The 72,089-nt window shown below is 43.9% G+C and overlaps 1 protein-coding gene, 1 long non-coding RNA gene and 1 pseudogene across 3 annotated transcripts; all 3 read left to right on the top strand.

Annotated features, from left to right (window-relative positions):
• The first annotated feature begins 4,797 nt into the window (after positions 1–4,797).
• On the top strand, positions 4,798–12,760 carry LOC115177987 (uncharacterized). The gene is made up of 3 exons (XR_003872530.1): positions 4,798–5,329; positions 11,554–11,962; positions 12,109–12,760. It is a non-coding gene; the product is annotated as an uncharacterized LOC115177987 (long non-coding RNA).
• Positions 12,761–32,802: 20,042 nt separating this feature from the next.
• Positions 32,803–48,154, top strand: LOC115178561 (myosin heavy chain, fast skeletal muscle-like; annotated as a pseudogene).
• Positions 48,155–49,819: 1,665 nt separating this feature from the next.
• On the top strand, positions 49,820–67,999 carry LOC115177979 (zinc finger protein 664-like). 2 transcript variants are annotated; one of them, XM_029738991.1, is made up of 4 exons: positions 49,820–49,920; positions 50,912–51,322; positions 53,313–54,123; positions 54,776–55,025. In XM_029738991.1, exons 2-4 carry the CDS (start codon positions 50,935–50,937, stop codon positions 54,780–54,782), a joined length of 1,206 nt encoding a protein of 401 aa, XP_029594851.1. In that variant the 5' UTR covers positions 49,820–49,920; positions 50,912–50,934; the 3' UTR covers positions 54,783–55,025. The 2 variants fall into 2 exon arrangements, with proteins under 2 accessions (XP_029594851.1, XP_029594852.1); XM_029738992.1 differs by lacking the exons at positions 53,313–54,123; positions 54,776–55,025 and adding an exon at positions 67,946–67,999.
• The last annotated feature ends 4,090 nt before the right edge of the window (positions 68,000–72,089 follow it).

Here is a 72,089-nt window from a genome sequence, read left to right as displayed (position 1 = left end):
AGAGATGGAGGTGGCCAGAATCAGGGCAGTTCAGTCTGTCTCCTATGAGGCAGTAGAAAGGGTAGAAAGAGCAGAAGGCCCGATGGTTGTGAATACCAGTGGGCCTATACAGCAATATGCACAGAGGCCTGAGTGTCCTCAAGAGGATCCAGACATGAATACCAGTGGGCCTATACAGCAACATGCACAGAGGCCTGAGTGTCCTCAACAGGATCCAGACATGCACACGTGAAGAAAGTGGACTTTGTCGCTTTTATATCAATGGTGGTAAACCGCACTGGGCAAGTTGAAGAGAGGTCAAGAAAGATTGACATCGTAGTTTCTGCAGCTGAGGCTATTTCTGGGATTTTAAGACTTAACGTCAAAGCTACATGGACTACTGTCTGGTACAATCCCACCCTCTCGGGCCACAGAGCCTGAGCAGGGGATTTGAGGATACTGTTATGTCAGGGCAGTTCCAGTGGGAATATATATTATTATTATTATTATTATTATTATTTGTAGTTTGTGTGAATTAACATTAATTATCTTCCCTGTAGTGGAATGACATTTTCTTCATTGAATTTTTCACCCCCGTCCAGTTGGTGGCGACAATAAACCTTTTTGCGTGTAGTTCGCCAATAAACCCCAAGAAGAAGAAGACAGTAAGAGAGGCATTTCCCCTTTTGTCTGTGAGGGTGTTCTCAAGCAGCTAAGAGGGGGTATTGGCACATGTTCTGGACCACTCCTGTGGGAGAGGTATGGGGGATGATTAAGAGGAGAAGTGGGGTCAGATGAGATTGGGATCTCCCTGTGCTGAAAAGTGGGGAGACTGTTGCAGTGAGAGATATGGAGAAGGCAGAGATGTTAGCCCAAGGTGCACAGCTCAAATAATCTGACAGGAGACGGGCAGAGTGGGAGAGAGAGGTTCAGAAGAGAACATCCGGAGGTCCTAGATCAGAGAAAGATGGTGTTGGTGACATTGAATGGCCCTTTTACGTTGGCTGAAATTAAGAGAGCATTAACGTTAAGCTGGGGTAACATCCCCTGGGAAGGGTGAGATGTGTTACATCATGATGGCTCATCTCAGTGACACTGCAATGGGGAAAATATTGGGCCTTTACAATAAGGTGTGGCAGGAAGGGAACTGCCTGGAAGTTGGAAGCAGGCGGTAGTGGTGCCAATAGGTAAACCAGGGAATGACCCTACTAGTCTTTCAAGCTATAGGCCGATAGCGTTTACATCTCACTTATGGAAAGGATGATAACAGAAAGGCTTACTTACTTTCTGGAGAGTAGAGGACTGTCACCAGATCAAAGTGGGTTCAGGAAAGGCAGGGGAACGATGGATCCTGTACTGCCTTGAGTCACAGGCAAATAAGTAGGTGGTGGTAGCTGTTTTCTTTGATGTAGAGAAGGCCTATGATATGATGTGGAAGGAAGGAAGGCCTACTTACCAAGCTGGATAAAATGGGGGTTGGAGGAAGGGTCTTTAACTGGATAAAGTATTTTATTTTTGGGCGATCAATACTAGTGAGGGTGGGGAGCTCTATTTCAGAAAGCTATGAAGTAGATAATAGTACCCCTCAGGGAAGTATCATAATGGTACACCCCAGGGAAGTGTCATAATGGTACACCCCAGGGAAGTATCATAATGGCACCCCTCAGGGAAGTGTCATAATGGTACCCCTCAGGGAAGTGTCATAATGGTACACCCCAGGGAAGTATCATAATGGCACCCCTCAGGGAAGTGTCATAATGGTACCCCTCAGGGAAGTGTCATAATGGTACACCCCAGGGAAGTATCATAATGGCACCCCTCAGGGAAGTGTCATAATGGTACCCCTCAGGGAAGTGTCATAATGGTACCCCTCAGGGAAGTGTCATAATGGTACCCCCCAGGGAAGTGTCATAATGGTACCCCTCAGGGAAGTGTCATAATGGTACCCCCCAGGGAAGTGTCATAATGGTACCTCTCAGGGAAGTGTCATAATGGTACCCCCCGGGGAAGTGTCATAATGGTACCCCTCAGGGAAGTGTCATAATGGTACCCCTCAGGGAAGTGTCATAATGGTACCCCCCAGGGAAGTATCATAATGGTACCCCCCGGGGAAGTGTCATAATGGTACCCCTCAGGGAAGTGTCATAATGGTACCCCTCAGGGAAGTGTCATAATGGTACCCCCCAGGGAAGTGTCATAATGGTACCCCCCAGGGAAGTGTCATAATGGTACCCCCCAGGGAAGTGTCATTAGTCCTTTGTTGTTCTCCATTATGATTAATGATGTGTTCTCCCAGGTGAGAGCTGATATTCAGAGGTCATTATTTGTGGATGATGGAGCGCTGTGGAAGAGAGGGAGAAATATTACCCATACAGCCAGAAGAGTTCAAGAAGCGATTACTGAAGTTGATCAGTGGTCCCTCAGGTGGGGCTTCAAGTTTTCACTTGAGAAAACACAGACAGTTTTTTTTTCTAGAAGGATGGTTGGGGAGGAATTATACTTGAAGCTGTTTGGAAGGAATCTAGAGAGGGTGGGAGGGGTTTAGGTTCCTGGGGGTCTGGTTGGACACTCGAATGACATGGGCGGAGCATATTAACAGAGTAGTTGTCAAAGGAAAGAAAATATTGAATGTGATGCTTGTCAGGAATGGGGGTCAGATAGAATGGCATTGAAAATGATATATATAGCGCTGTTAATGTCATCAATAGATTATAGAAGTATAGCATATGGATGAGCAGCTCAGACAACTTTGAAAAAGCTAGATGTTATCCAGGCCCAAGCCATAAGAATATGTTGTGGAGCACTCAGGACCTCCCCAGTGGCAGCGATGCAGGTAGAGTTGGGAGAGATGCTGTTAAAGTTAAGAAGACAACAGCTAACCATGAAATAGTGGGTAAATCTACACGGACATAACGTTACACATCCTACAAAAAATATTATCCTAGAGTGCTGGGAACATGAACGAAATCTGAATACAAGCTTTGGGTGGATAGGCAATTACATGGCGAGAGAGATGGGTTTGTTTGGGAGGGAATTTAGCCCCTCTTTGTTTCTTCCTGCTATCTCACCTCAGTGTCTCCCTCAACCAGTGATAGATCTAGGGTTTCTTGAGAGGGTAAGAGATGTAGTAGATTCAGTTGTAAGTGACATTTAAGAACACAATACTATGCTTTCTTGAATATATTCACAGATGGATCTAAGGACCCTAGAACAGGGAGGACAGGAGCAGCTATTAGTGTTCCTGAGTTTAAGGTGGCAGTGACGAAAATAGCAACGCATAATTTATCTATTTACACAATGGAGTTGTTGGCCCTACTCTTGGCTGCAGAGTGGGTGGAAGAGGGGAGGCCAGACAGAGTAGTCATCTGCTCTGATTCCTGTGCAGCACTGATGGGCTTGAATTAGTTTATGTCTCAGAGCAGACATTATGTATTGTATGAGGTTTTGCAGTGTTTGTATAGGGTGAAACAGATGGGGTATTTGCGATGTTCCTCTGGGTACCAGCTCATGTGGGAGTAGAGGGGAATGAGGAGGTGGATGTTATCGCCAAGCAGGCTCTTAAACATCCTAGTGGTGAGATGGAATTGTCAATCAGTAAAGCAAAATCCAAGTGGATTTTTAAGAACAGTGGTAAAAATAGTGGCAAGAGTTGTGGAACAGGGAGTTAAAGGGAAGACATCTGTATAAGATCCAGGAAAAGGTGGGGCCAGGGAGGTTCTCAGGCCGAGAGAGAAGGGAGGAAAGTGTAGTCACAAGGCTGAGACTGGGACACACAAGGCTCAATAGTACATTGAAATTGGTGGGGAAACATCCAACTGGGAGGTGTGATCATTGTCAGGAGGAGATGGAGTGTGTGGAACATGTTCTATTTCAGTGCCAGAAATATGTGAGGGAAAGGGAGCGATTGTTCTTAGATTTGAGGAGTAATTTAAATGAAATACATGTAACTTTTATTTAACTAGGCAAGTCAGTTAAGAACAAATTCTTATTTAAAGTGACAGGTCAAACCCGGACGACCAATTGTGCGCTGCCCTATGGGACTCCCAATCATGGCCGGTTGTGATACAGCCTGGATTCGAACCAGTGATGCCTCTTCGCCCCAACCTGGGCTCGAACCAGGGACCCTTGCACACATCAACAACTGACACCCCGCGAAGCATCGTTACCCATCGCGCCACAAAAGCCGCGGCCCTTGCAATGCAAGGGGAAACCCTACTTCAAGTCTCAGAGCGAGTGACGTCACTGATTGAAACGCTATTAGCGCGCACCACCGCTAACTAACTAGCCATTTCACATCGGTTACACCTCTAGCACTAAGATGCAGTGTCTTAGACCGCTGCGCCACTCGAGAGGGGATGAAAAGCCAGGATTAAGTGAACTGCTGGGGAAATCTTCAAGGGAAATACTATCTAATTATGTATTTCGTTTCCTTAGGGAGAAGAGATTATTGGGTAGGATTTAGACCTTCACTGTCTCTGGTCCACACTCCAGTCCAGTTGGTGGCGGTAATGCGCCTTAAAGTTGGTTGCCAACTGCATGATAAAATCCACAGAAGAAGAAGTCTCAACGCAGCTAGCCAGAACAACAAGCGCTGTCAACTTTCAAAATCAAGTATCTAGGTAGGATCAAGCTTTCCAACATAATCTTTCCATTGAAAATAAGAAGTTGTTCTTAACTGACTTGCCTAGTTAAAGGTAAAATAATAATAAAATAAATACAGCCAGCATTATTTAGTGGTGAGATTTTTGTCACGTGCATCCGATCAGCATGTCAACAATATCCAATAGGCTCTATGCATTATACCGCCTCCCACGTTCTATTTTACATCCTACCGGGTGACTTCCGCTATTGTTTTTATCATTAGCTTACTAGCTAGCTAACTGTTGTCGATGCATTTCTGACTGAAATTGTTCGCAATGACTAGGTTTAAATTACAGCCCCGCGAAGGAGGTGCTAATGAACATTGTTCAGTTTCTTTAAGATATAATGGTATTGTGAGCTTCCATCGTTTCCCGGTCGATGTAGAGCTCAGAAAAAAGTGGTTTGGCATTACGTCGTGACAACTTTTTTTACACATTTCGTCGAGAGTGACTTTGTTGGGGGAAAAATTGGGGGGCGACAATACCTAAAAAGAGGTGTTGTTCCTACAGTCTTCGCGTGGAACAGGCACATTCAAAAGAGACCTGGTGTTTGGGAACGAAGACTGAAACCTCCTCCGACTGAGGAAGATGAAGGACAAGGTGCGCTGCCTATGGACTGTGCCGTCTCTGATCCGGTCCAGACCCATGATTACTGTGCAGTCCCTGAACCCGCAGCCCTGGACATGTCCCTAATGTCAAACCATGAGCAGGTAAGAGAAATTGAGGAGCTTCGAGCCAAACTGGAGAAACTGACCGCACAACACCACTTTGGTCTACACCTAACGTTAGGCTTGCTGTTTGTAAGGCAGCTATCTAGCTAGCATAACAATCACTTGTTTATCTTTAAGAACCTGTGTTGTAAATTCACATGATTTGTTATCAAGACAAAAATGTCATGACACGTGAATCGTTAATCCATTGTGTCACGTTGCGTCAATTCGAATCTGGTATTAGGATATAAACAAACCATGCAACTTAGTTTTGCAATGATTATTTAATTCATAAATAGAATGATAGTACAAATGGAAAATGTGATGTTCGTATACGGTCTCGCTGTGACACCACGCAGGGCAGACAGAGAAGAGAGCGACACATCCTATTGTTCTCGCTTATATACTCTGACAGAGATAGTTCCCGCTCAATGCTGGCCTGTCAGAGGGAGGAGGAGCCTGGTTTAAACTTGCTCCTCCTATCGTCGGCGTGCAGGCTGGTCCCAGCCTAGTGACGCACTTCCTGTCGCCGGTTGTAGTTCTTCTTGTCTTCAGCAGTTGATTTATCCGTAGTTTATATACTTAATATTGTAGCATAGCTTCCCCGGTATATTATAAAGGTTATGCATACAAACAGCCAGTTCAACCCTAACAATCCCCCTTTTCACACCCCTTGGGGTGTGAACATACTCCAATAAGAAATTTCAGGGAAATTTAAGATTCCCCCTTTTGACACCCCCTAGGGTGTCACTCAACACAATTTGTATATCTCCATTTTAATGATTAGATGATTAGTAAAAAACCCTCACATCCTTCCGGCTACACCTAATTTGTACTAGGTTGACTATCAGCCACCCAGGAACTTCAAACCCTCACATCAGGAAAGACAAATAGTACACAGGATAAATTCAGAACATATTAATTTCAAAAACGTATAGAAAGAAGACCTTCTTGTGACAGTGGCTACACCTAACATGTGTGGGACAGACACTTTGTCCCAGAACTTAAAACCTTCTCATCCACCTGCCACTACATTCAATACATATGAATTTATTGTGCATACGCCTTATTCAACCACTTCCTCAACAGTAATACAAGGATCGTCCTCAGACAGATCCATCTTTGGCCCAGAGCTGGATTTAGTGTTCTCCGGGGACAATTCCATCAAAGGCATCATTCCGGTTGCTCTGACAACTTCTGTAAGAGACTTTCTTATGCAAGGGATTATACAGCCAGTACAACATATCAATAATAGGAACACCAGTACTAGGGTCAGAATTCCAGTAACCACCATAGATGTGTACTTGCCAAAAAAGAAATTCATCCAATTCCCCTCGCCTACCCCTGCTACACCCTTCATCTCAGCAGATAGCTTGTCATGTCTCAATAAGACTTAAAATCATATCATTTCCATTACAATCCATCCGTTTTGCTAGATATTTCACATACATTATAACACCTCTATTTCTATTGGATTCAGAAATTTCACAAATTCAAACTAATTCATGAATCCCAATAGATTGTCTCATCTAACATGTGCTCCTCATATTTGAATGAATCCTCCACCAGGCTCGGCGGTAGGTACTTGTCGTCTCATTGGTCTGAACTTTGACTCGGTCCGTATCTCACCATCTGCTCCGTTATCCATCTCTCTAGATTTCTGGTGATTAAACCTCTCACACACGGGACCAAACAACAACCACACAACCCAAACACACCCATACAAGTGAAAGCAGCCCATAATACAGTTCTTGCAACACTTTTCCATTTCCCAAAGATGAGCTGTGTTATCAGAAATGTACGTACAGTAATGAACCTAATCATTATACCTCCACCGCCCTCTTTGCCTGTAACCTATCGAGAGTCAGTCTATTTTACCAGGTCATGAGGGAGGTGGCGGATAATTTGGTCAGAGAACCTCTTTACTGCATCCCCTGTTTCATTCATGAATCTCTGTTGATTATAAAAGATGTCATTAATTCAATCCACATTTTTATTTATTGTCAACTACCAAAATAATGTAGTGTTAAAGCCTACACATATTTGATTAATAACTTTGTATTCATCTGGAACCTCCCTGAGGATGCCAATAGCATCCATCTATTCAAAGCTATTTCCATCCTGGTCAAAACTCTTCCTGTGCCTTCTTTAGCCTCCTATAACTGGTCTCTGATAACTAATTCGAACTGGTTGGACCAATAACCCCAGGGCGCAAGCTAACCACCCTTCGTGGTAATTTCTGTCGTATGCGTCCTTTGCTGGTACTAGCCCACCCTTCATCAGTTATAGGTGCTATGGGGTTCCACATTTTCTCCTGTGCTTTCAAACCTAAGTCAGTCACATTAACGATTACTTTCAGCCATTAAAATCATCTTAGTTCTCGGTGCCATTCTTGTATCTATAACACTGGTATTCATCTGGAATTTAGGTGAACCGAGGTGGGTTGGCTGAGTACTTCAATCTGGCCAACCCCAATTCCTGTACAGTTGTCTGCTTCCCCAGGAAATTGTTTAATGTTTACCTTAAATTCTACATCGTGTTCTTCTTTGACTCCTTATTCTGTATGTCACTCATCAGTGTATTATATAGTTTATCTTCTACTTCTTCTCAATGACAACGGTATCCTATGATTAGTACCAGTAGGTGGTGGATCTGAATGTATCAGAAAGATTAGACTATGATGCAGCTCAGAGTCTCTACTCTTCCCAAAAACCGTCAACCCTCTCCTGCCCTTAGTCTCTCTGCTTGGTACCACCCCATACTCACCTCTAGGAGCACACACAGTGATGAACGGTCGGGATAGGAATTCTTCGTTAAGGAGGTAACCCCCGGACCCTGTTGGTACTCGGTTCTTCTCCTAACTCTGTGTGTGATCAGCAGTGGATATGTGTACATACCTCCTTGCAGTGGGTAACGTGGACCCAAGTGACCCGGGCCAGGTCGATTAGAAAGGCCTGCTCGCTGAAGTGTTTCAGGGAGCGTTTGACAGTGATGAGTGGAGGTCGTTTGACCACTGACCCATTACGGATGCAGGCAATGAGGCAGTGATCGCCGAGATCTTGGTTGAAAACAGCAGAGGTGTATTTAGAGGGCAAGTTGGTTAGGATGATATCTATGAGGGTGCCCGTGTTTGCGGCTTTGGGGTGGTACCTGGTAGGTTCATTGATAATTAGTTTGAGATTGAGGGCATCAAGCTTAGATTGTAGGGTGGCTGGGATGTTTAGCATGTCCCAGTTTAGGTCACCTAGCAGCATGAGCTCTGAAGATAGATGGGGGGCAATCAGTTCACATATGGTGTCCAGAGCACAGCTGGGGGCAGAGGATGGTCTATAGCAGGCGGCAACGGTGAGAGACTTGTTTTTAGAGAGGTGAATTTTTAAAAGTAGAAGTTTAAATTGTTTGGGTACAGACCTGGATAGTAGGACAGAACTCTGCAGGCTATCTCTGCAGTAGATTGCAACACTGCCCCCTTTGGCTGTTCTGTCTTGTCTGAAAATGTTGTAGTTAGGGATGGACATTTCAGAGTTTTTGGTGGTCTTCCTAAGCCAGGATTCAGACATGGCTAGGACAACCGGGTTGTCAGAGTGTGCTAAAGCAGTGAATAAAACAAACTTAGGGAGGAGGCTTCTAATGTTAACATGCATGAAACCAAGGCTATTACAGAAGTCATCAAAAGAGAGCGCCTGGGGAATAGGAGTGGAGCTAGGCACTGCTGGGCCTGGATTCACCTCTACATCGCCAGAGGAGGAGTAGGATAAGGGTACGGCTAAAAGCTATGAGAATTGGTCGTCTAGGACGTCCGGAACAGAGAGTAAAAGGAGCAGGATTCTGGGGTGATAAAATAGCTTCAAGGTATAATGTACAGACAAAGGTATGGTAGGATGTGAATACAGTGGAGGTAAACCTAGGCATTGAGTGATGATGAGAGAGATATTGTCTCTAGAAACATCTTTGAAACCAGGTGATGTCATCGCATGTGTGGGTGGTGGAACTGAGAGGTTGGATAAGGTATAATAGCAGGGCTAGAGGCTCTACAGTGAAATAAGCCAATAAACACAAACCAGAACAGCAATGGACAAGGCATATTGACATTAAGGAGAGGCATGCTTAGCCAGGTCATCAAAAGGGTCCAGTGGGTTGTGAGGTCGGTTGCGGTCACGGCGATTCAGACAACTAGCCGGGCCATGGGTAGCAAGTTGGCAGAAGATGGTCTGACGATACTCTGACGTCTGTTTTATTTAACCTTTTTTATTTAACTAGGCAAGTCAGTTAAGAACAAATTCTTATTTACAACGACGGCCTACCTGGGAAAAGTGGGTTAACTGCCTTGTTCAGGGGCAGAACGACAGATTTTTACCTTGTCAGCTCGGGGATTTGATTCAGCTACCTTTCGGTTACTGGCCCAACACAGTCGGTGTGGTGGTTTGGTCTGAGTACTCAGATTGCCAAGCTGGTGGCCCAGTGGGAGGTGTGGTGGCTTGGTCTGAGTACTCAGATTGCCAAGCTGGTGGCCCAGTGGGAGGTGTGGTGGCTTGGTCTGAGTACTCAGATTGCCAAGCTGGTGGCCCAGTGGGAGGTGTGGTGGCTTGGTCTGAGTACTCAGATTGCCAAGCTGGTGGCCCAGTGGGAGGTGTGGTGGCTTGGTCTGAGTACTCAGATTGCCAAGCGGGGGCCCCAGTTGGAGGTGTGGTGTGTAGAGCCACCTCCAGAACCAGCCATAGAGCCACCTCCAGAACCAGCCATAGAGCCACCTCCAGAACCAGCCATAGAGCCAGCTCCAGAACCAGCCATAGAGCCAGCTCCAGAACCAGCCATAGAGCCAGCTCCAGAACCAGCCATAGAGCCAGCTCCAGAACCAGCCATAGAGCCAGCTCCAGAACCAGCCATAGTGCCAGCTCCAGAACCAGCCATAGTGCCAGCTCCAGAACCAGCCATAGAGCCAGCTCCAGAACCAGCCATAGAGCCAGCTCCAGAACCAGCCATAGAGCCAGCTCCAGAACCAGCCATAGTGCCAGCTCCAGAACCAGCCATAGAGCCAGCTCCAGAACCAGCCATAGAGCCAGCTCCAGAACCAGCCATAGAGCCAGCTCCAGAACCAGCCATAGTGCCAGCTCCAGAACCAGCCATAGTGCCAGCTCCAGAACCAGCCATAGAGCCAGCTCCAGAACCAGCCATAGTGCCAGCTCCAGAACCAGCCATAGAGCCAGCTCCAGAACCAGCCATAGAGCCAGCTCCAGAACCAGCCATAGAGCCAGCTCCAGAACCAGCCATAGAGCCAGCTCCAGAACCAGCCATAGAGCCAGCTCCAGAACCAGCCATAGTGCCAGCTCCAGAACCAGCCATAGAGCCAGCTCCAGAACCAGCCATAGAGCCAGCTCCAGAACCAGCCATAGAGCCAGCTCCAGAACCAGCCATAGAGCCAGCTCCAGAACCAGCCATAGAGCCAGCTCCAGAACCAGCCATAGAGCCAGCTCCAGAACCAGCCGGCTAATATTTTGAATAAGGTGTAATAAAACAAAACCCCCAGAAACAACAGTTAGCTAGTTAGAGAAGGTTAGCATGATAGCTAGCTACACTACACTGACAGTTGTCAGTGCTCCTGTTTGTTGATGTTTAATCAGCTCCACCTAGAAATTCCCAGTCCGTGAATATGTATAAGTAGCCTTCCTCATTCTTCGGAGATGGAACCTAAATCTGCATTTCCTCTCTAGGACAGGAAATTACCTAGTAATAGTGGTGGGAACTTAGCCTGGGGGGGTCCTTTAAGTAAATTATATTTTTCTTAAGGCAGTTACAGGTGTTTCATGGCCATCAATGCCGCCGGAAAATTCGAGGTCGGTATCAGTCGATACTTGTAAAAATGTCCATTCTTTTTACCCCTTATGTCGTGGTATCGCTGCAACTCCCGTACGGACTCGGGAGAGGCGAAGGTTGAGAGCCATACGTCCTCCGAAACAACCCAACCAAGCCACGCTGCTTGATTTGGGTTTGTCAGTAAGCTAAAGCTAACCCAGAGCTTAAACTCAAAATTGCTAACGTTAGCTAACATTGTCATGGCTATAGCAACGTTAGCTAGCTAGCTACATTTATTAGTAAATTCCTCGAGGATGGAATATTGTGCATGCATGGTTTATTCTTTAATTAGATGGCTAAGCTGTTCTAGTATTTTTTATTTTATTCACCTTTCACTTGTTGTGTTTCCTCTTTTTTGGATCCATCTCTAGCCTTCCATGTCTGTACCCAAGTCCATACAGTTCCCGGGTTCAGGCTGTGGTGTTCCAGCCCAGAGAAGCTCACAGCGGGGTCCAGAGATGGTCTCAGTGAAGCTGGAGGACTCAAGTCAACCACTGAAACTCAATGTGATTGTTGAAGAGGAGGAGAGAGGAATTTAGAAGAGAGCAGTCAAAGAAGAAGAGGTGGAGGAAAGAGCAGTCAAAGAAGAAGTGGAGGAAAGAGCAGTCAAAGAAGAAGAACAAGAGGAGGAGAGAGCAGTCAAAGAAGAGCATGAGGAGATGGTAGTGAAAGAGGAGGTGGAGAAGAGAGGAGTGAAGGGGGAAAAAAAGGAGAACAGGAATGTGTCTGCTCCAGATCTAGAGGAAGAGGAGGAAGAAGTAGATAGTATCACTGACCCAGGTAAGTTCAGGCGTAGAGATTGGTGACTTGGCGGCCACAGGGGATTCTAAAGCTATTATTGTGCTTCTGCTTGAATCAAGTATTTTAATGCCCCCTTCAATGCTCTGTTCCTGATTCTAACACAATATCTGTTCATATTCCCACAGGAGAGAAAGCTCCTACCCAGGTTCAGACAGTGAGCCAAGTTCCACAGCATCAGGAAACCATGAACAACACAACGACTTTCCACTGCTCCCAGTGTGAGAAGAGTTTGTCAGTTAAGTCAGAAGCGTTAAAGAAACAACATCTAACTCACACAGGAGAGAAGCCTTACCCATGCTCTCGATGTTGGATAAGTTTCAGTAGTTCTCAAAAGGTAAAGACACACCAGCTAACACACACAGGAGAGAAACCGTTCCACTGCTCTCGGTGTGGGAAGGCGTTCAGTCGGTCGTCAAATTTGAAGACACACCAGTTAAAATAATCACAGGCCTGACACCGGACAGAGTTCATCTGCATTAGAAGAAAGTCAACTACAAGGAAAACATGTAAACACACCATATTTTTATGTAAATAGCATTTACCCACCTCACCTGTTATTCTACAGTAGAGCAGGGGTTCTTGTATTATCCATCACACTACTTGTCTCTGGTCATCTCAATCAGTGCTCAGTATTTACCTAATTGATTGTTTTACCACTTCAACCCTGGTAAGATGTTATAAACCTTGAGTGTCCTGTAATAAAGCCTGGATGTCTGGTAATGCATGATGGTAATCCTGGGTTTCACAGGTAAATAAATGTTGGAGGTGAAAGACTAATTTGAGTTTTAGAACATTCTATATTGAATAGGGTAACAACCTTTTAAACCTGGGTATCATGTTGTACACATTATATATTATGTAATACAAATCATGGGGATCAAAGTAGAATATTCAAATGGTCGGCAGGTAGTGGTCAGAGAGGCGAGCCAGCTACTGGAGGGTTGCCAGTTTGAATCCCAGGTCTGACGGGGAAAAAAGATTGGCCGGAAGTGAACTGCCTACAGGAGGGTTTCTGGTATGGAATCCTAGATGCCATTGTCTGTTATTGTGCCCATGAGCAAGGCACGTAGTGTGTGTGTGCCCCCCCCAACAACTTCTCTAGGGGCGCCCAGTATGGTAGCCCTCTGCTCCATCCTCCTATATGTATGTGTGTCTTTGGGAGGGTTGGGATAAAGCACAAGTTACATTTCAGTTACAATTTACAAATAATGTGATCTTTATCTTAATGCTTTGGAGTTGCGTTTGAGTATTATATATTGAAATGAAGCTGACATGATGATAATTGTGTATTGTGAACATGTTGCCACTTCAGGATTCAAGAAAAATGGCCAACTTCTGATGTTAGCAGCACTGTAGCGAACAAAACAGCCACAAACCTCTGCGAATTTGTCTAGCTTAGCATTGTTAGCTTGCTCTATCAGCAAGGCCTTTTCATAGTGTTTAGCTATTTCATTCTCTAGTGTTCTGGTAATGGCAGTAGTCCTTAGGGAAGCAATGTATCAAGAATATAATTCGCAGATGTTTCATATACTTTTTTTACTGAAAACCGTTCAGTTGCTAACTGCCTACAGTAATAGCTAGCTCACTGATGACAGCATAAATATAACGTCACTTCTGATTCGAGAATACAACGGAAGTTTACGTCCTTGCTCAGCTAAACAACTGACGACAAGGACTATTTTAAAAGGTGGGTTTATGATCTGTTGAACTATTTATGATTGTGAATAAAGCCTGGCTTCCATTATCAATCGTCAGTGAAAGCCAAATTGGTGGAATAACGTGTACTGAGGGCCAATAACTGATCTAGTGTTAGTAACAAAAAAAAGCTTGCTAGCTAACAGAGGAAGTTGGCGAGCATTTACCACCACCTTTGGTAGTAGCTAGCGAGCTTGGTGTTATTGCTGGCAGAAGATACTGACCCTACAGTTACATTGAACAACAGTTGGGTCAGAACGCAATCATGGTTACATTAAGACAGATGGGTCAGAAAACAAACCTCAATGCAGGGATGGGATATGCCACTGTAGCCGTCTCCAATTGGATTAATTGTTCGACAGTTTTATGGCATGGGGGTAGAAGCTGTTAAAGAGCCTTTTGGACTTAGACTTGGCGCACTGGTACCACTTGTGCTGTAACAGAGAACAGTCTATGACTTTGGTGACTGGAGTCTGAAAAAATGCTGGGCCTTCCTCTGACATCGCCTAGTATATAGGTCCTGGATGGCAGGAAGCTTGGCCCCAGTGATGTACTGGGCCGTACGCACTACCCTCTGTAGCACCTTACGTTTAGTTGCCATACCAGGCGGTGATGCAACCGGTCAGGATGCTCTCGATGATGCAGTTGTAGAACTTGTTTCACCTTAGTGGAACCATATTAAATTAATATTTTAAAGCTAGAACAGAAACATTTAGGCTTTCAATAACAGCTCATAAAATTGTTAAATTTAATGTGTTTATCTACAGTGTGATATATTGGAGATTCTGGAGGCAATTTTATTTGTCTCACATTTCAGTTGGATAAAATGGTTCAGTAGGATTCTTAGGACTTATATTACACCATACAAGTATTTCAATAATCTTATCCACTCATATTGCTGACAGCGATATAGCTGCCTCAAACTGTTATTACAGTCTGAAGTAAACAGCTTAGCAGATGAGCTGGCTGAAAATATATACATATACAGTACCAGTCAACAGTTTGGACAAACCTACTCATTCAAGGGTTTTTCTTTATTTTTACTATTTTCTACATAGAATAGTAGTGAAGACATCAAAACTATGAAATAACACATGGAATCATGTAGCAACCCAAAAAGTGTTAAACAAATCAAAACATTTTTTATATTCGTCAAAGTAGCCACCCTTTGCCTTTGACAGCTTTACACACGCTTGGCATTCTCTCAACCATCTTCACCTGGAATGCTATTCCAACAGTCTTGAAGGAGTTCCCACATATGCTGAGCACTTGTTGGCTGAGGTCGGGGGATTGTGGAAGCCAGGTCATCTGATGCAGAACTCCATCACTCTCCTTCTTGGTCAAATAGACCTTACACTGCCTGGAGGTGTTTTGGGTCATTGGGATAGTTCCACTAAGCCCAAACCAGATGGGATGGCGTATTGCTGCAGAATGCTTGATGGTTTTTGCTTCACTCGGTCATGTGACGGGCCATGGCTCGGTGCAACCCAGGCCAGTTTGATCGAATCCCCTCATTGGCATGACCCTTCACAACAAGCTGATTAAGCTGAAGCCTCTGTGTTAGTGCTGGGATGGAACAAGAGCCTGCAAACCATGTGGATGGGCTGTCCAGAGCAGGAGTTGCATGCCCCCTTTTTAACTGTGAGATGTCATTAAGCAGTTGAGTAAACTGTCATTATAAAACTGTTATTGTACATATTTGAAGTATTTTAGCAGGGCCTTGGGAGTATCGGATAGTAACTCTTGATCCAATACATGTTAAGGGTGCTTTAAATGACTGTCTGTGCTCGCAAAGTAGTTTATCACCGCAGACAGGAGTTTGGCTGAGACACCCCACAGCCAGTTCAAATCTAAATCTGGATATGAAATGTCACAAGTTGTGGCATGGATCCAAAAAACAACCAAGCTTGGCTCAGGTAATTCAGATTTTATTTCCCAGATCACATGCCTCTCTGTAAAGCTATTACGGTGTCAGCAATGTGAGAACCTCATGGTCGACTAATAAGGTCAACATAATGTGCTGGACTGTATCGGGGGCGGCAGGTAGCCTTGTGGTTAGAGCGTTGGGACAGTAACTGAAAGGTTGCTGGATCGAATGCCAGAGCTGACAAGGTATAAATCTGTTGTTCTGTCCCTGAACAAGGCAGTTAACCAACTGTTCCCCGGTAGGCTGTCAATTAGAATTTGTTCTTAATTGACTTGCCTAGTTAAAGAAAGGTATAAAATTGGATCTCTCTGTGGTCTACAGTATAGGTATGAGGTATTCACCTTTCAGCATGCAGTGTGAAGTTAATGGAGGACTAAATGTAATATTAATCTAATACATTTACAAGGAGAAACACTTGGATCAAATGGGGAGCTGTTGTGTTTTTCAGCAAGATTTACAGATCTTTAGACAGACAAGTCTAAAAGTATTACTTTCTGTCAGTAACCTTCTCCAAACATGGCCATGATCCAAAACTGGGTGTCAGAAATACATGCAGCCTAAAGTAGTTTGGGATTGATTCATGACCCTGCGTCATAGAAATGGTATCTAACCACATCTGCTGAACTGTTCTTGAAACTAACATTTGATCCCATACAGTCGATGGCAGAGTTACAGGAAGTGTACCAAAGCAACAGATCATTTACAAGCCCAATATGTCCATGTTCAGAAACAGGTGTGTCAGAAATCGCTGAACTCCCCTTCAGCTGCAGCTGTTGGATCACAAGCGTCTCTGGGGGAGCAGGGACTCTTCCTAGCCAAGCCTTCTGGAAGAGTCAGGACAAGTGACAGTCCAATCCACTAGATGACCCCACCAAAGATCACTGTTTAGAAGTTAAACCCTTCACATCCAGTCTCACAATTAGAAGACTGATTTAAATTATGGGAAAAATGGGAAGTGTTCCTGTCTGCCTTTGGTAATAGCCTTGATCTCCAGGGTTGTGTTCATTAGGCACAGTGTAGCAAAACATTAAAAGGTGGTGGCCACCGGCTTCCTGAGTTGGTATTGATAAATGTTAAATTAATTAACCATCACAACTAAGCCAATATGACAACAATTAGGATCAACTTGAATTTGCAAATCAATTTTAATCAAGGTCAACAACACACTCCGTGCCTCTTGTCATGTTCGATTCAGTGGCCATTACAGAGAACCTCATAACAGGGCCGTTAAATGTCACAAATGTTCCAACTTTAATATTTTTTCCCTCAATTATGCTTTAACATAATGTCCAATATATGTCAAAAATGCTTCCTCCAAAGGACCCTTCTAAGGTTTAAATAAAAATATATATATATATATATATCATAAATCATTAAAAAAAGAAAAATCTGTATTTTGTTGTTCTAGTTTGGTGAGGAATCACCCCAACAGCTTTCTAATAGCTACAATAATGTGGCATACAGACTGACTTTCTAGTTAACCTTCTTTCCTCAAGTAGTTAATGTTTCTTCTTTCAGAACCTGTTCATAATCCACTTCACCCTTCCTATTTACATGTTGAACTCTACATCTGAAACTATGAAAATCACAACATTGAAGTAACCAACGCCAACAAATACAATAAGGTTTCTTGCCGCTTCACTTCTTGAACCCCTGATGACATCAGAGTGGGATGAATGTGTCTGATCAACTTGCCCTCGCACTCCCTTGGGGCAAAACCTTTATATAGAATTATGATCCTAGAGTATCTTATTGGTTGCATTGCATCAACCAATGGTTGCATGCCACGTCAAATTGCTATATCATATGATGTGGTTAGCTGATATGCAGACTCAGGCATTGTGAGATCTGGCATGCTTCTCCAATGTAGTCAGCATGGAGGGTGTCCATTGTGTTTAAGAACCACAGATTTCACAAAACCTGCAACTAAAGTAATCTGACAGAGTAGGTAACTGCTCACTGCTCCATGACTGCCTTCTGACCCCATGTATCTAGTCTGTGGTGGCTGACTGTTTGGCCTTCATTCCAACCTTTTCCTGCCACCGTGGATTCTATTTATAGCCTGCTCATAAAAGTGTGAAGCCTTGGCTATGTATGAAGCCTCCGCTATGCTGACAAAGCGGTCTTGCCTCCAACTCATTGCAATTTGAACCCTCTGGTAAATCTGGATAAGTATAACATTACCGAATACATTAAAATACTTTTTTTCCTAAACGGGTCTAGACTTGTTATTGCTTGTTTAGCAGATTGGGATTTCTGAAACTTACTCCTCAGGACTTGAACTCCATTGAAAACCTGTGGTTTGAATTGAAGAGGGCAGTCCATCAGTGCAGACATCCAAGATTTACCACCATATTTGACAGTAGGTATGTTCTTTACTGCTTATGCATCCTTATTTCCATGCCAGACACACCACTGGTGTACGTGGGCAAAGAGCTCTAATTTCATGTCTACTGAAACCCTCTAAACTGGAACAACCATTTCAGTAAAGGGTGTAATAAGTCTAAATACTAACAGATCGGATTAGTTTTGAAAAATGTTATTTATTAATTAATTAATCAACCAATGTTGACTAAGGTTGGTGGAATCTTATTCAAAATGATTCACAACTTATGGCTGTCAAAGTTGCTTTCACCAAGTTAACTTTGGGGGCCTCCCGAGTGGCGCAGTGGTCTAAGGCACTGTATCGCAGTGCTAGAGGCGTCACTACAGACCCAGGATCGATCCCAGGCTGTGTCGCAATGTCCTTGTCCCATCGCGCACTGACTTGGGTAGCCAGTTTAGAACAATCCCTCCTTGTCTCATCATCCTGGCATCTGGGAAACTAAGCCGGTGTAGTGTTTTATTACAGGTGCCTCTCACCGCTGGACAGGTTGTTCCCGGGTGGACATCAGTCAGGCTGGGCTGGACCTATCCATGTGGATGGCCTTCGTATCCCATTCAGATCTTCATTCTGAGGCAGATGGTCTCCAATACAACTCAAAAGATGATCTGGTCCCAGATGACTGTGAGACTGACTAAAGAGCAAAATGAACTTCGGCTTTTAGCTCTAAAAGTTAAGCATTGTAATTCCATTAGTGCCTCAAAATATTTATTTTACAAGTCGATGACATGAAACAGTCCAGGGAAACTCAGTACATGTGTGAGAATTCTCTTAGCATGGTTAGCATGGTGGAAAATGCTGATACAAAAGGTGTACTGCAGGAGCTGTGGCAATAGGAAAGACTGAAAGGTCATTTAAAAAAGATATATTTGCCATTAGAAGAGCACATTCAGAATATGTTGCAGGAACCTGAGATTACAAACAATTTAAAGCATTGATTTGATAGAGTTCAAAAGAAAACCCAGCTTCTATAGATAATGTACAGTGCCTTTGGAAAGTATTCAGAGCTCTTGACTTTTTCCACATTTAGTTACGCTACAGACATATTCTGAAATAGATTGTATTTTCCCCCTCAATCTACACACAATACCCCATAACGACAAAGCAAAGACAGTTTGTTTTTTTCATTTTGAAAATGTATAAAAAAAAGAATGTAAAACTGATATCACATTTACATAAGTATTCAGACCCTTTACTCAGTACTTTGTTGAAGCACCTTTGGCAGCGATTACAGCCTCAAGTCTTCTTGAGTATGACGCTACAATTTTGGCACACCTGCATTTGAGGAGTTTCTCACATTCTTCTCTAAAGATCCTCCCAAGCTCTGTCAGGTTGGATGGGGAGCATTGCAGCACAGCTATTTTCAGGTCTCTCCAGAGATGTTCAAGTGCGGGCTCTGGCTGGGCCATTCAAGGACATTCAGAGACTTGTCCCGAAGCCACTCCTGCATTGTCTTGGCAGTGTGCTTAGGGTCATTGTCCAGTTGGAAGGTGATCCTTTGCCCCAGGTCCTGAGCGCTCTGGAGCAGGTTTTCATCAAGGATCTCTTTGTGCTCCGTTTATCTTTGTCTCGATCCTGGCTCGTCTCCCTGTCCCTGCCGCTGAAAAACATCCCAAGACTATGATGCTGCCAGCACCATGCTTCACCGTAGGGATGGTGCCAGGTTTCCTCCAGACGTGACGCTTGGCATTCAGGCCAAATAGTTCAATCTTGGTTTCATCGAACCAGGGAATCTTGTTTCTCATGGTCTAAGAGTCTTTAGGTGCCTTTTGGCAAACTCGAAGCGGGCTGTCATGTTCCTTTTACTGAGGAGTGGATTCCGTCTGGCCACTCTACCATAAAGGCCTGATTGGTGAAGTGCTGCAGAGATAGTTGTCCTTCTGTCAGAGTGACCATCAGGTTCTCGGTCACCTCCCTGACCAAGGCCCTTCTCCCCCGATTTCTCAGTTTGGCCAGGCGGCCAGTTCTAGGAAGAGTCTTGGAGGTTCCAAACTTCTTCCATTAAGAATGATGGAGGCCACTATGTTCTTGGGGACCTTCAATGCTGCAGAAATATGTTGGTACCCTTCCCCAGATCTGTGCCTCGACACAGTCCTGCCTCTGAGCTCCAAGGACAATTCCTTCAACCCCATGGCTTGGTTTTTGCTCTGACATGCACTGTCAACTGTGGGACCTTATATAGACAGGTGTGTGCCTTTCCAAATAATGTCCAATCAATTGAATTTACCACAGGTGGACTCCACAATCAAGTTGTAGAAACATCTCAAGGATGATCAATGGGAACAGGATGCACCTGAGCTCAATTTCGAGTCTCATAGCAAAGGTTCTGAATACTTATGTAAATAAGGTATTTCTGTTTTTGTAAAACCTATTTTTGCTTTGTCATTATGAGGTATTGTGTGTAGATTGCTGAGGGATTACATATATTGTTTTGAATAAGGCTGTAATTTAACAAAATGGTTTCCATGTGTTTGGTGACATTCCATTTGCTCCGTTCGAGCCATTATTATGAGCCATCCTCCCCTCAGCAGTCTCCAGAGATATATATAATTTTATTAGCCAGCTCATCTGCTAAGCGGTTAATTTCAGAGTGTAATAAAAGTTTGAGGCAGCTATATCGCTGTCAGCAATATGAGTGGATAAGATTATTGAAATACTGGTATGGTGTAATATGTTTTGGAATGTTTTGCTACACTGTGCCTAATGAACACAACACTGGTTCCGATCCAACAAATTGCGTGCAACATTATTGAGATGATTGCGATATTAAAGTTGAGCCAACTCTTAAGTGGGATAAATTGCAGGACTATAAAGCAGAGGCTGCTATCATCAGGTCATCAGATATAACAGCTGCCATAGAGGTCAAGACTGTTACCAAAGCAGCAGTTAAACTGGACAACCTTCTATTCAACACCTTCTATTCAACTCATTCACCGGTAGACAGGAACACTTCCCATTTCCCCCATGATTTAAATCAGTCTTCCAATTGTGAGACAGAATGTGAAGGGTTTAACTTCTAAACAGTGATCGTTGGTGGGGTCATCTAGTGGATTGGGCTGTCACTTGTCCTGACTCTTCCAGAAGGCTTGGCTAGGACGAGTCCCTGCTCCCCCAGAGACGCTTGTGTTCCAACAGCTGCAGCTGAAGGGGAGTTCAGCGATTTCTGACACACCTGTTTCTGAACATGGACATATTGGGCTTGTAAATGATCTGTTGCTTTGGTACACTTCCTGTAACTCTGCCATCGACTGTATGGGATCAAATGTTAGTTTCAAGAACAGTTCAGCAGATGTGGTTAGATACCATTTCTATGACGCAGGGTCATTAATCAATCCCAAACTACTTTAGGCTGCATGTATTTCTGACACCCAGTTTTGGATCATGGCTATGTTTGGAGAAGGTTACTGACAGGAAGTAATACTTTTAGACTTGTCTGTCTAAAGATCTGTAAATCTTGCTGAAAAACACAACAGCTCCCCATTTGATCCAAGTGTTTCTCCTTGTAAATGTATTAGATTAATATTACATTTAGTCCTCCATTAACTTCACACTGCATGCTGAAGGTGAAGACCTCATACCTATACTGTGGACCACAGAGAGATCTGATACAGGCCAGCACATTATGTTGACCTTATTAGTCGAACATGAGGTTCTCACATTGCTGACACCGTAATAGCCAGACTACATTTTACAGACGCTCTTATCCAGCTTTACATAGAGGCATGTGATCTGGGAAATAAAATCTGAATTACCTGAGCCAAGCTTGGTTGTTTTTTGGATCCATGCCACAACTTGTGACATTTCATATCCAGATTTAGATGTGAACTGGCGGTGGGGTGTCTCAGCCAAACTCCTGTCTGTGGTGATAAACTACTTTGCGAGCACAGACAGTCATTTAAAGCACCCTTAACATGTATTGGATCAAGAGTTACTATCCAATCCTCCCAAAGCCCTGCTAAAATACTTCAAATATGTACAATACCAGTTTTATAATGACAGTTTACTCAACTGCTTAATGACATTTGACAGTTAATAACAGTATATCAGGGGCCTGCAACTCCTGATCTGGACAGCCCATTCACATGGTGTGCAGGCTTTTATTCCGCCCCAGCACTAGCACAGTGGCTTCAGCTGAATCAACTTGTTGTGAAGGGTCATGCCAATGAGGGGATTTGATTATTCTGGCCTTGGTTGCACTGAGCTATGGCCCGTCACGTGACCAAGTGAAGCAGGTGAGGAAGCTCACCCTGCTGAAATTGAACAGCAATTTGTGGCGCTTAGTCATATTGTCAACAACGCAGCATGATGCATCGTTCAGAAACATACGATATCTCTAACACAAAATACTGCATTTGATCGAATTTTCTAACCAGTTTTTATTGGGAAGGCAGATAAAGCATTTGTATCAAAAGCAATCACTTTTGCATGTGACAATACAGAATCGTACTCATTACTGCACCTGCTTAACCTACGTCACCTTTGTTTTGAGCTGACTTTGCCGTCGACCAGAGCAAGGTCTTGCAAGGTAGCTTGGTTCCAAAACCCAAACTTTTGGTCGGGCCATCTTAAATCGAGTCGACTCACTCCTATAGGACTCCCAATTGCTCCGGCAATGTTTGTTTTTTGGCCTTCCAAAATTGTTAGTGAATTTTTTTGTAATATTTTTTTTTTTTTTAACGACAACTACAAAAAACAAGTGAAATCACCAGGAATTCAGGATTTTTTATTTTTTATTTAGGTAATCTATTCCCACGAATAAAAAATAGATATACGATCAATGTAATCAAGGTATGAATTATTGTTATTTTCAAATACAATCTCTTTTTGGGCTTAGTTATGGTCAATTTGTAGAGTACAAAAATATTCTAATTATGTTCCTGCACCCTGACCATACGCTCTGACAAAAATCGTCCCACAGCTGAATCTAGTTGCCTACCCATGCCCCTTCCCGCCACACCGGGGGTGTATTCATTAGTCGGATTCTATTGCAAAACGTTTTGCAAAGGAAATTGTTTACCGTTTACTCTAGGAACCAAACGGAAGCAAACAGAAATTAAACAGGGATGGACCTACCTTAATTTGTCCAATATAAAATCTTGTTATTGTTGCAAATCCGTTTTGCAACAGACCGAACGTTTTGCAACTGAATTTGACTAATGACATGACTCGCCAAACCGCGCTTCTTAACACCCGCCCGCTTAACCCGGAAGCCAGCCGCACCAATGTGTCAGAGGAAACACTCTTCACCTGATGATCAAGGTCAACCTGCAGGAGCCCGGCCCGCCACAAGGAGTCGCTAGAGTGTGATGAGCCAGGTAAAGCCTCCCCGGCCAAACCCTCCCCTAACCCTGACGACCCTGGGCCAATTGTGTGCCGGCCTATGGGACTCCCGATCACGACCGGCTGTGTTACAGCCGATGCAGTGCTTTAGACTGCTGTGATGCAGTGCCTTAGACTGCTGCGATGCAGTGCCTTAGACTGCTGCGATGCAGTGCTTTAGACTGCTGCGATGCAGTGCTTTAGACTGCTGCGATGCAGTGCTTTAGACTGCTGCGATGCAGTGCCTTAGACTGCTGCGCCACTCGGGAGGCGCCTTCTTTGCCTTTTTCACCCCTTTTATTTCCCAAATAAGCAGTATGCTTCTACCTGAGTAATAAATCATGGTTGGTGATGCCATGGGGTGGCCTGACTACTTCCTTCCTTTGTGTGTGAAATGAGAAAGGAGGTGCCTTTATATTATTATAGAAGAAGTAAGGAAATCCTATATACAGTCACCTTTATTGACAACCTTGATAAAGTTGAGCAATAAAGACTGTATATAAAAAATAATACAAACACTGAGCTATATTGTATACAGTGAAGACGAGACTCCGGGATGCTGGCCTTTTAGGCAGAGTTCCTCTGTCCAGTGCTCAAAGAACTTGGGAAATTATGTTTTAAACTAATACAATTGTTAAGAGAAATAGATTTTGTTTAACAAGTCATATTTTTTTTATTTCAAAATTATACATGTCAAAATAATTGGCACACCTGTTTTCACTACTTTGTTCACCCTCCCCTTGCGAGGATAAGGGCACTTAGCCTTTTACTATAATGTTTTATGAGATGGGACAACACATTGGGTGGGATCTTAGACCATTCCTCAATACAGAAGTTTGTGAGACACAGAGTAGGTGAACGGATGATCTCCGCATGTGCGGTTCCCACCGTGAAGCATGGAGGAGGAGGTGTGATGGTGTGGGGGTGCTTTGCTGGTGACACTGTCAGTGATTTATTTAGAATTCAAGGCACATTTAACCAGCATGGCTACCACAGCATTCTGCAGCGATACGCCATCCCATCTGGTTTCGACTTAGTGGGACTATCATTTGTTTTCAACAGAACAATGACCCAACCACACATCTGCTGTGTAAGGGCTATTTTACCAAGAAGGAGAGTGATGGATTGCTGCATCAGATGACCTGGCCTCCACAATCACCTGACCTCAACCCAAGTGAGATGGTTTGGGATGAGTTGGACTGCAGAGTGAAGGAAAAGCAGCCAACAAGTGCTCAGCATATGTGGGAACTCCTTCAAGAATGTTGGAAGAGAATGCCAAGAGTGTGCAAAGCTGCTACTTCGAAGAAGCTAAAATATAAAAATATTTGGTTTCTACATGATTCCACAAGTGTTATTTCATAGTTTTGATGTCTTCACTATTATTCTACAATGTAGAAAATAGTAAAAATAAAGAAAAACCCTTGAATGAGTAGGTGTGTCCAAACTTTTGACTGGTACTGTATATACATTTGTAACGCCCTGGCCATAGAGAGGGGTTTTTGTTCTTTATTTTTGGTTAGGCCAGAGTGTTACATTGGGTGGGCGTTTTATGTTAATTTTTCTATGTTTTTGTATTTCTTTGTTTTGGGCCGTGTGTGGCTCCCAATCAGGCACAGCTGAAGTTAATTGTTGCTGATTGGGAGTCACACATAAGTAGCCTATTTTTCCTTTGGGTTTTGTGGGTGATTGTTTTCTGTCTCGTTCGTGTTTGCACCTGACAGTACTGTTTGGCTGTTGGTTTTCTTGTTTTTTTTGTATAGTGTTCTTTTGTAATTAAATAATTCCTGAAGATGAACACTAACTCCGCTGCACCTTGGTCTACTCTCTCTTCAGACAGCCGGACCAAGCAGCGGAGGAAGGAGAAGCACCAGGAGAGGGGTAATATGGACTCATGGACATTGGAGGAGATGGAAAGGTGCGTTCAGGATTCCTGGAGATGGGAGGAATTGCTCGACGGAGGTGGACCGTGGGCTCAGGCTGGGGAGTATCGCCGCCCGCAGTGGGAGATCGAGGCGGCGATAGCTGAGAGGCGCTGGTACGAAGCGAGGGAGCGCAACACGCACGAGAGGCAGCCCCCCAATTTTTTTTTGGGGGGGGGGGCACACGGGGAGTGTGGCAGAACCAGGAAGGAATTCTGGGCCAACTCCCCGTGCTTACGGCAGGCAGCGTGGTACTGGTAAGGCACCGTGTTATGCTGTGAAGCGCACGGTGTCTCCAGTGCGCGTGCATAGCCCGGTGCGCTATAGGCCAGCCCCCCGCAAGTGCCATGCGAGTGCAGACATCGAGCCAGGACGGATTGTGCCGGTTCAGCGCGTCTGGTCTCCAGTGAGCCTTTTCGGTCCAGGTTATCCTGCACCGGCTCTGCGCACTGTGTCTCCAGGGCGCTGGGAGGGTCCAGTTCGCCCAATGCCTGCGATCCGCCCGTGCCGGGCCAAAGTGGGCATTCAGCCTGGAGTGTGGGTAAATAGCCTAAGTACCAGAACTCCAGTGCTCCCCCACAGCCCGGTTTATCCTGTGCCTCCTCCTCGGTCCAAGCCTCCAGTGGGTCTCCCCATCCTTGTCCGTCCTGTGCCTCCTCCTAGGACCAGGCCTCCAGTGGGTCTCCCCAGCCTGGTGAGTCCAGTGCCTGCGCCCAGAGCCAGGCCTCCTTCATGTCTCCCCAGCCTGGTGAATCCTGGGCCAGAGCCGCCCGCCAGTCCGGAGCCGTCAGAGCCGCCAGTCCGGAGCCGTCAGAGCCGCCCGCCAGTCCGGAGCCGCCAGAGCCGCCCACCTGTCCGGAGCCGCCAGAGCCGCCCGCCTGTCCGGAGCCGCCAGAGCCGCCCGCCTGTCCGGAGCCGCCAGAGCCGCCCGCCTGTCCGGAGCCGCCAGAGCCGCCGCCTGTCCAGAGCCGCCAGAGACGCCCGCCTGCTTGGTGAGTCCTGTGCCTGCGCCCAGGACCAGGCCTCCTTCATGTCTCCCCAGCCTGGTGAATCCTGGGCCAGAGCCGCCAGGGCCGCCCGCCAGCTTGGTGAGTCCTGTGCCTGCGCCCAGGGCCAGGCCTCCTTCATGTCTCCCCAGCCTGGTGAATCCTGGGCCAGAGTCGCCAGAGCCGCCCGCCAGCCCGGAGCCACCCGCCAGCCCGGAGCCGCCAGGGCTGCCCACCAGCCCGGAGCCGCCAGAGTCGCCCGCAAGCCGGGCGCAGCCAGGGTCGCCCGCCAGTCCTCCGCGCGGCCAGGGGCGCCACCTAAGTGGGCGACGCCGAGGGTGGAGTGGAGGCCACGTCCCGCACCTGAGCTGCCGCCGTAAGAAGGCCCACCCGGACCCTCCCCTTCAGAGTCAGGTTTTGCGGCCGGAGTCCGCACCTTTGGGGGGGGGGGTACTGTAACGCCCTGGCCATAGAGAGGGGTTTTTGTTCTTTATTTTTGGTTAGGCCAGGGTGTTACATTGGGTGGGCGTTCTATGTTCATTTTTCTATGTTTTTGTATTTCTTTGTTTTGGGCCGTGTGTGGCTCCCAATCAGGCACAGCTGAAGTTCGTTGTTGCTGATTGGGAGTCACACATAAGTAGCCTATTTTTCCTTTGGGTTTTGTGAGTGATTGTTTTCTGTGTCGTTCGTGTTTGCACCTGACAGTACTGTTTGGCTGTCGGTTTTCTTGTTTTTTGTATAGTGTTCTTTTGTCATTAAATAATTCCTGAAGATGAACACTAACTGCGCTGCACCTTGGTCTACTCTCTCTTCAGACAGCCGTTACAACATCATACATACAACCGGTTAAAAGTTTTAGAACACCTACTCATTCAAGGGTTTTTCTTTATTTTTTACTATTTTCTGCAATGTAGAAAATCGTCAAAATAAAGAAAAACCCTTGAATGAGTAGGTGTTCTAAAACTTTTGACCGGTAGTGTGTGTGTGTGTGTGTGTGTGTGTGTGTGTGTGTGTGTGTGTGTGTGTGTGTGTGTGTGTGTGTGTGTGTGTGTGTGTGTGTGTGTGTGTGTGTGTGTGTGTGTGTGTGTGTGTGTGTATACAGTGGGGGAAAAAAGTATTTGATCCCCTGCTGATTTTGTATGTTTTCCCACTGACAAAGAAAGGATCAGTCTATAATTTTAATGGTAGGTGTCACGCCCTGACCGGGTGAACTCAGGTGTTTTGGGTCAGGGTGGTTTATGTTGGGTGGTTTTCCTGTGTTTGTGTTCTGTTTTGCGTTGGAGCCTTGTGTTGGCTCTATTGGGGAGTATTTCTATGTTGGTTTCTGTCTTCCCAATCAGAGACAGCTGTCGCTAGTTGTCTCTGATTGGGATCTCATTTAAGTTCATTTTCCCCCACGCTGTTCGTGGGGAATTGTAGTTTGCACTGTGTTTCGTTTCTCCTGTGAAACTGTCACCATCTGTCGTGTTTATTGTTTTTTCGTGTACATCATATTTAAATAAAATGATGTGGAGCACGCAACCCGCTGCGTATTGGTCTGACAGTGATTTCGAGATATCTTCCGATGAGGGAGAATACGAGGAACGTGACAGAATTCCCCACCGAACCAGGACCAAGCAGCGGGAGGAAAAGGAGCGCGAGAGATGGGCTCGCGAGGGAAAGGAGTTCTGGACCTGGGAGGAGATCATGTCGGGGAAAGGACCCTGGCGGACGGACTCCCAGGTCGAGGAGGAAAAGCCAGCCGGTAGACGGAGTCGCAGGCGGCGGTCGAGGAAGCCCGGAAAACAGCCCCAAGAAAATTTGGGGGGGGGGCTAATGGGGTGGTCCGGTAGGGCAGAGGAAGAGCCCAGACCACTGCTCTCGTGGGGGATGACGGCGGAGGAAGAGACGAGGATGAGGCAGTTGAATGAGGACCTGCAGAGGGAAGATCTGGAGGAGGAGCCCTGGTATGCGGAGTTGCGCGCTGTGTCACCAGTGCGCCCGCACAGCCCAGTGCGTCCGGTGGACAGACCCAGCACATGCCGTGCTAAGATGGGAATCCAGCCGGGACGAGTGGCTAAACCAGCTCCACGCTACAGGTCACCTATACGTGTTCACAGTCCTGTCTGGCCCGTCCCTGCTCCCCGCACCAAGCCCACGGTGCGTGTCCCCAGTCCTGTCCGGCCCGTTCCTGCTCCCCGCACCAGGTTAGTGGTGCGTGTCCCCAGTCCTGTCCGGCCCGTCCCTGCTCCCCGCACCAGGTTAGTGGTGCGTGTCCCCAGTCCTGTCCGGCCCGTCCCTGCTCCCCGCACCAAGTCAGTGGTGCGTGTCCCCAGTCCTGTCCGGCCCGTCCCTGCTCCCCGCACCAGGTTAGTGGTGCGTGTCCCCAGTCCTGTCCGGCCCGTCCCTGCTCCCCGCACCAGGTTAGTGGTGCGTGTCCCCAGTCCTGTCCGGCCCGTCCCTGCTCCCCACACCAGGTTAATGGTGCGTGTCCCCAGTCCTGTCCGGCCCGTCCCTGCTCCCCGCACCAGGTTAGTGGTGCGTGTCCCCAGTCCTGTCCGGCCCGTTCCTGCTCCCCGCACCAAGTCAGTGGTGCGTGTCCCCAGTCCTGTCTGGCCCGTCCCTGCTGCCCGCACCAAACCAGTGGTGCGTGTTCCCAGTCCGGCACGGCCCGGGTCCGGTCCACCGGTGCCCAATCCTGTTCCGGGCGACAGCTCCGCTCCAGAGCCTGGGCATGCCTCTCCACAGTGGTCCAGTCCGGGCCAGAGGGGTAGGGCTAAGGGGGAGGCGGGGGGGAGAACACGCCCGGGGCCAGAGCCTCCACCGAGGGTGAGGCGCCCACCCGGATTCCCCCCCCTAATAGACTTAAGTTTGGTGCGCCGGGAGTACGCACCGTTGAGGGGGGGGTACTGTCACGCCCTGACCGGGTGAACTCAGGTGTTTTGGGTCAGGGTGGTTTATGTTGGGTGGTTTTCCTGTGTTTGTGTTCTGTTTTGCGTTGGAGCCTTGTGTTGGCTCTATTGGGGAGTATTTCTATGTTGGTTTCTGTCTTCCCAATCAGAGACAGCTGTCGCTAGTTGTCTCTGATTGGGATCTCATTTAAGTTCATTTTCCCCCACGCTGTTCGTGGGGAATTGTAGTTTGCACTGTGTTTCGTTTCTCCTGTGAAACTGTCACCATCTGTCGTGTTTATTGTTTTTTCGTGTACATCATATTTAAATAAAATGATGTGGAGCACGCAACCCGCTGCGTATTGGTCTGACAGTGATTTCGAGATATCTTCCGATGAGGGAGAATACGAGGAACGTGACAGTAGGTTTATTTGAACAGTGACAGACAGAATAACAACAAAAATATCCAGAAAAACGCATGTCAGAAATGTTATAAATTGATTTGCATTTTAATGAGGGAAATAAGTATTTGACCCTGATACGGAAATTTTCGAATCCCAATGCTATTAATTACCAATCAATAAGCCATGACTAATCCCCAAGGTTTGTAAGACCCTGGGTTAATAATAATTAGTCAAGGACTCAGCTTTCTGCAAAAGATCTGTACAGTTTATTCAGAGAACGTTCTGCCGTAAATTTTACAGAACATCATTATATACCAGGCTCCTCATTTACGCACACACATTACACACTAACATCAAGAGTTAATTGTCCTCATCCTCAGATCTCTTAACACCGTAACTCCTGATCCTGCCGACATTTTTAGTACTCCGAGATCAGGGAAACCTGGAGGGTTCAAGCTAGGTCAGGTCAACCACAGTTTAACAGTTCTTAATGTTTACTCAAACACACAGACCCCCATTTCTCTCCTATCCTTCCTCAATCTCATGAGACTTATGCTTAAGCCTTTCGTTACTCATTCTCCAGGCTATATAGACCATATCCCTAAATTCAGGGTAGAATTATTTAATCATTTACACTCAAGCAGAAATCTCCTGCAACAGACCCCCTCTCAATCAGAAAGATTTCTGGCTCCCAGGTGTCTTTTATATAGGTAACGAGCTGAGATTAGGAGCACACTCTTAAAGGGAGTGCTCCTAACCGCAGCTTGTTACCTGTAAAAAAGACACCTGTCCACAGAAGCAATCAATCAATCAGATTCCAAACTCTCCACCATGGCCAAGACCAAAGAGCTCTCCAAGGACGTCAGGGACAAGATTGTAGACCTACACAAGGCTGGAATGGGCTACAAGACCATCGCCAAGCAGCTTGGTGAGAAGGTGACAACATTTGGTGCGATTATTCGCAAATGGAAGAAACACAAAAGAACTGTCAATATCCCTCGGCCTGGGGCTCCATGCAAGATCTCACCTCGTGGAGTTGCAATGATCATGAGAACGGTGAGGAATCAGCCCAGAACGACACGGGAGGATCTTGTCAATGATCTCAAGGCAGCTGGGACCATAGTCACCAAGAAAACAATTGGTAACACACTACGCCGTGAAGGACTGAAATCCTGCAGCGCCCGCAAGGTCCCCCTGCTCAAGAATACATATACATGCCCATCTGAAGTTTGCTAGTGAACATCTGAATGACTCAGAGGACAACTGGTGAAAGTGTTGTGGTCAGATGAGACCAAAATGGAGCTCTTTGACATCAACTCAACTCACCGTGTTTGGAGGAGGAGGAATGCTGCCTATGACCCCAAGAACACCATCTCCACCGTCAAGCAACATTATGCTTTGGGAGTGTTTTTCTGCTAAGGGGACAACTTCACTGCATCAAAGGGACGATGGACGGGGCCATGTACCATCAAATCTTGGGTGAGAACCTCCTTCCCTCAGCCAGGGCATTGAAAATGGGTCGTGGATGGGTATTCCAGCATGACAATTACCCAAAACACACGGCCAAGGCAACAAAGGAGTGGCTCAAGAAGAAGCACATTAAGGGCCTGGAGTGGCCTAGCCAGTCTCCAGACCTTAATCCCATAGAAAATCTGTGGAGGGAGATGAAGGTTCGAGTTGCCAAACGTCAGCCTCGAAACCTTAATGACTTGTAGAAGATCTGCAAAGAGGAGTGGGACAAAATCCCTCCTGAGATGTGTGCAAACCTGGTGGCCAACTACAAGAAACGTCTGACCTCTGTGATTGCCACCAAGGGTTTTGCCACCAAGTACTAAGTCATGTTTTGCAGAGGGGTCAAATACTTATTTCTCTCATTAAAATGCAAATCATTTTATAACATTTTTGACATGCGTTTTTCTGGATTTTTTTGTTGTTATTCTGTCTCACTGTTCAAATAAACCTACTATTAAAATTATAGACTGATCATTTCTTTGTAAGTGGGCAAACGTACAAAATCAGCAGGGAATCAAATACTTTTTTCCCCCACTGTATATATATGAATATATATACACAGTTAATATATATAATTTGAATCAGCCAGCTCAGCTTCTAAGCTGTTTACTTCAGACTGTGAGAACAGTTTGAGGCAGCTATATCGCTGTCAGCAATATGAGTGGATAAGATGATTTAAATACTGGTATGATGTAATATAAGTCGGAAGAATCCTACTGGACCGTTTTAGCCAACTGAAATGTGAGACAAAAGCGCCTCCAGAATCTTCAATATGTCATACTGTAGATAAATAACACATTAGATTGAACAGTTTTATAAGCTGTTATTGAAAGCCCAAATGTTTCTGTTCTAGCTTTTAAATATTAATTTAATATGGTTCCACCAGAGTGATAAATCAAAGTGAGCAAAGCACGAGGTAATGGCCATCTATGTTATGAGGTGAGGAGACAGTTCAGATGTGTTTACAAGCTAAATAATATAAATAACAGGTGAACATATATATAAAGTTGTTGATGAGGATTAATGCCACTAAAATGGAACTAAATCAGGTCAGATTAGATTTAATGAAAACTATTTTAGTGGTAGTGGGGCAACATGGAATTACTCCATTACAGTATTTGAGGGTCAGTGGGAGTAACATTGGAATCAATTTGACTAATCAAACAAATGTTTTGACATTATAATAATTATTAGTAGTGACATATCTACTTTAAGTAAATTCAGTGAAATTCAATTCAGAGACAAATATGACATTAAAAAGTAATGTAATGGGAGTGTGGTGTTCCTGGAAGTGGGAGGTGCTAGTGAGAGACAGACACACAGGTCTGGGGGGGAGGTCTCTCCTACAATCCATGTCCTTCCCCAGAGTGGTCCATAATTAACTGTTGCTTGGTTAGCACTTCCAACCAGATATAAGGAGGCTGAGGCCCCAACATCCATAAGTCAGATACCTTCTTCCTCTGTGGTAAGACCTCTCCAACTTTTACATTTGTCTCATGTTTGCACACAACTGCAGTGTTTGAATTAAGTTATGCATGTCTCTTGTAAGATTTGACAGTATGCAATAAAGTGGCATTGATTTAAAATGTTTTACTTCCAATCTGTAACTTTCATTTCCATAAATTGAGGGGGTTCTAGAATGTAACTGGGCTTTCAGGGGTAATTATTTGAATTTGTAGTAACGTGAGTTGCCAAAATGTTTTCGAACCCTTCGACGGCTAAATGATGAGCTTTTAGACTTGTGTGTTTTCACAACACCCTAATGTTTTACAGGGTCCTCCAAGAAGTACACATTCATCTGTAGGAGGGGGAAAAGAAGGTGAGACATGGTTTGACTCTTCACATAAAAAGTGATGAGAATATTCTGAGAGATACTGTTCACTTAACTCTGTTGACTGGGGAGGAAGCACCACAGAGTCAATCATGTTTCTTGTTTCATCTCTTTCCTAGTTATCCGTCACCATGAGTACGGACGCGGAGATGCAAATCTACGGCAAGGCTGCCATATACCTCCGTAAGCCTGAGAGGGAAAGGATTGAGGCACAAACCGCACCCTTTGATTCAAAGAACTCCTGCTATGTGACAGACAAGGAGGAGCTGTACCTTAAGGGTCTGGTCACTGCCAGGGCCGACGGGAAGTGTACTGTAACAGTCACGAAACCTGACGGCACTAAGGAGGTAAGCCTGATCTGAAAAGTATTCAAGTTCGTGCAATTACACTATTCCTTGAAAAATCATCTAAATTATCAAAGAAAATATCAACAATATGAAATCAGAAAAAATAAAAATAAAAGAATTCAGAATGTATTCTTGAATTTTTCAAAATGTTGTTGTGTTACAGCTTGAATTTAAGATTTTGTATTTGTATCACTGGTCTACACACACACAATACCACATAACGTCAAAGTGGAATTATGTTTTTAGAAATATTTACGGATTGACTAAAATGAAAAGCTGAAATGTCTTGAATCAGTAAGTATTCAACCCCTTTGTTACGGCAAGCTTAAATAAGTTCAGGAGTAAACATTTGCACAACAAGTCACAATAAGTTGCATTGACTCACTCTGTGTACAATAATAGTGTTTAACATAATTTTTGAATGACTACCTCATCTCTGATTCCCACACATACAATTATCTGTAAGGTCCCTCAGTCAAGCAGTGAATTTTAAAAACAGATTCAACCACTAAGACCAGGGAGGTTTTCCAGTGCCTTGCAAAGAAAGGCACCTACTGGTAGATGGGTAAAAAAAATAAAAAAAATGTATTACACTTTGGATGGTATTTCAATACACTCAGTCACTATGAAGATACAGGTGCCCTTCCTAACTCAGTTGCCAAAGAGGAAGGAAATCACTCATGGATTTCACCATGAAGCCAATGGTGACTTTAAAACAGTTACAGAGTTTAATGGCTGTGATAGGAGAAAACTGAGGATGGAGCAACAACATTATAACAATGCTAACCTAAATGAAAGAGCGAAAATAAGAAATGTTATACAGAATAGAAATATTCCAAAACATGCATCCTATTTGCAATAAGTAATTAAAAGTAAAACTCTGAAGAATGTGGCAAAGAAATGAACTTCATGTCCTGAAGACAAAGTGTATTGTTTGGAGCAAATCCAACACATGACTGAATACCACTCTTCATATTTTCAGCAGGACAATAACCTAAAACACAAGGCCAAATATACGGTGGAGTTGTTTACCAAGACAACATTGAATGGCCTAGTTACATTTGACTTAAATTTGCTTGAAACTCTATGACAAGACTTGAAATGGCTGTCTAGCAATGATCAACAACCAGCTTGACAGGGCTTGAAGAATAAAAAAAAAAATAATGCACAATTATTGTACTAACCAGGTGTATAAAGCTCTTGGAGACTTACCCAGAAAGACTCACAGCTGTATCTCTGCCAAAGGTTATTCTAACATGTATTGACTCAGGTGTGTGAATACTTATGTAAATGAGATATTTCTGTATTTCATTATCAATAAATGTGCAAAAATGTATTTTAAAAATATATATTTAATACATGTTGAATCCAGGCTGTAATACAACAAAATCGGGAATAAATTAAGGGTTATGAATACTTTTTGAAGCATTTCATTGTTTTTTGAAGGCAGTATTTAACTAACACATTTCTGATGTTGACTAGTCAATAATCACCATGTATGTGTCAGTGGGTGATAACTAAGTAGTTGGATTAAATGTGAAATGCATTTTTTTCATTATTAAACTTGTATTTAATCAGCAAAAAAACATAGTCATGTCCAGTTTGATCTGTGTGTAATCTAGATTTCTGACTGTTTCAGGAAGGAAAAGAGTTCAAAGATGCAGACATCTATGAGATGAACCCCCCTAAGTACGACAAGATTGAGGACATGGCCATGATGACCTACCTGAATGAAGCCTCTGTGTTGTATAACCTCAAAGAGCGTTATGCAGCATGGATGATCTATGTAAGAAACCTGCAAATACAAACATACACATACATGAACATAAGAAATACATAAATACAGTACTACCCATACAGAGGAGTCTAAAAATATTGACACTCTTGATAAATATGAGCAAAAATGTTTTCTAAAATCTTTTATGAGTTGGGAGGGATCTTATACCACTCATCCATACCGAATCCTTCCTGATCCTTGACATTCTTATTGACTGCCCTCTTGAATTCAAACCGCAGGTTTTCAATGGGTTTCAAGTCCCGAGACTGAGATGGCCTTTGCCAAATGTTGACTTTGTGGCCAATTAACCATTTCATTGTAGATTTTCATGTGAACGTGGGTTTATTGTCCTGCTGGAAGATTAACTTGCGGCCAAGTTTCAGCCTTCTGGCAGAGGCAACGAGGTGTTCGGCTAAAATATCCAGGTACTTGATAATGTTCATGATACCATTGACCTTAACAAGGGCCCCAGGACCAGTGGAAGCAAAATAGCACCATAACATCAAGGATCCACAACCATATTTTACAGTAGGAATGGGGTTATTTTCTGCTTATGTATTCTAATTTCAGCACCAAACCCATCACTGGTTGGCTTACCCAAAGAGCTCTATTTTCGTGTCATCCAACAAATGTAAACGGCTTTACTAAAATGGAACTGGCACTTGGATTTGAAACAGTGCTTTGGTTGAATGACATGAAAATAGACCTCTATAATTTTGACCCTTATCTCTTTGAGAGAGAAATATATTACTTGTTAAAAACAAAATACTTTTTTACAAGCAATTGTATTAGTATAAAATAAAATACTTTTGCAGCCTACAATATAGCTCAGTAAAGTGACCCCACTGTAAATTAATGGTAGAAACCAAAACATATCAATACAGTAGACCCACATCAGCATACCAAACACCCACATCCTCACATAAATCCAGGTAAAAGAACATCTGACTTTACTAATCCCCTAATTTATTTCTTCTTTCATCCAGACCTACTCTGGGCTCTTCTGTGCAACGGTGAACCCCTACAAGTGGCTCCCCGTATACGACATGGAGGTTGTCAACGCCTACAGAGGGAAGAAGAGGATGGAGGCTCCACCCCATATCTTCTCCGTCTCTGACAACGCCTTTCAGTTCATGCTGATTGGTACGAGCTCTCATTCATGGATGGATGGATGGATGGATGGATGGATGGATGGATGGATGGATGGATGGATGGATGGATGGATGGATGGATGGATGGATGGATGGAAGGAAGGAAGGAAGGATGGAAGGATGGATGGATGGATCTCAAAGTCCAATGGAAATTAAAATATGCTTCAGAGAGGTATCTACTGTTTTCTAGTCTAGGTAATAACAGTTTGCTGGGAATATCTGATTTCACTACCCTTGAAAAGAATGTTCCAAAGTAAAATTCATGATGATGCTATGAATTAAATAATGTCCCCATAATGTTGCTTGAGTATGATAAGCAATGTGTTTTTTGGTTCCAGATAAGGAGAACCAGTCCGTCCTGATTACGTAAGTTGTTTACTAAAATGGCACTTGAGAAAGTGTTTCTATTGTATTAAGTTGGGTCACTTGGTGTGATGAAATACATTACATTATGAATAGATTAGAGCATTAGGTTATGTGTAATGAGTCGATGAGAAGGAGTATTTGTTAATGATTTACTTATGTTAGAAAACAGGGCAACAGTATATTTTTCATGCTATTTCTTGGTGAAAGCCACTCTGACACTCAAACATGTAACTAAACCCCCTATTTCTCTGTCATATAAACCAGTGGAGAATCCGGTGCAGGAAAGACTGTCAACACCAAGCGTGTCATCCAGTACTTCGCCACCATTGCAGTGTCTGGTGGAGAGAAGAAGAAGGAAGCAGACCCCGGCAAAATGCAGGTAGGTTATTCTTATGTTTGCCATTTTAACACATTTCAAGCAATGAAGAAAAAATTACTTTACCACTTTACCAGTTTCTGAGCAACTTGTGTTTGTCTCAATCAGGGGTCTCTTGAGGATCAGATCATTGCAGCTAACCCTCTGCTGGAGGCTTACGGTAATGCCAAGACAGTGAGGAACGACAACTCGTCTCGCTTTGTAAGTATGAAGGGCATACTATGGAAGTTAACTTAAATTGGAAAAATGTATTTCATTAGTTCCCTATAGTTACATTTTAACATTTCAGACTTGATTTGCTGTAGTAATAAAAAAATAGATTTAAATTTTTTTATTTGCAATCCACATAATAATCCACATTTCCTGTTGCTGCAGGATTTTCCCCCCTGCTGTAGCAAACTGGATCCTCCATCAAGATCCTATATCTGTATCAATAGATCCAATATCTGTCCAACAAACTGTAACATTTAAAGGGGTCTATCAAAGTAAAATGTTAATTTATTTGTTGACCTATTTCTAACCCCCATGCTCTACTACAGGGTAAATTCATCAGGATTCACTTCCAAGGTGGCAAACTGGCTAAAGCTGACATTGAAACCTGTGAGTTGGTTTTGATTGTTTCTCAATGCTTTCCTAAATTCACACATATTATTTTTTGGGAGATCATATCATCAAATGTAATTTTATCACATGTTCTCTTTCTCTTTGTTTAATTCGTTCTCTCTCTTTCTCTCTCAGACCTGCTGGAGAAGTCCAGAGTGACCTTCCAGCTGCCTGATGAGAGAGGCTACCACATCTTCTTCCAGATGATGACCAACCACAAACCTGAGATAGTTGGTACGACAAAGTAAAGGTTCAGAGAAAATGATTCCCACCCATGTTTTCCCCTAATCCTACCACCCCTCCCCTAAACCCCTCCCCCAACCCTACCATCCCTCCCCTAATTGGATTAAACTAATGGACAACAATACTTAGGCTTCTACTTCCAGTTTATACATACTATATACATTTTACATACACAATATATTTTACAATAGTTGTCTTTTGTTTGTTTTTAGTCCCATCCTTCATCTACCCTCAACCCCTCCACACTAATAATACTATTACAATGATTACATCCAAGGTAGCAAGGCCTCTAGACATGGGTCAGGTCTCTGGGAAATATCTATCTAGTGATGCACTAGTCCACAAGTCTCAGTCTCCTCTTTTGATGCTATTTATTATATACTACATGTATCCTTGAGTCCATCTACTGAGTAAAGGAGGGAGAGATACTATAAAGGTAGGACATCAGAATTCTAAGACATTTAACTGACAAGCTGTTCTCTGTTGTCCACAGAAATGGCGCTCATCACCACCAACCCCTACGACTTCCCCATGTGCAGCCAGGGACAGATCACTGTGGCCAGCATCAATGACAATGATGAGCTGGATGCCACAGATGTGAGTCAAACAAAGGGTTCACCAAACTCTAGATAGGGAATGGGTAGGACCACCATACACACTGAATGCACCGTGAAATTCCAACTTGGTGGCAGCTGGGAATGTTCATGTATTTTTTTTTTCACATACCAAACTACCGTTCAGTTCATCACTGTTGTACTTCCTCTTTAATGCCAGGATGCCATTACCATCCTGGGCTTCAGTAATGAAGAGAAGCAGGCCATCTACAAGCTGACAGGAGCTGTATTGCACCATGGCAACATGAAATTCAAGCAGAAGCAACGTGAGGAGCAGGCCGAGCCAGACGGCACAGAGGGTGAGTCCTACTCATAGATATACAATATGTGAAGCATTAGTCCCATTCCCAAAGATAGAAATATACTGAATGTACAAAACATTAGGAACACCTTACTAACATTGAGTTGCACCCCCTTTTGCCCTCAGAACAGCATAAATTTGTCAGGGCTTGGACTCAGAAATGTGTCGAAAATGTTCCACAGGGATGGTGGCCCATGCTGGCTCTAATGCTTCCCACAATTGTGTCAAGTTTGCTGGATGTCCTTTGGGTGGTGGATCATTCTTTATACACACAGGAAATTGTTGAGTGTAAAAAACCCAGCAGCGTTGCAGTTCTTGACACTCTCAAATTGGTGCGCCTGGCACCTACTACCATACCCCGTTCAAAGGCACGTTAATATTTTGTCCTGCCCATTCAGCTTCTGAATGGCACACATACACAATCCATGTGTCAACTGTATCAAGGCTTAAAAATCCTTCTTTAACCTGTCCCCCCCCTTCATCTACACTGATTGAAGTGGAATTAACAGGTGACATCAATAAGGGATCATAGCTTTCACCTAGATTCACCTGGTCAGTCTATGTCATGGAAAGAGCAGGTGTTCCTAATGTTTTGTACTTCCAGTGTAGAACACATAAGTTTCATATGAAAGTCAGGCAGGAGTCTTTTTTAAGACAAAATTCCAACCTCCAGAAATGATTTGAAATGATGGATATGTGAGAACCTAAACCACAAAAACGTTAGCCAAACTATTTTGTCAGTGTGACATCAAAAACAAGTGATCTTGAGTCTGTTGTTGTTGGTTCTCTCTCCAGTGGCTGATAAAATCGGCTACCTGCTGGGCCTGAATTCAGCTGAGATGTTGAAGGCTCTGTGCTACCCAAGAGTGAAGGTCGGCAACGAGTATGTGACCAAGGGACAGACTGTGCCTCAGGTAAGGCGGCCAAACACAGAATCTACCATTTTCTGAGCACCATCATTATTATTTTGGGGATGAGTGTAAATATTGAGTTAAATATGTAATCTTATCAGTACAGTACCAGTAACCTTAACAATCCCAATCTTTAACTTGTTTATGAGTATTAAAAGAGACTTGTTTTGTTTTACCAGGTCTGATGGAGAACTTCCTGGTTATCCACCAGCTCAGGTGTAATGGTGTACTGGAGGGTATCAGGATCTGCAGAAAGGGCTTCCCCAGCAGAATCATCTATGCTGACTTCAAGCAGAGGTATACAAACATAAATGCACACACACATAGATCTGCTCCAAGGATAAGCTCACCTTTTACGTAATATAACCAACCTACAACTTCACATATGTAAATAATCTATCTTTATTCAGGTACAAAGTACTGAATGCCAGTGTCATCCCTGAGGGCCAGTTCATGGACAACAAGAAGGCTTCTGAGAAGCTGCTTGGATCCATTGATGTGAATCACGAGGATTACAAGTTTGGACACACCAAGGTCAGTCAAATACCCCCAGCAAAAGCTGACAACAAACACAACTTCAATGATAATTTATACCTGTACCATATAAAATCTCTCCAGATGATCTACCCATCCTTTTGTTCTTTCTTCTTCATTTAACTCATGGAAAAGGTGGAAAAACATTGTAGTGTTTTTCTTCAAATTCATGCATCACAAGTATAGAAGAGAAACTAAACTATTTTTCATGTACATTGTGTTAGAGTGGTATGAATGCTGTTATCTGTATCTGTGTACATTATTAATCTATAACTATTAATTTATAACTAACAACCTAGAAACAACCTATCACATGGTTTGTTTGTAACCATATCAAAGTTAATGTTGTTTAAATCAATCTAGTGGTGTTGTTCCCCTCTTTTGATTCAACCTTTTCTATCTGTCACCATCTGTGGTTCCATTGACCATGGTAACCTGTGTCTCAGGTGTTCTTCAAAGCCGGTCTGCTGGGTGTCCTGGAGGAGATGAGAGATGAGAAGCTGGCCTCTCTAGTCGGCATGGTCCAGGCTCTCAGCCGTGGATTCCTCATGAGGAGAGAGTTTAGCAAGATGATGGAGAGGAGGTGAGGAATAGTAGACATCTTGGCAAAGCTTTCTGTCAACCACCTGTATCTAATGCATTATGATTACATACTGTATATGCTGTGAGCTGTTCAGAATGAGAAAGTGCATCTTATAATGGTCTACTAAAGCTTTTGGGTTAATTCATTTAGTCCAGAAATGGATGTAGCAACTAAGGATTCTAGCTTTATAGCTGCAGTTTGGGATTTGGCTGGTCAATTGACATGTACATGTGTGGTATTTACCCATTCATTCTTGAAGAATATAAAATGCCTCATGAGCTTAGCATGCACTACCTGTCAGTCCTTGCATCTAGAGAGCTGTCTATTAATTTAAGAGGGGTTATATTTCCCTAGCCCCATTCCTCAGCTGTAAACAAACAGTGGCAGGTGGTTCTGTTTTGTTGTTCATCTAATCACAGAATGTAGCTTCAAGCATGTCACTCACCATGCTACTGTATCCTTTCTGTCGACCAGAGAATCAATTTACGCCATCCAGTACAACATCCGCTCATTCATGAATGTGAAAACCTGGCCATGGATGAAGTTGTACTTCAAGATCAAGCCCCTGCTGCAGAGCGCTGAGACTGAGAAGGAGCTGGCCAACATGAAGGAGAAGATGATGACAGACCTGGCCAAGGCTCTGGCCACAAAGAAGCAAATGGAGGAGAAGTTGGTGGCCCTGACGCAGGAGAAGAACGACCTGGCACTCCAAGTCGCATCTGTGAGTGAAAAAACAACCCTCATTACGGGCACATTTACATACACATGAATACACATACATATGAACACACATTTTTATTGCCCTATTTATTGCCCTATTGATTTGCTCTGACCTCTTTGAGTAAAATGTATACTTTGATACACAAAGTGAGGCCTCTGATTTTGTTTCTCCTGTTATGAAACCAGGAAGGAGAGAGTCTGAACGATGCTGAGGAAAGGTGCGAGGGGCTCATCAAGAGCAAGATCCAGCTGGAGGCCAAACTCAAAGAGACGACCGAGAGACTGGAGGATGAGGAGGAGATCAATGCTGAGTTGACTGCCAAGAAGAGGAAGCTGGAGGATGAGTGCTCTGAGCTGAAGAAGGACATTGATGACCTGGAGCTCACCCTGGCCAAAGTGGAGAAGGAGAAGCATGCCACTGAAAACAAGGTATTGTGTCTTACCATAGACAGTCTAACCAAACAATAATCAAATCAATAATCAAATCAAAACATAGCTTAACAGAAATGGAATTCACATTGTATTGTGGGTGCAGGAACAATTAGGACACAATAGTAGAATTTCAGTTGAGGGGTACTCCCCAAATGTATTGCATGTTCTACTCCCCCCTCATGGGGCGGCAGGTAGCCTAGTGGTTAGAGCGTTGGACTAGTAACAGAAAGGTTACACAAGATAACAAGGTAAAAAATGTATGAAAAAATATTTATATCTGTCGTTCTGCCCCTGGACAAGGCACTGTTCCTTGGCCGTCATTGAAAATAAGAATCTGTTCTTAACTGACTTGCCTATTTATATAAAAGTAAAAAATGTAATGTTTGACTTCCATTCAGTAGACTGGCATGGTGAACACTGCCACCTAGTGTTGAATCTATAGTACAGTAATTGTTGAGGCATTTCTAATCTAAATTAATTGAATGTAATATATAACAAACTAAATCTCCCCTTTATGGTGAAGTATAATTATGTTGTGGCCATTTACAGGTTAAAAACCTGACAGAGGAGATGGCGTCTATGGATGAGAGTGTTGCCAAGCTGACCAAGGAGAAGAAAGCCCTCCAAGAGGCCCACCAGCAGACACTGGATGACCTGCAGGCAGAGGAGGACAAAGTCAACACTCTGACCAAGGCCAAGACCAAGCTGGAACAGCAAGTGGACGACGTGAGTGGAGTTGGACATTTTGGCCATGATAGCATGTAAGATGATATTATCTTTAGTTGTTTAGATTTTAACAATATATGTGTTTTTATCTTCTAGCTTGAAGGTTCTCTGGAACAAGAGAAGAAGCTCCGTATGGACCTTGAGAGATCCAAGAGAAAGCTGGAGGGGGATCTGAAACTGGCCCAGGAGTCCATAATGGACCTGGAGAATGACAAGCAGCAAGCTGATGAGAAAATCAAGAAGTAAACACAAACAAATGACTACAGTATTATCTGCTATAATGGTTGTTTTTGGCTAATTCTTGTAATGATGAAAGAGCATTTACATTGATTCTTAAAAGCAAAGTGAATGGTATAATACTCTCCCTTTACACTATCGAACCAAAACCAACTCTGCAATTGACATATTTTTGTTTCTTAGGAAGGAGTTTGAGACCACCCAGCTCCTCAGCAAGATTGAGGATGAGCAGTCTCTGGGAGCTCAGCTGCAGAAGAAGATCAAGGAACTCCAGGTACAGTACAGGATATAAACTCCAGTACAGAAAAGCACAGACTTAAATAATTTCCTTTTAAAAAAAGTACACTTTTTCTGGCAGCAGACAGTTTTCCAGGTGGCTTCTGATGGCTCAGTAGGTTGGAAGATGGTGTTTCTTGTTGGTGCTTCTTACTATCCCCACTCAGCCCTCAATGACAATATCCATGTTAAAATGGCTTATATCCATCTAGAGTCCTCTGACTAACTTCTTACCTTTGAGGGTTTGGCTCCTGCATGGGACACTCTCTACTGAATATATTAGTGTAACTGACTTTTATTAAACACATTTATGCAAAATATACATACTATATTTATTTTGTGAGGTTCAATTGTTTCAACTGTATTGTAGTGTTCATCCCCCGTGCTCCTGCCCCCTGTTCTAGGCCCGTATTGAGGAGCTGGAGGAGGAAATTGAGGCTGAGCGTGCTGCTAGGGCTAAGGTTGAGAAGCAGAGGGCTGATCTCTCCAGGGAACTTGAGGAGATCAGTGAGAGGCTGGAGGAGGCCGGAGGCGCCACTGCTGCTCAGATTGAGATGAACAAGAAGCGTGAGGCTGAGTTCCAGAAGCTGCGTCGTGATCTTGAAGAGTCCACCCTGCAGCATGAGGCCACAGCTGCCGCTCTGCGCAAGAAGCAGGCCGATAGTGTGGCTGAGCTCGGGGAGCAAATCGACAACCTGCAGCGCGTCAAGCAGAAGCTGGAGAAGGAGAAGAGCGAGTACAAGATGGAGATTGATGACCTCTCTAGCAACATGGAGGCCGTCGCCAAGGCTAAGGTGAGTAGTAATGTTTTGGTCAAGCAGTGTTGAGGATGGTCAACTACATTACCATTCAAGTGAACTGAAGTTGACAGGATTCACATATATAAAGTAATGATGGAACATGTTTCACTAACAGGGCAATCTGGAGAAGATGTGCCGTACACTTGAGGACCAGCTGAGTGAGCTGAAGACTAAGAATGATGAGAATGTTCGCCAGGTCAACGACATCAGCGGACAGAGGGCCAGACTCCTAACATAAAATGGTACCATCAACAATAAACAACAAGCCAATGCTTTCCTTCAGTAGAAGCCAACATGTATTAGGGGCTATATGCACATAGTCCATGCCACATACGTGGTGAACAGTACTGTAGAAACTAACATTGCCCTATGATACCTCAAAATAGATTTTCAATCTTAGAGAACAGAGACCCTATTAACAAGATGTCCCTCTGTCCCTGCAGGTGAGTTTGGTCGCCAGCTGGAGGAGAAAGAAGCACTGGTGTCTCAGCTGACCAGAGGAAAACAGGCCTTCACCCAGCAGGTGGAGGAGCTGAAGAGGGCGACTGAGGAGGAGGTCAAGGTAAGGGACCCAAAATGGACTCCACCGTCCACAGAGTTTAGAGCAATATCTTCATATAGATGGTGACTACGCCACCCTGTCTCACCACCCTCAGAGACTTCTACTGTCTCTCCACCCTCAGAGACTCCTACTGTCTCTCTACCCTCAGAGACTCTTACTGTCTCTCCACCCTCAGAGACTTCTACTGTCTCTCCACCCTCAGAGACTCCTACTGTCTCTCTACCCTCAGAGACTTCGACCATAATGTGTTTGACTATCTCACTCATATCTCCTTGTCTTTCATTCTCACAGGCTAAAAATGCACTGGCCCACAGTGTCCAGTCTGCTCGCCATGACTGTGACCTCCTGAGGGAGCAGTTTGAGGAGGAGCAGGAGGCCAAGGCAGAGCTGCAACGCGGCATGTCCAAGGCCAACAGTGAGGTGGCTCAGTGGAGGACTAAGTATGAAACTGATGCTATCCAGCGCACAGAGGAGCTGGAGGAGGCCAAGTGAGTCGCACACAACAGAAAAAACTCAGATATGGTGTGGATGGTGAGGGTGGTAGGAGGCTCTGAGAAAATGTTACATCAATATGTATTGTAACATATCTCTCACTCCACAAAACCACCCTCTGTTGTGCAACAGGAAGAAGCTGGCCCAGCGTCTGCAGGAGGCTGAGGAGACCATTGAGGCGACCAACTCCAAGTGCGCCTCCCTGGAGAAGACCAAGCAGAGACTGCAGGGAGAGGTGGAGGACCTCATGATTGACGTTGAGAGAGCCAACGCATTGGCCGCCAACCTCGACAAGAAGCAGAGGAACTTTGACAAGGTGAAAATGAATAAACCTCACCTTAGGCTGATATTTACTGTTTGAAATATGATTAATTGTAGCATATTTCTGATTCAAAACTCTTCATCAATGACTTCTGATGAAAATCCCATGGATTCGCCTAGGTTCTGGCAGAGTGGAAGCAGAAGTATGAAGAGGGCCAGGCTGAGCTGGAAGGAGCTCAGGAGGAGGCTCGCTCTATGAGCACTGAACTCTTCAAGATGAAGAACTCCTACGAGGAGGCTCTGGATCATCTGGAGACTCTGAAGAGAGAGAACAAGAACCTGCAACGTGAGCATTTGACAGCAATTCTATTTGGCTCATGTTTCATTAGCAATATTAATTGCTGTTAATTAATTCACTGTTATTATGATTCAATGTCAACTTCAGTGCATTGGCGATATCCACTGAAAATCCCCCAAGTCTAAACTGCTCTTGTGTGTGTGTGTGTAGAGGAGATCTCTGACCTGACTGAGCAGATTGGAGAGACTGGCAAGAGCATCCATGAGCTGGAGAAGGCCAAGAAGACCGTGGAGACAGAGAAGTCTGAGATCCAGACCGCTCTGGAGGAGGCTGAGGTACAAACTACAGCTGTTTGATGGGAAAAGCAGTGTTAAACTAGCCAAAGCCAGCTACAGTCCAATGATCCCTGTATTGGAGTTTATTGTAGTCGTATATATATATTTACTTCCTTGTGTTATATACATCCAAATGTATTTAACACAATTCACATGACTGCTTCTGTTTGTCCAGGGAACACTGGAGCACGAGGAATCCAAGATTCTGCGTGTGCAGCTGGAGCTGAACCAGATCAAGGGTGAGGTGGACAGGAAGATTGCTGAGAAGGACGAGGAGATGGAGCAGATCAAGAGGAACAGCCAGAGGGTGGTTGACTCCATGCAGAGCACCCTGGACTCTGAGGTCAGGAGCAGGAATGATGCCCTGAGGGTGAAGAAGAAGATGGAGGGAGACCTGAACGAGATGGAGATCCAGCTGAGCCACTCCAACAGGCAGGCCGCTGAGGCCCAGAAACAGCTAAGGAACGTCCAGGGACAGCTCAAGGTAAAGGGACATCACTCTCAAAAATCTGAACATGGCTAGAGATTTGTGAGAGATGTGTTTGCAGATTTGCGAATCTGTAGAAAATAATAGAACAGAGGATTTGAATAGAGTGGTTTATGTACTAAAGGTAGCGATACTGGGGAAATTCTTACCAATGAACATTTCTATCACTGATCGATCCTATCACCTCTACTTCCACAAGTCCTAATGAACGTATGTCATTGTGAACCCCAGGATGCTCAATTGCACCTTGATGACGCCGTCCGCGCTGCAGAAGACATGAAGGAGCAGGCAGCCATGGTGGAGCGTAGAAACGGTCTGATGGTGGCTGAAATTGAGGAGCTGAGAGTTGCTCTGGAGCAGACAGAGAGAGGCCGCAAAGTGGCTGAAACTGAGCTGGTAGACGCCAGCGAGCGTGTTGGACTGCTGCACTCCCAGGTATGGGTCAAAGCCATTTCTAATGAAACTCAACCAAGCATACAGTTTAAACACACCTGGAATTTGACAGTGCTTGCTTTAGATTTGCAGACTCTCAAGTTCTCTCAAGTTCTCTTGAGAGTCAAACAAATCGTCTTGTTTCCTTCTTCAGAACACCAGCCTTCTGAACACCAAGAAGAAGCTGGAGACTGACCTGGTGCAGGTGCAGGGAGAGGTGGACGACATCGTCCAGGAGGCCAGGAATGCAGAGGAGAAGGCCAAAAAGGCAATCACTGATGCAGATGAAAGTGAAGGCCTACAAGAGGCAGGCTGAGGAAGCGGTGAGTCACAGACAGTCAAATTCTCTGAAAGCGTACAATCGAACATGTATTTTTTCCCTACAAAACATAATGTCCATACTGTTTAGTTGAAGTGTTGCTATAGCTCACCAGTCAACAATGACAATTCATAGTGCAAGTAAATGCTGAAGAAATTATACACATTTGTGAGTGCCTCCTATGCCTGTGTTACCAACTTAAAGAAGAGGGGGTTGAATATAAATGTGCTGGTCTAGTGGTAGTGCTGGAGGCAGCGGTTTGTTCCCACTCACTTCCTCTGCTGTATCATCCATCTTCCTGTATACATTGTTATCCTAAATCTGTCAGTATCTGTTTTGTTAAAAATATTTGAATTTGCTACCTGAAGCTTCAAACTTTAAATGCTGATGTTCTGCTCTCCCTCTCTTTTCCTCACCCAGGAGGAAGCAGCAAACCAGCACATGTCTAAGTTCAGGAAGGTTCAGCATGAGCTGGAGGAGGCTGAGGAGCGTGCTGACATCGCTGAGACTCAGGTCAACAAGCTCAGAGCCAAGACCCGTGACTCTGGAAAGGTACAGAACTGCTGCTAAACCTGTACCTGACTCATGTTCAGATATGAACACATCAACACCACCTATGATTCAGTCTTCACAGAGGTCAATACTGACCTTTTACACTCAACTGTATTTAAGATCTCTAAGAAGCACATTTCAGGTAGGGCAACAACAACAAAAAATATTATATAGTACTCATAGTATATATATATATATATATATATATATATATATATATATATATATATATATATATATATATATAGTACTTCAACGTCTAAAATCCAAGCTGAGCACTGAGCATTAAAGACTTGATCGATTATATTCTATCCAAGTCTATCATGTTCATTATTATTACTGATCCATTATATTGTATCCATATATTTATCATGTTCATTATTATTACTGATCCATTATATTCTATCCATATATTTATCATGTTCATTATTATTACTGATCCATTATATTATTTCTTTCTTCTTACAGGGAAAAGAAGCTGCTGAATAAACATGACCAAAGTCTTATCATTTTCCTGTGTTGCATAAAATATGATTTTCATGGTAAAATGTTGAGCATTGATTAAAAACATGAAGGCCTTCATAAACTTCCTTTGTGACTGTGGACTTATTACTCAGCAAACAGCTTTTTCATACAATAAAAGTACTGTACTTTAATTAAAGAAGCACTCTTGGATTTCAACAACAACAAAGCGTTTACCCCCAAAAACCGGTCACTTTTTTTGGTAAACAGCTGAGGGATGAGGCTGGAGAAATGTAATCACTCTCAAAATTCAATGACTAAGCTATGGATCACAGGGACTGACCTTCCAAACATCAGCATGATAATTTAAACTATGGACAGGCCAAATGTAAATGTTTCAAAAATAAAAAGATATGAGCAGCATATGTATGCATAACCATGGTAGCAATTGAAAGGGAACAATTTGGAGATTGTTGGGAAATTCTCAGAACAAAGTTCTAAGGAAACAACAAGCCGTATTTTTGTATATGAACGTCATCACAGATTATACAAATATTAATCTCTTGTAAAAACACTACTTAAACATACATGGTAATCGAGCATCTGACCAAATTATGTGAGACTTTAGTTCTGGGTTCAATTGATATTATGCCCACAGAAATGGGGAAAGAAATGACAAATGTGATATTGATTTATCATTAGACAATTTGCATTATCCAATAGATTTTCGGCAGATATACACTTCCATAACAATTAGTGTTCCCCTCCAGTCCTCAAGTGGGAAAATTATGGTAATACACCTTCTAAACACAGTAATAGACCTTCTAAACATAGTAATAGACTTTCTAAACACAGTAATACACCTTCTAAACACAGTAATAGACCTTCTAAACACAGTAATACACCTAAACACAGTAATAGACCTTCTAAACACAGTAATACACCTTCTAAACACAGTAATAGACCTTCTAAACACAGTAATACACCTTCTAAACACAGTAATACACCTTCTAAACACAGTAATACACCTTCTAAACACAGTAATACATTGGCTGACGCAAGGCATCATTACTGGTAAGGACTATAAAGCCTTCTCAGAGAGGAAGAGGCAAAGCGAGAGGTTTCACTCTCGCCAAAATCTGTCCAAAATGTGTTTATATGGATTCATTTTGGACCTAAGCTTTCCCGCCTTTTGGATAACGACTTGCATTGTTATGGCGGAGACATGAGCATCTTGTTATTATATATAGATATCTGGCCTCATTCACATTAAACATAAGCACTCTGTTACATTGCTCCGGATGTCATTCATTTGAATGTGGACCGTCTACAAGAGTGGAATCGCAACGCCCCCTTTAGGTTGTAGGCTCTTTTGCGAGATGGACTCGCACCAACTACTTTCCTTTCGGCACAAAATAAATGTTGCTTAAGAGTCAGAGAGTGTACGGTGCCGCATTTGTGCTGGGAATCATGTTCCCAACTGCCCGGAGTGCCTTGTGAGGGTGAAGAAGGTTGCAGTGGCTTTCCAGTAGGTCTCCTATGTGGAGTCAGTGCACGTTGTTGAAGGAGATAGTGGAAATGAGGAGGAATTGGCAGTGGATTACACCGTAGCCAGCTGAAAATATAATTCCCCTGTTGAGAGATCCTGAAACACTGATCTTAAAGAAGGTGGATTATGTTGCTTTCACTGCGCAGGTGTGACATTTGCCAAACTAACAAGAAGTTCCGTTTTCACCCCATCCTGCAGGTGGCGGTAATACACAATTGTTTCATATATTCCGCCTTTAAAGAAGAGGAACGCATCCGGAAGAGTACATCCTTGTTTTTTAACCTTAACGTGTTCTTACTCAGTCAAACAACTGTCGATAAAGAATTTTAGCCACAACGTTTGAAGGTGAGTTTGTGATATGTTGAACTAATTATGAGCGTGCCTAAAGCATGACTTCCATTGACAATCGTCGGTGATAGAGCAAATGGTGTAATAACGGGTACCGAGGGCCAATAACGTAGCTATCTACTGTTAGCGTTAGCTACCTAGCTTGTTTTCTTACTAGTAGGCTGGACACATGACATTAAAGTTCATTGAAGTTACTTAATAAGAACTGTGAACACTTTGGAGAGGTGTGTGTCCACTTGGAGACTCCAGTTAGTCCTCTCACTCACTCACCTACCCCACATATTACAGGAATATTCTTATCATGTTACTGAATGTATCCAGAGTATTTTCAGATTTTGTTATCAACAAATGTGTCAAAATAAATGTAAAATGCACATAAAATCAACAGTGTAAAGTCTTGTCAGGTCAACTGTTGTGTCCTCAACTTAAGTCTAATCATTTTACCATAATCTCCAAAGTGTTCCCTTTCAGTTGCTACCATGCATATGCATTTAATATGCTGTTAATATTTTTTTTATGTAAGAACAATTTCAGTTTAGCCCTATCAATATAGGCCAATTCCCACAAGTGTAAAGGGTTAAAAACTGATTTAGAGAGCGAAAAACTGAAACCTGGAAAAACAAAATGGAATTTTAGAAAAACAAAACCGGGAACCAAATTTAAACCTATTTTTATTAATTATTATTTTTTTAAACATGTATTTATTTTTAATAGGGCTCTACAAGTAGCAGTCCTGTAGGAGTGCCATGATCGTTTACAACACTTTTGAATGAACAAAAATATAAAACTAAATACTGAGGAGGGAGAAGGGGGTGCTGAGGTATATTTCTATCTGTAATAAAGCCCTTTTGTGGGGAAAACTCATTCTGATTGGCTAGGCCTGACATTGAAATTGTTGCGTTTTATATTTTTGTTCAGTGTAGTTTCAGATAGCTATGTGCAACTCACCCTCCACTGTATCTGCCTCTTATGACTAAACCACCTACAGATCCACCTACCTACTAACCTGCCATGGCTGAACCCAAGTCCATGGAGTCCCCGGGTTCTGGCTGTGGCCTTCCAGCCCAGAGAAGTTCACAGAGATGGTGTCCAGAGATGGTGTCAGTGAAGCTGGAAGACTGCAGTCAAACACTGGAACTCAATGTGATTGTCAAAGAGGAAGAAGAGGAGACAGAAATCCAAGAAGAGGTGGAGGAGAGAGCAGTCAAAGAAGAAGTGGAGGAAAGAGCAGTCAAAGAAGAAGTGGAGGAAAGAGCAGTCAAAGAAGAAGAGGTGGAGGAAAGAGCAATCAAAGAAGAAGAGGTGGAGGAAAGAGCAGTCAAAGAAGAGGTGGAGAACAGAGAGGTGTCTGCTCCAGATCTAGAGGAAGAGGAGGAAGTAGATGGTATCACTGACCCAGGTAAGTTCAGGTGTGGAGTACGGAGAGAGGTTGGTGGCCACAGGGGATTCTAAAACCCTATTATTGTGCTTCTACTTGTATCCACAAGTATTTTAAAGCCCCCTTCAATGCTCTGTTTCTGATTCTAAAGGCCTTTTCACACTAACTGCGTTACATATTCTGGAAAAATATGGATTCTGATTTTGACACACAAAACCATCAGAGTTGGGGTCAATTCAGGAATCGCACTGAAATTCCAATTCTCTTCAATGCTTTTCCATGAGGAGATGTTGGAATTGGAATTAGAATTTGGTTTACTTTCTGAATTAAAACGGAATTGACCCCAAACCTTAAAACCATTCACAATTCTGATGCATTTTTCCCCACACTTTAATTAAATATTTGTTCAACGTCACAAACACTGCTGCAGAGAGGAAGGACTGTGTAATGAGAGAAATAATATTGTAGTGGGGCAATTCCACCTTATCAAAATTGTCCTTAGACTTTTCACTTAAAATATATGCCAAACAAAAACCATTGATTTTCAAGAGCTAACAAACCATACAACTCTATGCACAAGGACTACTTTTAACAATTTCCTCTGAATATTTTTACAAAGATACATTTACTGGAAGAACTGTGCAGATGCAAAGTTTGGAAACAGTTTGCGTCCACGTTTTCCCAAAACTCTTAAATATCTGCTCTGAATTTAGATTCAACAATATCTGTAGAAATCATGGGGTCTCAGCTATGACATGACACATTGACTTTGAAAAAAATCTATTTTGGTTATTGAAGTGGATTTACACCCGGTAACGGAATTGTGGTAACGGAATTTCATCATGGATTCGTGATCTGTACTACACAGAAATGATGGAGATAATTTGGATATGAATGTCATTCTCTTCATGGTGATGTACCCTAAATAGGTACACAAAGGTATAAATATGCAATATCCTACTTTGGGCATTATTCTACACTGGCTAGCTATTATTTTAATGAGCTCTGCCTCCAAACAACCAAATTAGGTTGGTCCGGTCTGGACCAAATCTGAACGAATCATAAACGTCTACTGTACTTAACTCTATTGTACTGAACTATACTCTACTGTGCTGTCCAAACCTGTGAACCCAATTGTGTTTTGTGACTACAATGATTATCCATTGTAGCCAATTTACAATTACGTTACCGATTTTTCCAAAATTCTGTTACTGATTTTGGTAATTTCGAGTTCTAAACACTTTACTGATATCAATTTTCTTTGAATCATTAAAATACAAATTTAATTGATAGGTCTACCTTTTGCTTGTTATTTCTGTGAACTTTCATTATCCTCATGAGGGAGAGAAATTAGACAATATCTTCAAGATATGTGGCTTTCTGGTAACAGAATTACAAGACACAAGGCAATGTTTCTTAAACGTATGGAAGGCCGGGAAGTTGATCCTAATCTAAATAGAAGTGCTAATATTAGTTGGCGTCTTTACTTCATTATTGTGTTCTGATGTGTTTCTGATGCCGTAAGACTTTTTCTAGTAAATGTTTTCTAAGACCCCTTTACCATCTGTTTGACCAGAAATCAAAGTCTTTGCTTATTTCACATTTTTAGGATGGAAAATGTTTAAAATGTATATATGCCTTAATTTCTTAAATATAGACCACTTTTCATTTGACATCTCACATTTCACATGCTCCTATGAACTTCACATGTTGGTGCTCATGGGTCCTTTTACATGGAAATGACCTGGTGCTCATGGATCCGTTTACATGGGAATGACCTGGTGCTCATGGGTCCTTTTACATGGAAATTACCTGGTGCTCATGGGTCCATTTACATGGGAATGACCTGGTGCTCATGGGTCCGAATAAACTATTGATATTTCACAATTGGTGTGAAAGGCATCATAAACATGACATGCTCGTATTTTTCTTTTTGGTCTGAATGATTTGGACAAAAAATGGACTTGGTGAGAAAAAGGCCTTAACCCCATATCTGTTCATATTCCCACAGGAGAGAGCTCCAACCCAGGTTCAGACAGTGAGCCCACTTCCACAGAATCAGGAAACCATAAACAACACACACAGAGGAACTCAAGACAGAAACATCATCACTGCATGGACTGCTTCACTAGTTTCTATGAGCCAGAGGAGTTGAGAAAGCACACTTGTAGGCCCCGCTCCTGCTCAGATTGCAGAGGCAGTTTTATTTGTCCAACTCACCTCAAATCAAAACCGACAAAAAAAAGAAAGACGCACCCATGTGGGCAATGTGGAAAGGGTTTTCAGACCCCAAGCAAACTAAAAATACACCAGCGAACTCACACGGGGGAGCAACCTTTCCATTGCTCTGTTTGTGGGAAGAGTTTTTCTCTTTCACAGAACTTAAATCGACACCAAATAACTCACACAGGAAAGAAGCCTTTCCTCTGCTCTCAGTGTGGGAAGAGTTTCAGTCATTCATCAACTCTGAAGACACACCAGCTAATTCATACAGGAGAGAAGCATCACCACTGCTCTCAGTGTGGGAAGGGTTTCAGTCGGGCAGGAGACCTAACGAGACACCAGTTTACTCACACAGGAAATAAGCTTTTCCACTGCTCTCAGTGTGGGAATGGTTTCAGTCGAGTAGCAGCCCTGAAGGTACACCAGCAAACTCACACCGGAGAGAAGCCTTACCACTGCTCTGTTTGTGGGATGAGTTTTTCCCTTTTACAGACCCTAAATAGACACCAGCTTACGCACACAAGAGAGAAGCCTAATCACTGCTCTGAGTATGGGAAAGGTTTCGGTCACTCATCAAATCTGACGACATACCTGTTAAAGTGAGTTCTGCTGCATTTTATTATGGGAATAGGACTTGCCCCCCAAATAGGACAGGGGTTATGGCATTAACGTCCACACAACTTGTCTCTGGTCATCTGGATCACTGCTCAGCGTTTACCTAACCTATTGTTTTACCACTTCAACCCTGGGTAACATCTTATAAACCTTGAGTATCATGTAATAAACACTGGATGTCTGTTAATAAATGATGGTAGTCATGGCTATAATAGGTAGATATTTGTGAAGGAAGAATGGGTGACAACCTTTTAACTTGGGTGTCATGTTATAAACACTAGCTATATTATTAAATAAAAATGTTAGTGGCGAAAGTAGAGGATTCCAAGTCATGTTTTGGAGTTTGAGTATTGTATATTGAAATAATGCTCATGGGTCACCTTGACATTATGGGGTATTGTGTGTAGATTGATGAGGAGAATAAATGGTTTAATTCATTTTAGAATAAGGCTGTAACAAAATGTGGAAAAAGTCAAGGGATCTGAATACTTTCTGAATGCACTGTACAGTGGTATTTGGGCTTCATTTTTCAAGATTTTGTTTTCAATCACATGATTTTTGTAAAAGTTATGCAGTTGACATGTAATCAGTCGCAAGTCTGACATTCTATAACCATAATGCAACACACTTTGAAAGGTGCTGACCAAGGATGACTTGGACAAAAGGGATCTGCTTGATCTTGCCTAGTGACTGGAGTAAGGAACGTGTGCACGTGCATGCAATTTGAATGCATTTCAATGAATGGGAATGTAGCTGCTGCATATGGCGATCGGCAACTCATACCCTGGCGCCTCTCCTGAGGTTTTGATGCAGTTTTAACACATTTTGGATTTTTTGCATGAAACCTCCCAAAATCGTTGAGATAAAACATTAGATAACAAACAATTATTGAAAATCTGTGTGTGTATCCTATCTATCTAATCATCGATGTAGCTCAGTCAACAGTTTTAGAACACCTACTCATTCCTGGGTTTTTCTTTATTTTTACTATTTTCTACATTGCTGAATAATAGTGAAGACATCAAAACTATGAGTTAACACATGGAATCATGTAGTAACCAAAAAAGTGTTGAACTGAGGGGCTCCCAAGTGGCGCAGCGGTCTAAGGCACTGCATTGCAGTGTAAGAGGCGTCACTACAGTCCCTGGTTCGAATCCGGGCTGAATCACATCCGGCCATGATTGGGAGACTTGCTAGGGCGGAGCACAATTGGCCCAGCGTCATCCAGGTTTGGCCGGGGTAGGTTTTTTTTAAAGAATTTGTTCTTAACTGACTTGCCAAGTTAAAGAGTTATGGAGAGCTGCATCAGATGACCTGGCCTCCACAATCACTGACCTCAACCCAATTGAGATGGCTTGGGATGAGTTGGACCACAGAGTGAAGGAAAAGCAGGCAACAAGGGCTCAGCATATGTGGGAACTCCAAGATTCTTGGAAAAACATTCCTCTTGTAGCTGGTTGAGAGAATGCTAAGAGTGTGCAAGCTGTCATCAAGGCAAAGGGTGGCTACTTTACAGAATCTAAAATATACAATATATTTGGATTTAGTTAACATGTTTTGGGTTACTTCATGATTCCATATGTTATTTCATATATTATGTCTTCACGATTTTGTCCAAACGTTTGACCTTACTGTGTATAATGTATTTCTTTAAAACAGGTTTTTCTTTTCATAACAGCTATTTTTATTAGATTATCACAGTGTCTGACTTACTGGGCATCAACGGTTTATTATTGTGAACATTTTGCCACTATTTCAGGACTCAACAAAAAAGGCTATCTTCTGATTTTAGCAGCACTAGTGATTTGAGGCTTTCCAGCCAATTGTGTCAAAAATGTCAAGACTTGAAACTGTGTATGAATGTTTCTTTCCTCGTGCTGAACACATTTACCTCAAGGACCCACAAGGATTGTCAGGATAGATTTTCCTCTATCTTGGAAATTTCTGAAAACATTTTGAAAAATTTCTCATGAACCATAAGTCCAAATAACACCCAAACCATTAACTTAGTTTGAGAAAAGCTAAGGGATTGGTTAAGAGATGGCTCTTAACCAATCCCTTAGCTTAAGAGTTATTGATAAATCAGATTTTACTTGTCCATTTAAATCCTTTGTAAATCCACTCCACAATGGCCATAATGGGAACTTGACATTTTTTAGGGTCATCAAAGCCATTATGATGAAAATTTTTAGGGTCATCAAAGCCATTATGATGAAAATTTTTAGGGTCATCAAAGCCACTATGATGAACATTTTTAGGGTCATCAAAGCCACTATGATGAACATTTTTAGGGTCATCAAAGCCAATATGATGAACATTTTTAGGGTCATCAAAGCCACTATGATGAACATTTGTAGGGTCATCAAAGCCACTATGATGAACATTGCTAAGGTTTGGCATTGTTACCTTAAGTAATTAAGGAAACCATTAACAATTCACTTTGACTATGTAATGCTAATAATTAAAATAATAACAAATATTATTCTCATGGACTAAAAGTTCACTCCAAATGTGGTCTTTGGACTAATCGCAATAGTCCCTAAAGAGTTTGAAAAAACAACATTTATGCATTCAAATATGGCCACACTAAATGCTAAAAATACTTCAAAAATCTTCTCATGAACCATAGAACCAAATGACACCAAATATGCAATGTATATCCATGATACACGTCTTAACTTAGTTTGAGAAAAGTTTAGGGATTGGTCAAAAAATGGCTCAGTTAGTTTGATTTTACGTTTCCATTTAGACCTCTGTAAATCCACTGTCAACTTGTCATTGCTATCATGGATGTCCCTAAAATGAACCTCACTGAATTTGGTATCGATATCAACAAGGTTTATTCCATCTAAACGTGAATCGATTCTCAATTACGATATGGTTCTAGAAACATAAATCCCTCTACTTTCATATCACATCAAAATAATTTCAGAGTTGTAAAATATACACTTACTGTACGCTGTAACCGGCTTTATCATAGTTGTAGCAGACAGTATTTTTCACTTAAAACACTTTCTGCCGTCCTTCCTTCCGTTACACACAGGTGTTTGGAGCATGCTAGTTAGGTACAAGTGGTTGCCTCTGTCTTCCGTAAACAAGTGCTGGAACATGGAAATATTTCCACTTTAGGAACCCTAAGCCTAACCTTTTATAAAGGCGTGTAGTAATTTAACCTTTTTAGTGTAAAAATTTAAATATTTTCTTGCCGATGTGAAAGATAATGTCCTTCTGTTTCCAAAACTGAATGTAGCTTGAGCTAACAACGTGAACCAAACTCTCCACTGTATCTGCCTCTTTTGACTAAACCACCTACAGATACACCTGCTAGCCTACCATGTCTGAACCCGAGTCCCCCGGTTTTGGCTGTAGTCTTCCAGCATAGAGAAGTTCACAGCGGGGTCCAGAGAAGCTGGAGGACTGCAGTGAACCATTGGAAGTCAATGTGATTGTTAAAGAGGAAGAGAGAGAACTTAAAGTAGAAGAAGAGGAGGTGGGGGTGGAGGAGAGAGAGATGAGGAAGAGATTGAAAAGGAACATAGAGACAGAAGTTAAAGAAGAGGTAGAGGAGTGAAAGAAGAAGAGCAGGAGGAGGAGACCGAAGTCAAAGAGGAGGTGGAAGAGGATATACAGTGCTTTAAAAAAAGTACATGCCCACATTCTGACTTTCTTTTACTTTTAATATTGAATGTTATTCGATATTCAACCAAAACCTAATCTTAGATAAAGGGAACCTGAGTTTACAAATAACACAAAAAATATACTTATTTTATTTATTTAATTAACAAAGTTATGCAACACCCAATTCCCCTGTGTGAAAAAGTAATTGCCCCCTTTACACGCAATAACTGGGTGTGCCACCTTTAGCTGCAATGACTACAACCAAATGCTTCCTGTAGTTGTTGATCGGACTCTCACATCGCTGTGGAGGAATTTTGGCCCACTCTTGCATGCAGAACTGCTTTAACTGAACGACATTTGTGGGTTTTCAAGCATGAACTGCTCGTTTCAAGTCCTGCCACAACATCTCAATTTGGATTATGTCTGGACTTTGACTAGGTCATTCCAAAACTTCAAATTTGTTGCTTTTTAATTAACCGTTTTCATGTAGACTTGATTGTGTGTTTTGGATCATTGTCTTGCTGCATGATCCAGCTGTGCTTCAGCTCACATACGGATTCTCCTGTAGAATTATCTGATACAGAGAATAATTCATGTTTCCTCTATTAAGGCAAGTCGTCCAGATCCTGAGGCAGCAAAGCATCTCCAAACCATCACACTACTACCACCATGCTTGACCGTTGGTATAAGCTTCTTACAGTGGAATGTAGTGTTTGGTTTTCGCCAGGCGTAATGAGATGTAGTAATTCCAATTTTTTTCTGTCAATGACATTTGCCTTGATGTAATGTGATTGGTGTGAAGCCAAATCCAAACTGGCCTCCCTTGACACTTTGTTTTGGTGCGCCAGGACCATTCACAGTTGAGCTCACTTAGTTTAATCCGACGCTGATTGGCTATTATTGTATAATGTTTTATCAAGGGAGGCCAAATCCTTGCTGGCTTCCCTTGCATTCAATGCTACAGGCGTAATAATCATACCATTTTTGACCAGAGAGAATCAGATAGATGGTCTACACATAGGGACGGGGGGTGCTCGCTCAGGTACTTTCTCTGGTGAGATACATTCAGCCTATTATGACTTGAAAGAAAATTATGAAATATAGAGATACGAAAGTTATATGAATACATCCCTTGGCATCCATGAATACGAGGCCTCTCAGCATCGTCGGATGAGTCCCCTGTGTCTGTAGCCTCATCGGATGAGTCCCCTGTGTCTGTAGCCTCATCGGATGAGTCCCCTGTGTCTGTAGCCTCGTCGGATGAGTCCCCTGTGTCTGTAGCCTCATCGGATGAGTCCCCTGTGTCTGTAGCCTCGTCGGATGAGTCCCCTGTGTCTGTAGCCTCGTCGGATGAGTCCCCTGTGTCTGTAGCCTCGTCGGATGAGTCCCCTGTGTCTGTAGCCTCGTCGGATGAGTCCCCTGTGTCTGTAGCCTCGTCGGATGAGTCCCCTGTGTCTGTAGCCTCGTCGGATGAGTCCCCTGTGTCTGTAGCCTCGTCGGATGAGTCCCCTGTGTCTGTAGCCTCGTCGGATGAGTCCCCTGTGTCTGTAGCCTCGTCGGATGTGTCCCCTGTGTCTGTAGTCTCGGGGGACACAGAACTTACAATTAGAGCATGTACTTGCCAACAATTGGAGTCGCACTCACATGCTGGGAAAAAAACTAACATTTTTCTTTAATAGTGCTGTAGAGCGCGTTGTATGAGTTGAGCTCTTGGTAGCCTGGCACGGTGGTCTGTGGCTGGTTGCTTGGTGGTCTCGCGTTGCGCCGGGCCTGCTGGGTTTTAGCGTTGGGTGAAGCCTCTCGCAGTTGCGCGGGCATGTCCCCGTGTCAGCAGGCGAACAGCGTAGAGAAGCAGCGCACAGCAGTAACGAGATAGAGAAGTCCCCAGTCCCAATGGTGCTGAAGATAAGTTCCAGTTCCTTTTAACTTCTTATTGATGGTGGCAGTATTGAGTAGCTTGGATGACTGACGTGCCCAGAGTAAACTGCCTGCTACTCACTCCCAGAAACTAAGATATGCATATTATTAGTAAATTTGGACAGAAAACACTCATTACATTTACATTTACGTCATTTAGCAGACACTCTTATCCAGAGCGACTTACAAATTGGTGCATTCACCTTATGATATCCAGTGGAACAACCACTTTACAATAGTACATCTATATCTTTTGGGGGGGGGGGTTAGAAGGATTACTTAATCCTATCCCAGGTATTCCTTAAAGAGGTGGGGTTTCAGGTGTCTCCGGAAGGTGGTGATTGACTCCGCTGTCCTGGCGTCGTGAAGGAGCTTGTTCCACCATTGGGGTGCCAGAGCAGCGAACAGTTTTGACTGGGCTGAGCGGGAACTGTGCTTCCGCAGAGGTAGGGAGGCGAGCAGGCCAGAGGTGGATGAACGCAGTGCCCTTCTTTGGGTGTAGGGACTGATCAGAGCATGAAGGTACGGAGGTGCCGTTCCCCTCACAGCTCCGTAGGCAAGCACCATGGTCTTGTAGCAGATGCGAGCTTCAACTGGAAGCCAGTGGAGTGTGCGGAGGAGCGGGGTGACGTGAGAGAACTTGGGAAGGTTGAACACCAGACGGGCTGAGGTGTTCTGGATGAGTTGTAGGGGTTTGATGGCACAGGCAGGGAGCCCCGCCAACAGCTAGTTGCAGTAATCCAGACGGGAGATGACAAGTGCCTGGATTAGGACCTGCGCCGCTTCCTGTGTGAGGCAGGGTCGTACTCTGCGAATGTTGTAGAGCATGAACCTACAGGATCGGGTCACCGCCTTGATGTTAGCGGAGAACGACAGAGTGTTGTCCAGGGTCACGCCGAGGCTCTTAACACTCTGGGAGGAGGACACAAGGGAGTTGTCAACTGTGATGGTGAGATCATGGAACGGGCAGTCCTTCCCCGGGAGGAAGAGCAGCTCCGTCTTGCCGAGGTTCAGCTTGAGGTGGTGATCCGTCATCCACACTGATATGTCTGCCAGACATGCAGAGATGCGATTCGCCACCTGGTTATCAGAAGGGGGAAAGGAGAAGATTAATTGTGTGTCGTCTGCGTAGCAATGATAGGAGAGACCATGTGAGGATATGACAGAGCCAAGTGACTTGGTGTATAGCGAGAATAGGAGAGGGCCTAGAATTGAGCCCTGGGGGACACCAGTGGTGAGAGCACGTGGTGCGGAGACGGATTCTCGCCATGCCACCTGGTAGGAGCGACCTGTCAGGTAGGACGCAATCCAAGAGTGAGCCACGCCGGAGATGCCCACCTCGGAGAGGGTGGAGAGGAGGATCTGATGGTTCACAGTATCAAAGGCAGCCGATTGTCTAGAAGGATGAGAGCAGAGGAGAGAGGGTTAGCTTTAGCAGTGCGGAGAGCCTCCGTGACACAGAGAAAAGCAGTCTCAGTTGAATGACCAGTCTTGAAACATGACTAATTTGGATCAAGAAGGTCATTCTGAGAGAGATAGCAAGAGAGCTGGCCAAGGACAGCACGCTCAAGAGTTTTGGAGAGGAAAGAAAGAAGGGATACTGGTCTGTAGTTGTTGACATCGGAAGGATCGAGTGTAGGTTTTTTGAGAAGGGGTGCAACTCTCGCTCTCTTGAAGACGGAAGGGACGTAGCCAGCGGTCAAGGATGAGTTGATGAGCGAGGTGAGGTAAGGGAGAAGGTCTCCGGAAATGGTCTGGAGAAAAGAGGAGGGGATAGGGTCAAGCGGGCAGGTTGTTGGGCGGCCGGCCGTCACAAGTCGCAAGATTTCATCTGGAGAGAGAGGGGAGAAAGAGGTCAAAGCATAGGGTAGGGCAATGTGAGCAGGGCCAGCGGTGTCGTTTCACTTAACAAACGAGGATCGGATGTCGTCAACCTTCTTTTCAAAATGGTTGACAAAGTCGTCCGCAGAGAGGGAGGAGGGGGGGGGAGGGGGAGGAGGATTCAGGAGGGAAGAGAAGGTGGCAAAGAGCTTCCTAGGGTTAGAGGCAGATGCTTGGAATTTAGAGTGGTAGAAAGTGGCTTTAGCAGCAGACACAGAGGAAGAAAATGTGGAGAGGAGGGAGTGAAAAGATGCCAGGTCCGCAAGGAGGCTAGTTTTCCTCCATTTCCGCTCAGCTGCCCTATGCCCTGTTCTGTGAACTCGCAATGAGTCGTCAAGCCACGGAGCAGGAGGGGAGGACCGAGCCGGCCGGAAGGATAGGGGACATAGAGAGTCAAAGGATGCAGAAAAGGAGGAGAGGAGGGTTGAGAAGGCAGAATCAGGAGATTGGTTGGAGAAGGATTGAGCAGAGGGAAGAGATGATAGGATGGAAGAGGAGAGAGTAGCAGGAGAGAGAGAGCGAAGGTTGCGATGGCACAATACCATCTGAGTAGGGGCAGAGTGAGTAGTGTTGGAGGAGAGCGAGAGGGAAAAGGATACAAGGTAGTGGTCGGAGACTTGGAGGAGAGTTGCAGTGAGATTGGTAGAAGAACAGCATCTAGTAAAGATGAGGTCAAGCGTATTGCCTGCCTTGAGTAGGGGGGGACGGTGAGAGGGTGAGTCCAAAAGAGGAGAGGAGTGGAAAGAAGGAGGCAGAGAGAAATGAGTCAAAGGTAGACGTAGGGAGATTAAAGTCACCCAGAATTGTGAGGGGTGAGCCATCCTCAGGAAATGAACTTATCAAGGCGTCAAGCTCATTGATGAACTCTCCAAGAAACTCTGAAGTTTCTAAAACTGTTTGAATGATGTCTGTGAGTATAACTGAACTCATATGGCAGGCAAAAACCTAAGAAAAAAATCCAAACAGGAAGTGGTCTGTAGGACTTCAATTAATTCCCTATTCAAACTACAGTGTCTGTGGGGTAATGTTGCACTTCCTAAGGCTTCCACTAGATGTCAACAGTCTTTAGAACCTTGTTAGAAGCTTCTACTGTGAAGTGGGGATGAATAAGAGCTCCTGGAGTCAGAACACTGCCAGCAGGGCATGAGCCTCAGGCATGCACGCTCACGTGAGAGGTACCTCAGTTCCATTGCATTTCTGAAGACAAAGGATTTCTCCGGTTGAAACTTTATTGCGGATTTACGATAAAAACATCCTAAAGATTGATTCTATACATTGTTTGACATGTTTCTACGAACTGTAATGGAAATGTTTGAGTTTTCGTCTGACATGCGTGTCCTGAATTTGGATTTGTGAACTGAAGGCGCGAACAAAAAGGAGGTATTTGGACATAAAGGATGGACTTTATCAAACATTTATTGTGGACCTGGGATTCCTGGGAGTGCATTCTGATGAAGATCATCAAAGGTAAGTGAATATTTCTAATGCTATTTCTGACAATTGTTGACTCCAACATGGCGGATATATTGTATGGCATGTTTTTGTGTCTGAGCACCGTACTCAGATGATTGCTTTTTCTGGAAAGCTTTTTTGAAATCTGACACAGCGGTTGCATTAAGGAGAAGTTTATCTAAAGTTACATGTATAACACTTGTATTTTCATGAACATTTATCATGAGTATTTCTGTAAATTGATGTGGCTCTCTGCAAAATCACCGGATGTTTTTGGAGGCAAAAGATTACTGAACATTACGCGCCAATGTAAACTGAGATTTTTAGATATAAATATGAACTTTATCGAACAAAACATACATGTATTGTGTAACATGAAGTCATATGAGTGTCATCTGATGAAGATCATCAAAGGTTAGTGATTAATTTTCCCTCTATTTCTGCTTTTTGTGACTCTTTGGCTGGAAAATGGCTGTTTTTGTGTGTGATGGCGCTGACCTAACATAATCATTGTTTGCTTTCGCCGTAAAGCCTTTTTGAAATCAGACACTGTTGCTGGATTAACAAGAAGTAAAGCTTTAAAATGGTGTATAATACTTGTATGTTTGAGGAATTTTAATTGTGAGATTTTTGTTGTTTTGAATTTACCGCCCTGCACTTTCACTGGCTGTCGTCATATCGATCCCGCTAACAGGATTCAAGCCTCAACAGGCCTCTAGTTCTGGGGGCGTGTTTAGCAATTCGTTTGGGGAGGGAGAAGGTGTTGTCTAGCTCCATGGAGGATGACCTGTCCAGCTTCTGGACTGACCTTTCTAGTTCCATGGAGATCAGAGCCGTCTGCATCACCACCAACGACCTACTGGAGTAACAGGTTCATCCTGAGGTCAATGACACCCGTTTTAAAGTCCTATCCGAAAGACGGCACCCTATGCAGGGCAATGTTCCCTTTACTGCCCTGGGATCTCCTTAGACCAGAGGGAAAAGTTTCCTTTACTTGGCCCTCCAACACAACTTCCAGCAGCATCTGGTCTCCCATCCAGGGACAGACCAGGACTGATCCTGCTTAGCTTCAGAGGCAAGCCAGCAGTGATACAGGGTGGGACTAGTGGGACAGGGACTTACTTAATTCAGACCTGCCCCCTTGGCTACGATCAGCACAATGACGTTGCCAAAGGCTACAGTCAGCAGCCAGCCGGCCTGCAGCACTGACTTCAGGTTAGGTGGGGCCTGTAATGAACATAGACATATTGTTTATAATTTGTAGGGAAAAGCAGGGACATTAGTACAAATCACACAGCTCTGGGGGATCGAAAATGTTCTCTCGTAATTCTAAATAATCAACCCTAGACTTGTATACCCCTAGACTTGTATACCCAAGGCACTTCATGTATACTGAACAAAAATATTAACGCAACAGGTAAAGTGTTGGTCCCATATTTCATGAGCTGAAATAAAAGAGCTTATTTCTCTCAAAGTTTGTGAACAAATTTGTTTACATCCCTGTAAGTGAGCATTTCTCTTTTTCCAATATAATCCATCCACCTGACAGGTGTAGCATATCAATAAACTGATTAAACAGCATGATCATTACAAAGGTGCACCTTGTGCTGGGGACAATAAAAGGCCACTCTAAAATGTGCAGTTACGTCACACAACACAATGGCACGGATGTCTCAAGTTTTGAGGGTAGCGTGCAATTGGCATGCTGATTACAGGAATGTCCATCAGAGCTGTTGCCAGAGAAGCCGCTTCCAACGTTGTTTTAGTGAATTTGGCAGACCATGTGTAATCACACTAGCCCAGGACCTCCACATCCGGCTTCTTCACCTGTGGGATCGTCTGAGACCAGCCACCCAGACAGCTGATAAAACTTTGGGTTAGGAATGGTCTTAGGGAAGCTCATACGCTCGTTGTCCTCACCAGGGTCTTGACCTGACTGCAATTCGGCGTCATAAAGACTTCAGTGGGAAAATGCTCACCTTCGATGGCCACTGGCACGCTGAAGAAGTGTGCTCTTCACGGATGAATCCCGGTTTCAACTGTACCGGGCAGATAGATGGCAGACAGCATGTATGGCGTCATGTGGGTGAGTGGTGTGCTGATGTCAACGTAGTGCCCCATGGTGGTGTTATGGTATGGGCAGGCATAAGCTATGGACAACGAACAGAATTGCATTTTAGCGATGGCTATTTGAATGCACAGAGATCCCGGGGCCCATTGTCATGCCATTCATCCGTCGCCATCACCTCATGTTTAAGCATGATAATGCACGGGCCCATGTCACAAGGATCTGTACAACATTTCCTGGAAGCTGAAAATGTCCCAGTTCTTCCATGGCCTGCATACTCACCAGACATGTCACCTATCTAATTGTTACAAAGAATGAATAGGCTACATTTCTCACTCAAAGTGTTAGGAGTGAGTGCACCAAAAACATATTTCCAGGGTGTTGATGCATCCTCTTCTCAATGCAGCCTCTTGCAACACCACGGGTAGGAGAAGGGTATCTGCAAAAGTTTTGCTTTGACGCCAAGTGTCCTCACATTGTTGCTACTGCTGTTGTGCTAGCTAACTGAACCGTGACGCTAGCATATTGACATGCATATGGTATTAAAAGACAGCAACATATTCACCTAAAAATGTGTTTAGGCAAATCATTAGTTAGCTAGCTAGATATCACATTAATTGTGCAAAAATATAGCTAACATTAACTAGCTAAGCGCTAGCCAGTTAATGTTAGCTATCTAGATAGCCAGTCAGTAGCGCTGACAGATTGAAACTGATATCAATACAATGTGTTTTACTCTATCCCATCTAGGCATCAATTAGCTAACACTATTTTAAAGTTTATTAGGAAGTTAGACACTCACCGGACAACTTCGGTAGGAAGCCAGCTAGATAGACTCACCGGACAGCTAGATAGCTTGGTTTCCATTTTCCAATGGATTTTTCTTCTCCCCCTGACTGGTCGTCAACGGTTACTGGTCTTGGAACTCGTGTTCTCCAGAAATGGCTTCTGGTAAACTATTTGCCACTAGTTGCAATAAATATTATTGTTGCCAAAGGTTTGCTGCAGACTAACCACTAGTGGCAAACATTTCCAAACTTCTGGCACACTATTTGGTTTGCAGGAAGATTGCCGCAACAAATACATTTTTGTAAGCGTGACTGGCTAGTTACCAAACAAACAAGCAGTGCATATAAATTCTTCAAACTCATTATTTTACACTATCTTATCACAGCACTGGCAAACAATGGTTTACCAACCTCCTGACCAAAATGGCTGATTTTTATACCATTGTAAGAAGGTTCATGTCCATTCTAGTATCCTAATTCTATGGTTTAGGTTTGTTCTTGCCCTCTGAAAGGTGGAATTTGATCATTTTGGATAAATTATTTCAGATCTACAGAGGTGCCTATGTAGGCATTGGAAGTTTATTAGTCAACACTCAATCAATAATTGCTGCTGACCTGTGAGTAGGAGAACTCAAGGCCTGTGATGGAAAACATGGCATCTGCTGTGATCAGGATGAACTGCGGGATCTGCATTCATTAGTTGGATTCCATTTATTGGAAGATGTTTGGTCTGTTGCAAAATGTTTTGCAACGGAAACCATTTACTCCAAACGGAAAATGTCTTGCAACGAATTGGACAAATGTATCTATCAAAGTGTTCATTTAACTCTGAAAAGTGTGGACCTACAGTACCAGTCAAAGGTTTGGACACACCTATTCATTCCAGGGTTTGTCTTTATTTTTACAATGTTTTACATTGTAGAATAATAGTGAAGACATCAAAACTATGAAATAACACATATGGAATCATGTAGTAACCAAAAAAGTGTTCAACAAATCAAAATGTATTTTATATTTGAGATTCTTCAAAGTAGCCACCCTATGCCTTGATGACAGTTTTGCACACTCCTAGAATGATGCATGAAAGCTAATCCATGCTTTTGTCACTTCTAGATTAGGCTACTGCAATGCTCTTCACTGGCTACCCTGATAAAGCACTAAATAAACTTCAGTCAGTGCTAAACATGGCTGCTAGAATCTTGACTAGAATCAAAAAATGTTATCATATTATTCCAGTGCTAGCCTCTCTACAATGGCTTCCTGTTAAGGCTAGGGCTTTAGGTTTTACTGCTAACCTACAAAGCATTACATTGGCTTGCTCCTACCTATCTCTCTGATTTGGTCCTGTCGTACATACCTACATGTACGCTACGGTCACAAGATGCAGGGCTCCTTATTGTCCCTAGAACAAACAGCTGGAGAAAGGGCTTTCTCCTACAGAGCTCCATTTTTATGGAATGGTCTGCTTATCCATGTCTTTACTGAAAACTCATCTCTTCAGTAGGTCCTATGATTAAGTGTAGTCTGGCCCAGGCATGCGAAGGTGACCGGCAAGGCACTCGAATGACAAACCGCCCTTGCTGTCTTGCCTGGCAGGCTCCCCTCTCTCCGCTGGGATTCTCTGCCTCTGACCCTATTACGGGAGCTGAGTCACTAGCTTACTAGTGCTCTTCCATGCCATCCCTAGGAGTGGTGCGTTGTGTCGTGCCAGGCCTTTTTACGCTATACTCGACTTGACTGCTTTGAGTCACTGAAGTGATCTTCCTGTCTGGTCTTGGGCCCCCTCGGGCTCGTTTGATGGAGATCTTCGTGGACTATACTCAGCCCTGTCTCAGGGTAGTAAGTTGGTGTTCTGTTGATATCCCTCTAGTGGCGAGGGGTTTGTGCTTTAGCAAAGTGGGTGGGGTTATATCCTGCCTGGTTGGCCCTGTCCCTCGTCTCAGCCTCCAGTATCTATGTCTATGTGCCGGGGGGCTAGGGTCAGTCTGTTATATCTGGTATAATTTTCCTGTCTTATCTGGTGTCCTGTGGGAATTTAAGTATGCTCCTCCTAATTATCTCTTTCTCTCCCTCCCCTCCCAGAAGACCTGAGCCCTAGGACCATGCCTCAGGACTACCTAGCCTGATGACTCCTGGCTGTCCCCAGTCCACCTGGTCGTGCTGCTGCTCCAGTTTCAACTGTTCTGCCTGCTGCTATGGAACCCCGACCTGTTCACCGGATGTGCTATCTTGTCCCGGACCTGCTGTATTCAACTTTCCCGGTCTCTCTCTCTCTCTACTGTACCTGCTGTCTCGACCTCTGAATGCTCGGCTATGAAAAGCCAACTGGCATTTACTCCTGAGGTGCTGACCTGTTGCACCCTCACTGTGATTATTATTTGACCCTGCTGGTCATCTATGAACGTGTGAACATCTTGAAGAATAATGTGGCCTTAATAGCCATGTACTATCTCCACCCGGCACAGCCAGAAGAGGAATGGCCACCCCTCAGAGCCTGGTTCCTCTCTAGGTTTCTTCCTAGGTTCCTGCCTTTCTAGGGAGTTTTTCCTAGCCATCATGCTTCTACATCTGCTTTGCTTGCTGTTTGGGGTTTTAGGCTGGGTTTCTGTATAAGCACTTTGTGACATCTGCTGATGTAAAAAGGGCTTTATAAATACATTTGATTGATGTAGTATAACTATTCCTCAATAGAGGGCACTAAACGCCAAGGCTAGAAGAGGCAATACAAGGGGCTTTCTTTTGCCTGCCACATCAAAGTTTATTGGAGGTGCCTGAAAGAGATCCTGGAGGGAAATTGGAGGAGCATAAAGCATAGGGAAATTGGAGGAGCCTAAAGCATTGCTAAAACAAACTGTTAAATAACCACAGTTAACCTCTCCACCCTGATTGTCTGAGTCAGAATGTAGGGCTTCCACTGACAGTTGGCTGACCTATTTATAGACAACATGTGCAAGTGTTTTAGGAAACAGGGGATTAAGGCAGTTCTCATGAAGGGCTTCCCCTGGGCTGGCTGGCAGTATTTATGGACTACTGTGGTGTGTGTGGTCTTTAGGAAACAGACAGTGGATCGTGTGTGTGTGTGTGTGTGTGTGTGTGTGTGTGTGTGTGTGTGTGTGTGTGTGTGTGTGTGTGTGTAAAAGGGAACAAAATGAAAAATCTTTAAATATGTTTACATGACATTTCAATGAAGTGTATTTTATAAAGCCCTTTTTACATCAGCTGTTGTCTCAAAGTGCTATACTTTACCAGCCTAAAGCCCCAAAGACCAAGCCATGCAAATGTATAAGCTAGGAAAAACTCAAATTAATAAAATAAAAAATGTCATATGCGCCGAATACAACAGACTTTACCTTGAAATGCTTACTTACGAGCCCTTTCTCAACAATGCAGAGTTAAAAAGTAAGAAATGAATAGCAAATAAATAAATAGTAATTTAAAAAATAAAGTAACACAATAAAATCATTTAGAGGCTATATACAAGCAGTACTGGTACCGAGTCAATGTGCAGGGGTACGAGGTAATTGAGGTACCATGTACATGTAGGTAAGGGTAAAAGTGACTAGGCAATCAGGATAGATAATAAACACAGTATATATATATATATATATATATATATATATGGCAACAACTTGGCATCCGACCGCATATATATATATATATATATATATATATATATATATATATATATATATTATATACACATACATACATACATACATACATACATACATACATACTTTTCAAGAAGGGGTTCAGCGCAAATAGTCCGGGACGCCATTTGATTAATTGTTCAGCAGTCTTATGGCTTCAGGGTAGAAGCTGTTCAGGAGCATTTTGGTCCCAGACTTGTGGCTGGAGTCGTTGACACCGCCTGTTATAGAGGTCTTGGATGGCAAGGAGCTCAGCCCCAGTGATGTACTGGACCATACGCACTACACTCTGTAGCGCCTTGCGGTCGGATGCCAAGTTGTTGCCATACCAAGCGGTGATGCAGCCAGTCAAGATGCTCTCAATGGTGTAGCTGTAGAACTTTGAGAGGATTTGAGGGCCCATGCCAAATCTTTTCAGCCTCCTATGTTGATATGTTCAAACCATGATAGGTCCTTAGTGATGTGGACACCGAGGATCTTGAAGCTCTCGACCCACTCCATTACAGCCACGTCGATTTGAATGGGGGCGTGCTTGGCCCCCCGTTTCCTGAGGTCCGCGATCGGCTCCTTGGTGTCACCGACGTTAAGGGGGAGATTGTTGTCCTGGTACCACACTGCCAGGTCTCTGACCTTCTCCTTTTAGGCTGTCTTATTGTCATCGGTGATCAGGCCTAACACTGTCGTGTTGTCCGCAAACTTAATGAGGATGTTGGGAGTCAGCAACGCAGTAGTGGGTGAACAGGGAGTACAGGATGGGACTAAGCACACTAAGCACGCACCCCTGAGGGGCCCACGTGTTGAGGGTCAGTGTGACGAATGTGTTGTTGCCTACCCTCACCACCTGGGCGTGGCCCGTCAGGAAGTCCAGGGCAGTGTTCCAAAATGCATACTTGTGTTCTATCTAGAGCGTAGAAAGGGTTACGGAAGTCATCGGTCACTTTTCAAGTGGGATTCCAAACACAGGAACGCAAAAAGGCAAGTATGTACTAAGTTTACCGGAAGTTCTATAAGTGTACTTGGGAGAGCTGGAAAACAAAGCACGCACGGGAGCATACTTTTTTGTTCCCTTTGATGGAAAGCTATCCCATAGCACCTTGCGACACAGCAAAAATTCCCCAAACTTCTGTTTCAATGGCAGACTGAAGACCCCTTTCGGGAAAAAATATTCCTGAGGAATAAGGAATAACTTCATAAGTATTACGTTTATTTATTCACCAAATTATGTTCAGCAAATTACTTTTTCATATGAATTTTGTATTCAAATGTTAAGTCATTGCTGTTTATCAGCCCCGTTAGCCAAGCAAAGTTATCATGTCAGATGCAATGGCTAGCTAGCTAGCTAGCAGGCAATCTCGTCCTAGTTATCAGCTGTTTAGGGATAAACAACTAAATTAACTAATCATAAAATCAGCAGTGTCGACAGTTTTTTTTTATCCTAAATTGGTGAACTTGCTAGCTAGCTAATTTCAATTTGTTTTCAGGCACAGATGGCAACTGATGCATTCATTTCACTCAGTGGCATTGGCGTGGTAGGACAAAATAGTGGTGACCAAAGTCAGCGCCCGGCCCGCCACAAGGACTTGCGGGACAAGGACACCCTGGCTGGCCAAACCCTCCCTTAACCCGGACGATGCTGGGCTAATTGTGCACCGCCTCATGGGTCTCCTGGTCGCGGCTGGCTGCTGTCTCCATCATCCTTAAATGGAAGAAGTTTGGAACCACCAAGAGCTAGCTGCGCAATTGGGGGAGAAGGGCCTTGGTCCGGGAGGTGACCAACAACCCAACGGCCACTCTGACAGAGCTCCAAAGTTCCTCTGTGTTCCTCTGATGGGAGAACCTTCTAGAAGGACAACCATCTTTGCAGCACTCCACCAATCAGACAGGGCTCCGGGCAGCCGAGCGGAAATGGAGGAAAACTCGCCTCCCTGAGGACCTGGCATCCTTTCACGCCCTCCTCTCTACATTTTCCTCTTCTGTCTCTGCTGCTAAAGCCACTTTCTACCACTCTAAATTCCAAGCATCTGCCTCTAACCCTAGGAAGCTCTTTGCTACCTTCTCCTCCCTCCTGAATCCTCCTCCCCCTCCCCCCTCCTCTCTCTCTGCAGATGACTTCGTCAACCATTTTGAAAAGAAGGCTGATGACATCGGTTCCTCGTTTGCTAAGCCAAACGACACCGCTGGTCCTGCTCACACTGCCCTACCCTGTGCTTTGACCTCTTTCTCCCCTCTCTCTCCAGATGAAATCTCGCGTCTCGTGACGGCCGGCCGCCCAACAACCTGCCCACTCGACCCTATCCCCTCCTCTCTTCTCCAGACCATTTCCGGAGACCTTCTCTCCTACCTCACCTCGCTCATCAACTCATCCTTGACCGCTGGCTACGTCCCTTCCGTCTTCAAGAGAGCGAGAGTTGCACCCCTTCTGAAAAAACCTACACTCGATCCCTCCAATATCAACAACTACAGACCAGTATGCCTTCTTTCTTTTCTCTCCAAAACTCTTGAACGTGCCGTCCTTGGCCAGCTCTCCTGCTATCTCTCTCAGAATTACCTTCTTGATCCTAATCAGTCAGGTTTCA

This window comes from Salmo trutta, chromosome 38 (assembly GCF_901001165.1).
Source record: "Salmo trutta chromosome 38, fSalTru1.1, whole genome shotgun sequence".
In the NCBI taxonomy this organism is placed as follows: Eukaryota; Metazoa; Chordata; class Actinopteri; order Salmoniformes; family Salmonidae; genus Salmo; species Salmo trutta.
The sequence above is the reverse complement of the archived record's forward strand: the minus strand, read 5'-3'. Positions and strand labels throughout refer to the sequence as shown.

Excerpts from the sequence above, each read along its gene's own strand:
- LOC115177979 (XM_029738991.1), top strand. The coding sequence starts at position 50,935 with ATGGCTGAACCCAAGTCCATGGAGTCCCCGGGTTCTGGCTGTGGCCTT. Across the intron at positions 51,323-53,312 it reads AGATGGTATCACTGACCCAG|GAGAGAGCTCCAACCCAGGT; the intron begins GTAAGTTCAGGT and ends ATATTCCCACAG.